Source organism: Leguminivora glycinivorella, chromosome Z (genome assembly GCF_023078275.1).
Source record: "Leguminivora glycinivorella isolate SPB_JAAS2020 chromosome Z, LegGlyc_1.1, whole genome shotgun sequence".
Taxonomy (NCBI): domain Eukaryota; kingdom Metazoa; phylum Arthropoda; class Insecta; order Lepidoptera; family Tortricidae; genus Leguminivora; species Leguminivora glycinivorella.
In genome coordinates this window covers 18,230,479-18,302,567 of record NC_062998.1, presented here as the reverse complement: position 1 = coordinate 18,302,567, position 72,089 = coordinate 18,230,479, and the positions used below count along the sequence as shown (strand labels likewise).

Genomic DNA, 72,089 nt, shown 5'->3' with positions numbered 1-72,089 from the left:
TAAATAGTCCAAGCTGCTATATCGTAGCGTGCAAATAATTACTCTTCAAAATACAATACCCATTCATGAACGGCATTTTTTCCCACGCCACTATGATACCAACTACTTTGTATTTATATAATTTACCTTGTACCAGTTGTACCTTATCCAACAGAATAAGAAATTAGCTAGATACTCCTCATGATTATATTATGTATATCGGTGTACATACCGTGCTTTTATCACTTCGGTTATTTCAACAGGTCATTAAGCTCAATAACAGAAGCTACCTGGAGCCCATTTTTCGAAGCTACAAGTTACAATTTTCAAGTGATTGTCAATGTCTAATATGACAAGTTGGAAAGAGCTTGTAACTTGTAACTTTCAGTTTTGAGAAATGGGCCCCAGCTGGTAAAGCGCTTTATGTTCAATTCTATAAAAATACTTTTTTTCGTTACCCTTAATTACTAAGTGTGAGAGAACCTTAAGAATAACGTCATGATATCCGTGTTAACTTAATAATTTTAGTCATTATTATTGTCACCGAACCTTCCTAATTATATTCCTGTTCGTATAAATCCAGTTTTATTTACATATATATTTCCACCATTACTCGCACTGAAAACATTGGAGCCATACTTGTTAGCTACTTTTTTACATATTTAAATATAGTTAAGTCTCATAATACGGTCATGGACGTACTCTTATTTATCAGACGAAGTTAATTTCGACCTGTTTAATTTCAGATTTGATACTTAATACAAGAACAAACTAATGATAGTATACGTAACTATGAAAGAGTGTTTATTAATACCAAAGGTATATGTAACTCCGTATAGACAGATAAAGTCTAAGAAAAAAACGTACCTCAAAACCGTACAGAAAAAGGTACCTAGGTGCCGATACACTTTTGGGGGACGCTTGGCTAGATGGCGCTAATATTAATATTTGACAATTTAACACATACCAAGCCAAGAATATGGGCCAACTTGTCAAAATTGAGGTTCAAAAGTTTTATGCTTGTGTCAAGAGATGGCTGTCTATGCACTGTGATTAGTTGATTACACATTTTACTTTGACAGTAACTCTCTATAATAGGCTACTTGCATCCTAGTCAAATCAGCTTCTTTTTAAGAACTGTCAAAACGAATTTGAACGACTTGCTAATATGGAATTTATATGAAATCGAATTGAGTGACGTCACGGTCAACTCAGTTACTTGATATACTTCTACCTCCCTTATTAAATAGACATTGGATTAAAAAATAATTTCTGTCCATGTTTTTCTTATAATTATCTGATGCGTTATTTCGTGCATGGTATAAAATATTTTATTTTAACTACAGTCAAGTTCCCTATATATTGCTCTATCCTCTTTGTTAATACTTAATAACAAATACCTACATAATATATACCTACAAATAACACACTACGATAATATTAAACAGACACATGGAACGAACAGTCTGTCATTAGTCTTTCCTTATTTTCGGAGTGCGCGTATCTTTTATTACAATGCGATAGGCGAGGCGGCCAAGCTAGTGATGATTGTGTTGTAGTGGTTAGCGTGTGTTGTGCATGTACTGTTTCCGTAGTCGGTGGTGGTGACGAGCGGGCCGGCGGGCGCCGCGCCGCCGCCGCAGAAGCTGCTGGTGGTGGGGCTGCCGCCCGCGCCCGCCTCCGCGCCTGCCGCCGCCGCCGCCGCGCCGCCGCCCGCACACTCGCCCGCTGTTGCTTCCTCTAGCCAGGTTAGCCAGGTCCGTATTTTCCTTCCAGTATCTATGAAAAAACAGTTTCGACATGTGTTGAGACTCTTTCATAGGAATTATCGCCATCTTCACAATCCACTTATTAATGTTAAATAGTAAAGTTGGTAAATTTACAACCTGAAAAACAAAACCTACTTGTATGACCACAGAACTAAATCAAGATAGAAGGAAAAAGTGTATCTACTTCGCGTGCGGAAAAGTTAAATAGCGAGCGACATTGTTCGCCGCGCAAGTCAGTCTGCTCCCGACCGCTGCCCGCGAGTGACATACAGTGAAAAATACAAAACGGGTCGGTATTCGATAATTAACTGTTCAAACACCACCAATAAAAGCAAGAGTGTTAAACAAAGTGTTTCCTATCATCGGTAAGTACCATTTGTCCTAAAATATTTTTTATTAAATAAAAAACACGATTTTCCTATTTTTATCATCAAAACATTAGCTGACGTACGGCCGTCAAACTAGTTTTCCATTGCGGCTTTAATTTGACGAGTCCGACTTGGCGTGCGTTTAAAACAAGCGATATAAAAATAGGCTATTCAAACTGTCGAGACAAAGTGAAGGTAGATTTGTTATTTTGTCCGTCGAACTCACGTCGAACTTAAGAATAGTGGTGCACCACGGAACTATATCGTCATGTCATGTATGCTGCGATTTCCTTATTCGATTTAAATCGATTTTGCGAAGCAGTGGAAATTATAATTATGTTTTTATATTGTTATGAAACTATACATTTATAAAGTACGAGTGAAAAGTAAATTTAACTTTAAAATAGGTTACAGTTACGGTATTAACGTTGAATTTGTGGTCGGCAGAAAAACAAATACAAACATAATACGCTCTATATTTATTATGAATAAAAATAACTCTAAAAATGTGTTAATGGTTAATTATATTTATATACATATTACTAAAAGTTGTAACAAATAACATGAGGATAATGAAGTGAGTACATGGTCGATTTTCTTAAAAATATTACGAAATATTAACTAGTATTAATATCTACCTACTAAAATCTTTGTTCCTGGCCTTAGGCAAATTATATACCTACTAGTGAATTGTTTGTCATCACACGAATACAGGTATATACTTACTTCATTTCACAACGAAGATGAACATCCGATATTTTTAACTTCGGCGGGCATCCCGCAAGCAACCTCCACAATCGATCGAATAGGTTACGCGGCGACAACGTTCCCATCACTAAAGTACACTCGTGACGTCATAGGCTCGACACAAAACGTTACACGCTCGGTTTCGCTGTTAATCGCCGAGCATTTTCCTTCTATCTTGATTTAGTTCTGTGTGTATGACTAAGACTATCATAATAATAATAAGAAGAAGAGCAAACTATTCGCTTTCTACTTGTGCAGATTTGAATGATTGTTTAGTCCAGAAGATGTACCTACATACCTACCTACTTGTACCTAAAGCCTGACAAGATTTTATTTGGCCCTGAAACAGTGTCGCTACAAACCGCTTTCATATGGCAATTATGTGCTGACGTCATATGTAATGGGGACAGCGTGTACTAGTTTCCCGTTAATATTTATAGAAAATTAAAACATGGTTTTAGATAACCAAAATTTAATAAGCAAGGTTTTAAGACTCGCTACTTCTTTTCGCACAGCATCCATGAATCTCGTGCCTTAATCGAAGTTATCGAGGTTTATTTTCTTTTTGCGTGGGTCCTTGTTCTGTACTGGTGGCACTTATGGAACGGCCTCCTTAATTCTATAAATATTTTTCACGACAGAGCTACAGATACCTTAAATAAAAACAAAAAATATATTAGGCTAAACGCGAAACCAACTAATCAATACAGGAGAACTGCACTATAAACTGTCAGTGCCGGTCGTGTCAACAACAGATTTAAGAACATTGGTATCGAAATGCTTTGAAATCCTTCATCCTTTTTTGTTGTACGTTATTTATCACGTTCAGTATAAATATATTTTCACTTTTATTATTATTATTTTGGGTAAAATTGCGATGAAATCGGTAGAAAATTTAAAAGATTTACTTTCTGATATTCGATGACTTTCGACGACGGGTGTCAAATAGTCATCCTTGCCAGTAAAAGAAATTAGTTCAGCTAAAAATCCGCAACGCGGCGAGGGTCAAATAAAAATTGGTCAGGTTATATGTAATGTCCAACTTGCAATAAGTGGTCGTCCGGGTATAAATAATCCGCCTTTAACAGTTTAACAAATGAAACAGAAAAGTTGGTTGATGGAAAGTTGGTTGCACGTGTAGAATGATGATGTTCACTCGTGGTGTTGTCGGGCAGGCGCCGGTGTCGGTGGTGGCAAAGCCTGTGTTCGCGCGCGGCGGCAGCGCGCCGCAGCCGCCGCCCGAGCTAGACGACCTGTCGCACCTCGCCTGACGGCCCTCCCGTGCCACCACGCAACCCAAGAAGAAATCCTCCTGACACGCCGCATCCAAATCCAAATCTTCCTCTACAGAGAGAAGAAAAAGGACAAGTAGAATCTAATATTATAATATCGTCTATGATTATAGTTTGTAATATTTGACAGGAGGTCATTAGATCTTCATTTACTATATTAATTGAATCAAAGTCCGTTTAAGATTCTTATGAATGTTATTAGCTAACGATTCCATATAAAATGCGATAATCTTCTTATGTCTTCACGTCTTAACGATATTTCACTATATCGTAATAATGTCGATTGACAGCCATGCGAACTTGATACAAACTGTAACACATCCAACTAGATGACTTACTTATTTAAATAGGGTTAGTCCGGGGTGGTTAGCCATAGTTTCTTTGAAATGCGAAAAAAAGGTTAAGTATTATTTTTTGTTAACTTTAGAGAATCGACAAAATATTTGGATAAATCATCAGCATCACGCCCTTGGATGGCTCTAAGTAGGTTGTTGCGCATATTCAATTAAGTATGTTACACAGCACATCCGTAATACACAGTTATTTGTATAGATTTGTCTGTTTTATAATTATAACAGAGTACTACAGAGAGATGTATCTATTTTTTCACCTTATTACAATGCAATAAGGTGAAAAAGTGTATACATCTCTTTGTAGTCGACCGTACATACCTAATGTTGGTAACAAAAATATCGGATTTTTATAAATCACTGATGTATTAAATGGTTGTCAAAGCGGACCCCGGGCTCCGTAATATCCGTATGTTCGTACAAGAGCCAGTCTTCGGACTACCTTAGACATGTCTACACCTAGGTATCTATTTTCGGTGAACAAATGTGAAAGTGAATAATCCTAGGCATAATAATATATGTACAGTCAAGTGTAAAAATATGGGTGTACACATCTTACTCCAAAATATGTCCCATAGTCCTGTGTAATAAGAGCGTAGTACCTTATTCATGAGACGATTTTCTCGATACATATTTTTGCACTTGACTGTAGGTACCAGGTTTGTTACTAAGTTTTGTTACCAGAGTTTTTACTCAAACTTTGCTGAAAAGTTTAAATTTAAAAGACGTATGCATGATATGAAAGCTTACTTTAAACCGGTCTAAGCATAAAATAACTGATCTGAAATTTAATCACGTGCATAATAATTATTTGTAAAATGCTCATAATCAGTCGCTTACGAACACAAGATCAAATTATGAAAAAAAATAGGGAATATGCATGTTACTGCTAATTATTATTACATTACTAAAAATAAAAAAAACATCCAAAATATAAACTAAGAAACTAGAAAATAAATAGTTATTTGTTTTACAAGGGGCCAAAGTTCGCACGTGCCAATATTGATACCCGAGCAAGCGAAAGATTCCAATCCGCGAGCGTAGCGAGTGGTTCAAAAAGTGGAATCTTGAGCGTTGCGAGGGTTTAGGCACGAAGGTTAAACGAACTTTGCCGCCGAGTGAAATACAACATTTTTCGCCGCACCAAAACGAACAAAATAATGACTATTAAACATCGAATTGAATCAAATCTATCAATTTATTCAATATTTATGATTAAAAAATCATTATTTATAGGTAAATTCTACGAACCAGCTCAAGATATAAGTTAACATTTGTATGAAATTACTTTGCACTCTTGTGGATAAAATGCAATTTTGCTATCTGTTTTCGAATAGCAAAGTAAGCCTTTAACAGTTGGTGTGGTGAAAAAAATAATTAAAACCACTATCATTTGCGGGCAATTTAAACGCGGCCAGTTTGGCGCGCTCGATCGACTGTAATCTGACGTACACGGCAGCACCGTACACACGAGTGGGAGCGAGAAAAGAATGACTCTGTCTGACGTCAAGTGTATAGTCGAGTTCATAAATATGTGTAAGTACCTACGTTTTTTCGCCTTATTGCCGGCCTGTCCCACTCGCGCGTGTAGGCGTCGAACTGTAAGTACCCCTCGCGAGGGGCAAATCAGTAGGGCCTCACGGGCGAGCGGTGACGCACGCGCGAGTTGTTCGCCGCATACCTACGCACTGATTCGACCGCTGTCACAGAATTGATATTTTATCGTGAAAACCTTATTTGTTTACAAAAATAACTAAAGGGCGGAATTAGTCAAGGCCTTTGAGTAGGTTATATCAGGCCTGTTTCAATTAAGGTATCTATCTAAGTAAGTACGCCTAACTAGTTACACGCGAATTTATTAGAACTACATACCACTAAGACATATCTTAGGTTTATTCGAGCTAAAGTAGAGCAATATACAAAAGGTACAATAAAGATTACAAATAAAAATAGTTTGGCCACTTTGGAGTTACGTGCATATTCCCTCATAAACATCACTGTTTCGATCATCGAGGCGTAACAATTTTTTTTTTCATATTCATATTGGTTTATTGCATTATGTCTGAAGGAATTGCTTTAAGATCTGAGCAACGCATGTCTTCAGGTTGGACTTCAAATGAATCGTGCAAAGACATAAGTGATAACCAACAGCAAGAAACATAGGGTCGAGGTAGACGGGCAAAATATATCTACAATACATAGATTAGATTAGATTAGATTAGATTTCTTTATTTCATGATAAAAATTACACTATAAATTTGCTACATGTCAAAATTATGTTTATCTTCTCATCATGATCGTCAAAAATTACATAATAAATTCCAAATAAAAATAATTGTGTCTCCCAAATGAGGATCGTCATTTACAAAGAAAGAAAATACACATGCCAAGCTAAATAAAATTAATAAATTAAGTTACAATATCATGAAATTATCACGAAGCAAGAAAATATTATATAACAGAGAAATATAGGTATAATTATATCATCGGTCATTAAAAATTCAAATCCATGTACTCATTTACAGAGTACATGGGGTTATCTAACAAAAGGTTTCTCAATTTGCGCTTAAATGCTTCGTCACATGGCTCATTTCTCAGATCGGCAGGTAAGTGCTCATAGTAAGTAGGGCCGATGACTCGAGGGTTCTTTCTTGAAAGTGCCATGCGACGGGGGACTGTTCTCAGACGGCCTGTAGATCGAAGCTGTTTGCCCGGAAAGTCTATGCGTGCAAATTGGGATATATTATGTCTAACATACAGCAGTACGTCGAACAGATATTGTGAGTAGTGCGTCATTATACGTTGAGAACCGAAGAGCTCTCTACAAGACGACATCGACGAGTATATTTATTTGGGTCAGCTAGTCTCTAGCAACAGGCAAGACAAAGATGTCGAACGCCGTGTCGATAACGCTTGGAAGAGCTACTGGTCCATGAAGGAGCTTATGAAGGAAAACCTTCCACTGTCTCTCAAACGATAACTCGTCGACATGTGCAATGTCCATTCTGCCTGTTCTAATCTACGGTGCCCAAACATTGTTACTCACAGAGATCCAGCCAGAAGTCCGAACTGAAGGTATGGAGCGCAGCATACTGGGTGTCAAAAGGTCCGATTATGTCCGTAACACTACGCTGCGCTCCAAAACTCGCATTGCTGATGTTGGCAAAAAAAAACCCGCCAGGCTTAAATGGGACTGGACCGGCCACGTCCATCACATGCATCCGGATTGGTGGGCTAACATAGACTGCCGACGAAGAAGCGTGGACCGGTGAGACCCAGGCAAAGATAGCGAAACGATCTTGACGCCTTCCTGAAGATCTGGTCAGCCAGGGGAGAGGCCTTTGCCCAACAGTGGAACACTCAAATAGGCTAAGAAAAAAAAAGATATAGAATGTTTAACAGAATTTAACAGGGTTTCAAACCATATAATCCATACATGTGAATAATTCTATATAAATCTCACTGTTTCCTTATTTTTGGGTCAAAACTTTAGTAACAGAACTTAGTAACTAAATAGGATATTCCTATGTATATCGATACACGTAGGCATTGGCAAGGGCTAGTAATGGATAAGACCAATCATCCATCGCGTATCTCAAGACTTCAAGAGGCACTAGTGAAATAGGTACACATAAAGTTTCAAGTTTTGCTTTGCTTTTGTCTATAGACCTCGAGATAAGATAAATAATAAAATATATGTTCATAAAATAAAACTAAATAGAGCAGTTCAAATTTCACTAGAATTGGTTAAGGCCTCGTAGAATCGGGGGTTTCTCACGTCGATGAGCGAGACGTATGAAGATGGAACTCGGGACTACAGGTGTCATGTTTTTGAGTTTTAATATTGTGGTTTTAATAACATGAAAAGTAGTCGATGAGTTTTCTCAAATTACTAATTTCTAAAATATATCTTCATAATGTTTTTATGATAATATTAATTTAGGTAAGGTCAGTGTGGTGAAGACCGTCTATCCAGAAAGACCGTCTACTGGATATAACTTTTGTATTTATATATCTATCACTTCTTACACCTCCGAAGGTATACCAGTTTTTCATCCTTAATCCATTGGTCTTCAATATATATCCCTAGGACGAACACTAGTTAACAAAAAACTTGATTCGTGTTTCGAACTCGACCATCGAGTTCAACAAGGTTACGCAAAAAATTAAAATAAAATAGAAGCAGTTGGAATATTTGTGCATTATGTATGTAACGTAGTAATTTAATAATCGTTCTTCCTGTCTAGTACAATTAATGCTCTAAAAACGCGTTCTATTTATTGTTTTATGTCCTGAAATATGTAACTTCGAAATTGTGCCTAGTTGGAAAGACCATATAAGAGTAAGGCACCTTTTTTAGGCTTTATGGGAAATAAGTCGAGTTTAAACGGGTGTTGTAGGGTAATTTTAATTATAATATCATCAACCTCATTTAAGGGGCATATGACGTCTTGCCTTATAAATAGAAAAATGCTGATAAATTGAAAATATCAACGTTATTTGGTTTAATATCTATCATATTACTCCTTGTTATTACAGAATATAACAATGAACATGATTTTGATTCTTATTTCCATATGAAATTACGCGACAACGAGCACTAGACGGTCTTTCCGTACTCAGCGCGTGGGGACGGTCAACCCGCCGAGCCTTAAAAAAAGTGATTTTTATCACATAAGTTTACTTTAATTCACCAAAGTATTAGAAAAGCCGTGTAGAATATAAAATTTGCTAGCCCATAGGACCATGCGGATCACTCCAGACTACCTACTTTAATAGTCTAGTTTTATCCACTCAAACTTTATTTCAAATAATGTATGCCGGTCTTGCCCGCACTGACCTTAGGTACATTATGGGGCGGTTTACGGTCTTTTCTATTTACTAGTCCCATCACCGAGTTTTTGAATTGTGTTATCCTGTCCGTAACGCGAAAGGTGAAGTATTCTTTTCTAATCAATTTCATGATAAATAAATGATAAGTAATAAATGTTACATTATAAGCAGAATAAACTAAATATACGGACTGCACAAAACCGTGCTACTACATTTTCATTGTCCATATTATGTATTTAATGTACGAGTATGTCATAAATACTATAAATGTTAGCAAATGGAATAAACGACAAAGTTTAAACCATACCCTTTTTCACTGCAAACTCGTTCCTTTTTACCCGGAAACGCGACGCAAACGAGGGTAATCTTGTTGATAAATAGTCGGGGAGCTCAAAAGGGGACTATTGCAGATACTCGAACGCATCTACATTGTATTTAAGACGGCCACAAAGTTTCGAAGTTGAGCGACTTTAGACATTTTACCCGCGGTTGCGAGTTTAGAGCGAGACAGATTTTTTCACCACACCAACTGGTAAAGGCTCTCTTGATAGGTACTTCAAAAACAAATGACAAAGTTTCATTTTATCCACAAGAGTAGAAAGTCATTTCATACAAATTTTAACTTGTTGCCCAAAGCTGGCTGGTAAAATTGACGTTTAAATTAACATTTGAATCATAAATGTAAAAAAAATATGACTTCGATTTAGTTTTATGTTTTACAGTTAATATCTTCCTCGCCTGGGTGTGGTGAAAAATGTTGTGTTCCACTCGGGGGCAAAATATGTTCAGCCTACGTGCCTTGAAACCATCGCAAGGCACAAGATTCCATTCTTGGCATTGTTCCAATATTCGAATCTTCCGCTTGCTCGGGTATCAATTTTGTCACGTGCGTGCGTGTATTTAACAAATAAATACTTATTATCAATTTCGAACATATTTAACAAATAAATAATTATTAATTTCGTGGCACGATTTCGTCATTCAAAAATCTCTGGACGAAAAAATGCAATTTTTGATATCGTACTAGTAACTAACTAGAATTTAATTTCATCCATACAAAAATAAAAATAAAATATCATTGACCGAAATACACGAAATCGAGCAGTCAAATATTTTTTCACCACCTCACATTTTGCCACTCGCGGACACCAATCATGAATCATGATGGATTAATAGTTATTTGTTATACAAGGGAATATTCGAGAATAGAATCCTGAACTTTTTTAACACACGAGAACTAAAATACATTTGCACCCGAGTGTAACACAAAACTTTTCCCCTCACTATAGCGAGGAATGACACAGTTTCGTTTTCTTTTAACCCCTTATTTGCCAAGAGTGGCCCTGAAGCTTTAGTAGTTTCATGTGCTCTGCCTACCCCTTTATGGGATACAGGCGTGATTGTGTGTATGTTGTATGTGTATAGCGAGGAAACTACAACGCAAAAAATGCGTTTATCACTGCTTCCAGTAGTTCCACAGGTGGTAAATCATCTTTATTACTAGATTCACCTACCTTTATCAATTTTAATTGATTTTAAAGCAGTTAATTTGACTTTATTCAAGGTCAAATTACTTTACCCACTAGTGGATAAAATGCGTTTTTACTCGCTGGTATTAAAGGACAAAACACGTGTTTCCGAGCTAGTGAGGGGAAAACAATCTTGATCCTTTGCCACATTGTAAACAATAATAACAACACTATCTATATAGAACAAGAGCCCAGAGCCGCCAAGATCTTCCTCATTTTCTCAGGGATGGATAATCTTTTGGAGATCTTTTGGATAATGTAGAGTTCGTATCGACGTTTAATGTCTGCACATTAGTTATTTCGGCCCGACAGCTATTTTTTTGCCGAATTTTTTTTTTAAACACTGACTTTCCTCAAATTCTCATCGCTGATTTTTATGCATATGTTAGAAAATACTATTCATCATCATCATTTCCTGACCATTTCCGGCGGCCATAATTTTTGCCAGACGCTTGAAAGTCTCTCTAACTTACTCTAATTTCTCAAGCTACGGCCGGCAAAATGATCAGAAAATTATGATTATTAATTCTTAACAGTATTTTCTAACAAATGTATTAAAATCCCAACGTTTCATCCTTGAAAAACAAAGAAGGTCTGGCGGCTCTGTCGAATGGAGTCTTGCTCTGTCGCGCCAATACGCAAGAGCGATAGAGAAAGATTGCTACGAAACAAATATTATTGTGAGCGTTTGTGCATTTTGCTACGTACCCAGGGCTCTTGTTCTAATAGTTTAATTTTGTACGAACATTTGGTACGGAAATTCTTTATCCTAATAGGCTTAGAAACGAGTTGGTACTCAGGGTCTGTTGACGTAGCTTGATGATGATGAAGGTGATCACGGATTGATACCAATATTACCAATTACCAGTGTAAGTAGTACATGTAACATACATACATACAATCACGCCTGTATCCCATAAAGGGGTAGGCAGAGCACATGAAACTACTAAAGCTTCAGTGCCACTCTTGGCAAGTAAGGGGTTGAAAGAAAATGAAACTGTGACATTGCAGTGACAGGTTGCCAGCCTCTCGCCTACGCCACAATTTAACCCATATCCCACAGTCGCCTTCTACGACACCCACGGGAAGAAAGGGGGCATGTAACATGTAAGTAACTAAATAAATGACTTTGTGTTAAGGCTCGTTTGATTCTTCCGACTCGTCGTATTTTAAAATCGGATTGTCTATTTTTTTAGGTATTACATGTAAGTTGGCCGTGGATCCACACGTGTAGGTATTTATTATAAATAAAATGTACATTAAGCAACGTGGGGCGGAATTTGAATATTGCTAAAGAGAGTATGTAAGTTAAATTTCGCATTAGAAATTTCATAAGTCCCTAGGGAGCACGATGTTTCTATAACTCCCGCTCCGCCTGCGCTGCGTGCACATTTACTGTGGGCGTATGATGAAAAGAAGAACAATACCAGCCTAGAAGTCTCACCCGGCTATATAGACAATCATAGTTGTGTAGGTATTCTACAAAGCCATAACCAAAACTATCTAACATCATTTCCAGCAGTAATGCGTCTTGCGCCGTATTGCGCTCCTAATGCATGCGATGCAACTGCAATCGCAAATCAGTAAGTAAATAATAAATTGCTTCAATGCGCATAGCTACAATGCAACATGTGATTTGATTATTAGAGTATCGTATAGGTGCATTAGTCTGGGAGCGTGATTCGCCGGTCACTGGCGAACAAGCGGCGCGACGGCGACGCGGCGTAGGGCGAGAGAGCGGGTGATCCTCCGGGCAGTGGCCGCGCGGCGCGAGTCGCGGGCGACAGCGGGCGGCGGCGCGCGGCTGACCGCCGGACGGCTGCGCTCCCGTGTTCCCGCGGTCTCGCGACCCAGTGCATTCTGTCGCGGACGCAGCTACGGCTCACTCGGGCACGACTGCCGTCGTCGCGGTCCGATCGCTACTTTACGATATTTCCCGCCAAATGTTTTAACATAAGTGTCATACATCTTCGCGTTTCATGGCAAAAGTGCACTATTTTGTTTTGTAATGCGTTTTTTTAATGTGTTTTTGATTCTTTTGTTTATGTTTTTACCGAAGTCGACGGAGGCGATTCGATGGCTGTAAGTAATACATTCTTTTCTTTTTTTAAATATGTATTGTGTAGCTATAAGAGTAATTATTTAAGGTTGAAACTCTATATAATATTATTTTGAAATCATTTATTGATGCATAGATACAGTTTTGAAGGAGTGTCTTAATTTACCTTCTCTGATACCGGTGACACTTATTTTTAATATTAATATTAAGACGATGAGACAGCCCGACAATTTGGTGGCCAATTAAATTGTAAGTATTTTATGCTATAAAGTTGGTGGACGTTATTCCTTAGTGTTTTCAACGCAAGATGAGCAACACTACTCTACAGGTAAGTACATACATACCAACTACTTTTTTCAAAATATTTAATTAGTAGTCATTATTGCATTATATATTCAGAGTTCCTGATTTACATGTTTTTTGTCGGTTTTGCTTTATACCTGTACATCATTTGTAGCATGTCGCTTGATTAGTTACGTATAACATAACTTACATATAACCAACATATTGTGGTAGGTACATTTATATAGACGCTGATTAGGCAGATAGGATAGATAGGTACTTGAAAGGGAATGAGGGGCTTAAATTTTCTCGGGCAGAGGCGTATCTAGAGTTAGAGATGGTGTACTTATTGGGCGTTCATAAGCGCATTTTACTCCGCCTATTTGAAAAATTAACATCTTTATCTTTGGGGTTTAGTTATATGTATGGCTCTTCTCCTCAGATATATGTATATTATACATATACATTGTTTTTTTAGTTATTTGCAGTATTTTTTACAATTATTATTTATTTGCACCGATAGCATGGTCGCGCGATAAACGATAAAACATCAGGCCGCCCCTATCGCACTTACAAATAGTACGAAAGAGACGGCCTGATGTTATACCATTTATCGCGCGACCATGATTGTGTTCCTACTTGTATCACCATAGCCTGCCTGCCAAGCGAAAATTCACAGTATTATAAAGTGACTTGCATTTATTTTGACTTCTGATCGCCATTGCGACTATTATTACATCTAAAGTTAATAATTAAATACCTACTATATAACTAGCTTTTTCCCGCGGCTTCGCCCGCGTACGCAAAGTAATATTATTCAATCTTTTGACCCCCATTTTGAATTGAATTTTGAAAAAATCCGTTCTTAATGCTCCTCTACACCTTTATATAAGAAACCTACGTGCAAAATTGGGAATCTTTAGCTAGTACCTAAGGTACAATACCCCATAATGGACGGTGATGCCATTATGGACAAAAAAACACAAATCCTTAAAAATAAGTATCTAAAATAAGTTTCTAAAAACTGACGGCTATGTACCATAAACTAGAGTTGTAGAGCTGTTTAATTTTGAAGTTTCAATTAATTCGGTTATTTCTGAAGGATTTGGAGACAAGATAAAATTCACTAGTTTACTGAAAAAAATATCAAGACGAATTCTTAGTAATGTTGCTAAGAGAGATGAGTTCATGTATAAAATAATAAAAAAATAACGCACGGTGTAATCTTGAATGCGTTTTACTTACTGCATTAAGCATGAGATAAGGTATAAAACATACTAGTTTGTTGCTCCAAAGATATAAAGAAATGCCGTTATTTTGCGAGTGTCCATTACTGGACTCGAAAAACTGCCTACCTCCTATGATGGACAAGGAACAATTTACAAAACCAAAATTTACAAGAAACAATCCTATGTTAAAATAACCCAAACTAATTGTATTTATGGTGTATAAAATTGACTAATTGCGTATCAGTTGGCTTTAAAAGTAAAATTTTAAACTTATTTCACTGTCCATAATGGGGGATCCATTACTGGAGAACTGCCGTCCATAATTGGAGAAAAAACACCTAGTTTTAATTTGTTAACTATGAAGAAACCAATAGGAGTATCTATTCTGCAATACGCTTGAAATGTAGAAGAAGGATAGGACATTCAAGATTTAACACGCTTGGCGGTAGAATTTTTACATTTATCAGTGAAATATCAAAAACAGGCGAATTTTTTTCTTAAACTATCCATGATTGGGTCCGTCACCTTACCAGCGGTTTCGGCTGTGCGTTGATATGTCAGTCAGTCAGGTTCTCCTTTTATATTATTTAGATATTTACTTGTAAAAATATTCTAAATACATAGATAGTTAAGTATGAATATGAAATACTTAATCGTTTACCAGCTATGCCTGTTTTTTTGGTACTTAATACTAACATACCTATTGAATTCGCCTGTATTTTTTGTTACTTACCTAAATACCTCTACATACCAATTGAATTCGCCCGGTAGTACATAGGGGCTGATTTTTGAAATTCCTATTAATGTTTATTGTTCAATAGTATCTCCTCTGTTAGGCATTTCAGTTGTATAAGTAGAATTGGAATTTACTAAGTGCGTTTTCAGTAGTTTTCACATTATTCGATCTGATGATATCGGATGTAGGACCGATATATCCGATATCCTATATATTAACGTCGGCATCTTCGATTTTTGCCTTTGACGTCCTTTCTACATCCGATATCGGATCGGATAACGTGAAAAGGCAATGGGTCTAATAGCGTTCTAAACTCACCGACTTTTCTGCAGTGGGCGGTAATTGAAGTCGCAGCATGGTGCCTAGTATAGGTGTTGATAGTTAGGTACTTGACATTTGGGGTACTAAGATATACTAAGTACTTTGTACTCGCGAAATGAGTTACTGAAGGGACAAGTAGCCGCAGTACCTATTTAAACGTCAAGTTACAGCCGTCTTTTTTAACAGAGTGGTATCATTCTTTGGTGATTGTTAATGGCTTGTCTCTAATGCCTAATGTGTGTTGGACCACTTAGAATGAATGGATCTGATCCATACTTTAATGTAGGACATGAAGTGTACAAGCAAAAGATTGTATTTTATTTATTTTTATTTTACAGAGATAATACAAAAACAATCATGCAAAAAAACAAATATATGAAATAGTACAGATAGATACAGATGTTTTCTTGGATATATCTCACTAAGAACACATAGTATATTCAGATGAGCACTACATGCGACACTTAATGACGAAATTGACCATGTTCAGTATAATTTTCATGGAAAGTATTTATTACAAATTAAGTTAAATTATCTAGATATTTTTCTTGCTCTCTCGGTTCAAAAGTTATAAAATCGCGAAATATTTATATTAATATTCGGATACATAAATATTTTCTAAAATAAAAAACAGTTTTTCGATAACTTCCTTTATAATAAATAATAAATAAATAAATAAATAACTATGTTATTATAGATTTTAGAAGCATTTTTCATATTTGTAGTCTTTGTGTATAATTTGTTTATTTTAACGAGGATTTTGAAGACGATAGTCTTCTCGCATTTGACCGAAATAGCACAACGGTTTTTTGTTATAATCAAATTTCACCGCAAAAGAGCCAAAACAAAGCTTTGTAGAGTCGCAGCGTAGGCTGCAGTTTTAATCCCATTATAGTGGCAGGTGACTCCCAGACTAGACTGCTACGTTACAATTGTGTTTACGCACGTTCCCGCAAAATGGCATGTGTAACAATGTAAATTCTCGCATTTCGCAAGCTCAATTGTCGTTAACGGACGGGCGAGGTGAGTCTATAAGCCGTAACACGAGCCCCGACGGCGGCCGCCCGCGTGTCCGCTCGCTCGTCCTAATTGTACATTGCACTAATGAGCGGCGTTGTTCAGTTGCAACCCGCAATCATTCGCCCGAGATTACACCCTGAAACGCGGCGGGAAATGTGAGCTCGTCCCACTCCAGGAATTCATCAATAATGCTCCCCGGGCAGCAGCTGGAGTTAAGGTGCAGTCTATTTAACTTAGAGCAATGTCATTATAACGACCAATTGGCATGTAATGTGTAGCTCAGTATTTTTTTGTACATTTTCCTTCGTAATTCTTTTTTATTCTTACACAGATCGACAGAGTCCCACGGTAAGCTCAAGAAAGCTTGTGTTGTGGGTACTCAGACAACGATATATTTAATATACCTACAAATACTTATATACATAGAAAACATCCATGACTCAGGAACAAATATCTGTTGCTCATCACACAAATAAATGCCCTTACCGGGATTCGAACCCGGGACCGCGGCTTAGCAGGAAGGGTCACTACCCGCTAGGCCAGACCGGTCGTCGAGACCATTTTGAGCTCTTTCTAACGATACCCCAACCTAGTAACTTGACATTTACAGTTCATTTTGGCCATTTTCTATCATTTATATTAGTTAATTCAAAAAAATAATACCTTCAATTTGTAGAAGTTGACAATGTTCATAACTGTTCCAAATTTCATACCGATAGCATAAGTAGTTTTCGAGATATTTAGTAATGTGACAGACGGACAGACGGACAGAGCAGCGCCATAAGGGTTCCTTTTGTACCTTTTTGGTACGGAACCTTAAAAATAGTTACATTTGTACGGTGACCAACTCGCACTTAAGGTCAATACGGGTAAGTGTGTCATAAGGAGAAGTGTGTCCTTCACATATTTCCATTTTACTCATTGTCACAGGTGGTTTTGCGAGTTCATAGTTTTGCTACTTGCTACTCACAATTAGTGATAAACGTATTTAACTCCCAATAAGCACTGGTCATTGTTTAAACAGGCCAAATGTGAAGGCCAGTATTACCTGATTTTTAGGGTACCTATACCTCCTACCGTAGCCAAAATGACAAAAGAGAACCTCGATATTGTCATCACGATCGATCATGTCCGTCCGTCCATTTTAATCGGACATATTTTTTAGGAGGGACTTACTACATGTACCGAACATTATGTCAATAGAGCATACTTAAAAACAACAATCCTTCAAGAAAAGAGCGTACACCCATCTTAAAGGCCGACTACGCACCTCCAATTATTCTGGTATTGCGGGTGTCAATAGGCGGCAGTGATCGCTAACCATCAGGCGACCTGTCTGCTGGTTTGCCTCCTACCTCATTAATAAAAATCGGCCAAGTGCGACTTGTACTCGCGTTCTAAGGGTTCCGTACACCACAAGAAGGGCTTAAGCGCCTCCTTTATTGAAAGCACTTAAGTCATGCACATTTTTCGCCTATTTTCTTAAACTACTTGAAAATTGCTTGACTAAAAATTATTTAAATTTTTTTTTAAATACTTATGAAAAGCTCTTTATTTTAATATAATTTTCACTTTTACGCCCAAAAGTGGCCCCTATAATTAAATTTCCTTAATTTAAATTACATGTCCATTTTTGGGTTAACATATGTGTGCCAAATTTCGAGTTAATCGGTTCAGTAGTTTTGGAGAAAATTGGCTGTGACATTGCAGACGGATAAATAGACGCACCCCTAAAAATCGCCCCGAAAGACAAAAAAATCCAATTTTAAGTTTTTTTAGAACATACTTAGTCTTATTAAATTGTTTACCCAACCAATTACATACTTGTATTTTCCATAAAAATAACACTTAGTAACTTTAGTGCGTGTTCTTACGGCTTATGTACAAGTACATTTCTTAGTTGATCCCTAAGCATGCTCAATTGCTCACGAGGCACTGTCTACTCGTTTAGGCTTAGTTCTAGGTATAACTTCTATTTCTGCCGGACCGGGACTCAATAGGTAATATTTTTGGCGAAGTAAGCATAAAATATAATATCCTTTGTGTAAGTGATTCCCGTGAGACGAGCGGGCTCAGTTTCGCCGAGTTAGCAAGGGCCGTGTGTGGTAGACCGAAAAAAATGATTTCCCTCGCTCGAGTTCCCATCGTGACTTTTCCAGGCGGCCGTCCCGTGCATCTGGCGGGGCCTATTATTAGGGGACTGCTCTTAATGCTTTCTTAGGTATTTTTTTATATGGATGCCGTCTTAGTTTTACGATTGTGATTTTTATTGAATTCTTTCATCCGGGTTACGTGCTCGCGGTATGCCTGCGAGCGAAGGTGAAATACGAGCCACTTTACTGGATTTATTTTATGGCGTTGTTTGGGCACAGATTTCTCTGACAGTGCGGTGGTACGACATTTCGTAGTAGCTAAAAACTTGTGTTCCTATTTGTCGCAATAATATTGTATAATGTATTTTATGGTAACTACCGTCTTATATTCATTGGCTTATTGGCTTTTCAAATTAATTTATAAAATGTCTACATACTAAAAATAACATAGTAGACCATCTACCTACCTATTGTTACTCGTAAATATTTCACAACTATATACAATTTTATTAGACTTTTAATACGAGTATGTTTGTAATGAAAACGAAACAAATTACGACTAAATACAATAAAACAAACCATTCATATGGCATAAGTAGGAATATTAAATTTAGTTAAGGTATAGTTTTAAATTAGTTTTTATAATCTGTCTTATAAGTAGTTATGTATTTCTTAATTAAAAAAAGCATTACTACCTGTATACTATGTTACTTATAATAATTTATCGGCACTTCTACTATTATATATTCTCATATTCTGTGTCGGCACATCAGTTTTATTTCTATCCTTCGTTCTATATCAGCCAGACTATTTTTTGCGTAAAACGTGTAAGTATACCTACCTCTACCTACTGGTTTTCACTAAGTTACATACGCGATATGAGCTTTGAATAGTATCAACGACTATTTATGTCTTGCAGTACACTGAGGGCCGAATTCGTAATTTCTACGGAAAAAATAAACAATTGTAAGTAAAATTTATGTCATTACATTTTTAATGTCATATTTATTATTTTAATTACTACACACCGTTAAGAGATTTGCCCGTATAAGTGTGTGTAAATACTGTATAATAAAAAAAGTATTAATATGTCGTTAGTACAAATCATAATTTCTACCTACTCGTAATTTCAAAAGAATAATATCTCGAGTCTATAATTCTAGTATGGGACATCTCCGCGGAGTTAGATCAGTAGCGTAGGTGTAGGTACGTGTATGTCATACCAGTTGGTCGCGTTTAATGTTTTATTCGGGGAAAGAGCATCTTGCACAATAAGCGCAACAAGCGGCGCACGATTCATTTGATCTGACACGAATTTATCCGCACCGCGGGCTCTTTATTTACACTACGGCTGCATTCACTTTGTCTTGACAAATTCAATAAATTACCCACATCCTCACCGCGAACTGACGTCTGTTTATCTTTTATTGTCACCGCTGATGACTTGCTCATCCGTATCGATGGCTCCTTTTCATGTCCATCTAATCTCCAAATAGTCCTTATTTTTCAACCAACAAATGACTAATTAGGTAGGGTGAGGTTGCCAACAATGAGCCACCAAAAATTTAAATCTTAATAAGTCAGTCATAATAGGTCCAAATTCAATTTTTTTTTATTCAGTGCATTTGTTATTTATCTAGCTCTAAATTTTCATCATTATTTTTTAATAAAACTGAATAGAAGTCGAGATATTTTAGTTTTTTTAAAAGATGAACAATGGCTCATTGTGTACAATCTCTGGTACAGACTGAACCGGTACTATGTATTCAATGAACCGGCCTAGTACACAATGAACCTACCATTATATAATTGCATAGTTTTTGATAAATAATTGCAAAATATACAAACTGATTTAGGTAAATATGGGGCAATTTAATAAATACAACATTTACAATGTCAAAAATGCTTATTTATTTAAACTAAGAGTAGTTTACTAATGTAACCGTCACAATATTCTTCGTTATATGAAAAATAAAGTCTTGCACTTCAAAAAACTTAAATAATATATGTATTATCATATATTTTTGTACTATATAGTAACGTTATATTAGATATATTTATATTAACTCTTAAACATGGCAAAAGTTGTACAAAATAGACCTTCCAAAGGCTAACTAGAGAATTACCTAGAGAACCTCCTGGTTCATTGAGTACTCTAGCCTTGTGGTTCAATGTGTGCTAGATATACATTTTCACTTTTTAAATTCGGTAAAAAATAAACGGCACAAGAAAGCCGCATCAGTGAATGTCAAAAAGATAGAGAAATAGTCACTCCGCACAACTGATTAATTAGATAAATCAAACATAACTACATTCTGAGAAAATAAAAAAACTAAATACTTAATTTTTTTCTGTTTTCTTGTCCAAAATCACAAAATACTTCACTACACGTGCAATTTCAACGCGGACCGGCCGCCGACTGGGGAGCGAGCGGGGGAACCTTAGCGGCGCGTGCCTATGTTCGCAGTGCAGTTTGGCAACGTCGCATTTTCGAATAAAACCGTTGGTTCCTTGTGTACCACTGGTTCTCTGTTGCCCACCTTACCCTACACATGCGACAATTATGGATATATTATATTGTACTAAAATATGGTAAGATCAACATCAATATTGTCTTACTTAAAATTATACAGTCTGACTGATTGCCGTTTGCTCCTAACTGGAAAGCTGTACGTTTTGAGCTCTAACTCTATAGTAAATATCGGTAGGAGGACAAGTAGGACGTCATCGTCCGAAATCCGAATAGGTATTACTCCAGACTCCTAGAAAATGTGACCAATACGCCGTGTGAGACCATGCGCGGATCCAGGGGGGGGGGGTCATGGGGGTCATGACTCCCCCCTGGAGCCTAAGTTGGCCATACAAATAGACCACGTGACCCTGGGGCCCCAGGCCTTTACCACGCGACCGATCCGCGCTTGTGTGAGACACCTAAGTGGGCACAATGCAGTATTCTTAAGGACTGCCAACATGCCCTTGCCGTCCAGCGGAATGATCATCAGTGTCTACTGGAACGGAACCCTAATAAAAACTAAAATACTTAATAAAGTTCTCAGGGATTCACTGTTGTATCAAGTACAAATCACAATAAATTTTAAGTACCACAAATCACAATAAATTTTAAAATAATCCATACTAATGTTATAAATGGGAAAGTGTGTGTCTGTTTGTTTGTCCGTCTTTCGTGGCAAAATGGAGCGACGTATTTACGTGATTTTTAGGGTTCCGTACCAAAAAGGTACAAAAGGAACCCTTATGGTGCGACTCTGTCCGTCTGTCACATTACTAAATATCTCGAGAATTACTTATGCTATAAATTTTAAATTTGGCATAGTTATGAACATTGTTATTCTCTACAAATAGAAAGCATAATTTTTATTAATTTAATAATTTTAGTCGTAGAAAATGGCCGAAATGAAAGGGGAGGGGTAAACTGTAAACTTCAAGTTACTAGGTCAAGTGGGGTGTCGTTAGAAAGAGCTTTAATTGAACGTAAATAAACCATTTTTTTATAAATTTTTGTGTGGAGAAAAAAAGAAATTTGAAGGAAAATGTAAAAAAATACCCCCCACCCATTATCTCCGAAGTTTACCAACGAAAAATTATGAAACTTTTACGGAATATTGGTTTTAACTACGCTAAATATTACAGGAAAAATAAAATCGTGTATGTATCTTGGAAACTTTTTTTTAACTGACAAAAAACTTTTCAGAACTTTGAATTTCACCACCCTTTCAGATGTATATCGTACTTCAAAATAATACGAGATTTTACGTAAAACATCTTTTAAATTACGTTATTTACTATCGAAATCGGTTAACATCATACATAATTATCCCTGAAAAACCCATGTCACCGTTCACCGAGAGATGGCGCTATACACAATAATGCTCATTAGTACCAAAGACATATAAAAACCGGCCAAGTGCGAGTCAGACTCACCCACCGAGGGTTCCGTACAAACTTTCTTTCAAACTACCTAGTAAAAATATTCTCATATTTTCATATAACTCTAATGACTTGACTAGAAGACAAAAGTATAGGCACTAATGAGTATTATAGTGTATAGCGCCATCTCCCGGTCAATTTGCTAACTAATTTGCGCGACCTGGTTTTTCAGGGATAATTCTTTATAATGTTAACCGATTTAAACAGTTTTTACTTTATTGGACAGAAGATGGTTTACGTAACATCTCGTATTAATTTGAAGTACGATATACATCCGCAAGGGTGGGTAAATTGAAAGTAAAAATCTGAAAAGTTTTTTGTGAATTAAAAAAAGTATTCAAAATACAAACACGATTATATTTTTCCTGTAATATATAGCATAAAACCAATGTTTACTAAAATTTTCATAATTTTTCGTTGGTAAACTTCGGAGATAAGGGGGGGGGGAACGGTATTTTTTTTTACATTTTCCTTCAAAATTCTTTTTTTTTCCACAACAAAAAAATTATAAAAAATAGCTTATTTACGTTCAATTTGAGCTCTTTCCAACGATACCCAACTTGACCTAGTAACTTGAAATTTACAGTTTGCCCCCCTTTCATTTTGGCCATTTTCTACAATTAAAATTAATATATTTATAAAAATTATACTTTCTATTTGTAGAGGTTTACAATGTTCACAACTATTCCAAATTTCAAGTTGATAGCATTAGTAGTTCTCGAGATATTTAGGAATGTGACAGACGGACAGACAGACGGACAGAGTCGCACCATAAGGGTTCCTGTTGTACCTTTTTGGTACGAAACCCTAATAACTCCGTATAGACAGATAAAGTCTAAGAAAAAAACGTACCTCAGTACCTACCATACAGAAAAAGGTACGGTGGCCTAGATGGCATTACATCTTTGGGGTACGCTCGACTAGATGGCGCTAATATTAATATTTGACATTTTAACACATATCGAGCTAAGAATATGGACCAAATTGTCAAAACCAGGGATCAGGGTTTCAAAATATCGGTTAATATTGTTCGTAAACAGTTCAAATTTCTGTTCTGTCATTAACCGGTAATCTACAATAACGTTTTGACAGAGAACAAATCAATTTCGGTTACCTGTATTCAAGATGAACAGAATTTATTTCGTTCCGTGAAGTTTATTGACAATAAATTTATTTACATATCTATAACAGCCTCTTCAACCAGCAATACACTGATATTGCACCTTTTTATTGTGAAGTTATAAATCGGTATGTCAGACATTGACTTAAATGAGGAGGCACACTGACATTTTATCCCACATTGAGTAATTATTAACATAATTACTAAAAGTTATCCCACCAGGCGGCGCCTGTGCAAGTGTCTAGCCATGTCACTGTCATTCATATGTGAGAGAGAGAAAATAAATATCATCTTCTCTCTCTCACGTATGAAATTCTTCATCTGTGCAATGGAAGGACGGGACGGCGCCATCTGTCATAACTTTTGAGTGTGCCTCCTCATTAAATGCAATAATTGATACCTTTAGCCAGAGACTTCGGTAGAAAGAGGTTATATTCATTCATTTATTACATTTTAACTCGAAATTATGAAAAAAAAAATCATATTTTATTGTACAAAAAAAAAAATAAACACCGTGGGCCTGAATAACCCGAAAGATATAACCACATGCATTTTTGATGTAAAAACAAAAAATATTCTATGACTTTTTTATTTTTTTGTGTTTTTTTACTCTTTTTGAATGTATTTTCACATAAAAAAGTAAATGTTAATTTTTTTGAAATGTTTTACTTGTCACATAATCTGCTTAAGAGGGCTTTCGTGTTAAAAATAGTGAAATCGCAACCGAGCGCTTGATCATAGCGTGTGTGGTATCAAATTAAAGGGCTTTGCGAGTAGTTTACAAATATATGTCACATTAAAGGACTTTTTCTACTTGGTCTAACAAAATATGAGAAAATGTTCAAAAGTGGTAATAATTGTACCGGTGAAGGCTTGTTTTCAAAAAATTGGCAAAAATCAATAATAGCAATTTATAATCACTAAGGCATAACAGCAATTTAAGTAAACGTTGCAGATTAATTTAGTACAAAACTTACTTCGATGTGATGTAGATTTTCAAAGAAATTGTCACTTAATTTTAGGTAATTTCTGAAAAAACCGGCCAAGAGCGTGTCGGGCCACGCTCAGTGTAGGGTTCCGTAGTTTTCCGTATTTTTCTCAAAAACTACTGAACCTATCAAGTTCAAAACAATTTTCCTAGAAAGTATTTATAAAGTTCTACTTACGTGATTTTTTTCATATTTTTTAAACATATGGTTCAAAAGTTAGAGGGGGGGGACGCACTTTTTTTTTCTTTAGGAGCGATTATTTCCGAAAATATTAATATTATCAAAAAACGATCTTAGTAAACCCGTATTCATTTTTTAATACCTATCCAACAATATATCACACGTTGGGGTTGGAATGAAAAAAAATATCAGCCCCCACTTTACATGTAGGGGGGGTACCCTAATAAAACATTTTTTTCGATTTCTTATTTTTGCACTTTGTTGGCGTGATTGATATACATATTGGTACCAAATTTCAGCTTTCTAGTGCTAACAGTTACTGAGATTATCCGCGGACGGACGGACGGACAGACAGACATGGCGAAACTATAAGGGTTCCTAGTTGACTACGGAACCCTAAAAAATTGAATTCGCCTTAGGCTCGTTTACTCTTTTTCAAAACCTTAAAATAAAAATCTAGTCTGAAAAGATTGTAGTACAGGATCTACGAATTGTAAATTTATCCGCTTTAATATTCAAAATTTTCGAAATTTTACAAATAAGATCGACTGATTCAGCTCTATATGTGCGTTTTTCTAAACGTGCATTAGAGAAAAATTCATAATTAATTTAGTGAGTATAAAAATCAAGATAATAAGATGCTCTAACTGGAACTTGAATTAAATAAATCTATTGGATAACGGAAATTGGAAAATTTACCGACTAAAACAATCAATTTTACATTCTTTTGACGTTTTTTTTTGAAAGCAGCCTTAAAACTACTAGGAATCACATTACACAGTGTAACAACATTAAATTTTAAAATCTAAATTATAAAATGCAAACATGGAAAAAGCTTGCCCACTACGAGGATCGAACCCGGTACCTCCATATTCCTAGTCCATGTCCCAGACCGCTAGACTACGGAGAGAGATTACTGACCGGACCAAATTATTGAACCGTATCGGAGTGCATTTACCTACACCGAAAGATACGCCTTATATACATGACTATAAGGTCCATTTCAAAGATACTTTTAACATAATAGTTTGTAGCTTGACGTCATAAAATTGTCATTCGCACCAAAGTTTCGCTGCCTGCAAATGAGAAAAAGAGTCGTTGTATCTCTGACGTTGACATCTCTGACGTAGAAACCGGTTAATTTCGTTCAACAGAAACAGATCTGCTGAAGAACAGTTCTCTCATATTAACCGGTTAAAAACCGGTAACCGAAAACAAGAACACTATTTTTTCGGTTTGACGTCTAGAGCCAAAACCGGTTTGGTTGAAAATACCGGTATCCGATCCCTGGTCAAAACTGAGGTTCAGAAGTTTTAAGCCTTGTGGCGAAGAGATGGCAGTCTATGCACTGTGATTACACATTTTACTTCGACAGTAACTCTCTATAATACTCGATCCTATTTGTTAGTACCTATACTTCTAGTCGAGTCGAGTTATATGAGAAACATGATATTACTTTAACTTTTGAAATTTGTACGGATACGGAATCCTCGATGGGCGAGTCAGACTCGCACTTGGCCGGTTTTTTTAATTCGAGATAGTTGAAGGGATGGAGAGTGACATAGGCAACTTTTTGTCTCTTTCTAACCCCCCACTTCCCTAGAATGGGGGGTGGAAGTTTGTATGAAGCATTCCGCAATTTTAGAATTTAACGCGAGTGAAGCCGCGGGCAAAAGCTACACTAATTTTAACAGCATATTCCTGATTACAGTGATTACATTTAAAGAGTAAAATGTTAAAATTTTAGAACTTTTTTACAGTTTTTAGACAGAACTTTATTTTCTAATGCATATTATACTGCAGCGACAGCAAAAAAGTCCGCTCAAGACCGCTTTACGCTATTGAACGTTTGTCGATCATGATATTTCATGATGAAATAAATTTGATGATAATTTTATGAAATTTAAATTACACCAAGGTGCCGATGCCGAGAATGCAGTCGCGGCGCGGCGACTGAGTCATGCCCGGATTTTCCACCCGCCCGCCCTTCGCTCAAGCGCTTCAACTAAGCTAAGCTTACTTAATTACAACCTATTTATAATTCATCCCTTTGCCTTTTTATGTTTTCCTCTTCGTAATTGTGACCAACAACGTCTTTTGGAAGGATTTAATATACCTATAATCCAATCAATTATATTAACGAGCGTTTTGTTACCGGGTACTTAATAATTGCTGGTGTGTCATCTTTATTATTGGGTTGGTAAGAAAGTAATGAGCGAATCATAACCAATATTGTAATTTTTATTTAATTTATTATTTTAATCATTTATCAAAAATATAACGGCCTTCGTTATCTACTACCTACTTGTCTCCATCGTTCTGGTAAAGAATGAATAGCATCGGCGAAGAAGTTCTTAGGTTTAGATTCAAAAAACTCAGCTATGTAGTATGTACTGTCGTAGATGGGCTTGATCATCGAACTTTTTTTCATTCAAGGCATTGCTTAGCGATCTGAACAATGCGTAATCCGTAGGTGCCAAGTCTGGAGAGTACGTTGGATGAGGTATCACTTTCCAACCTAGCTCCAATAGCTTTAGCCGAGTCACTTTTGCAATGTGTGGGCGAGCATTGTCGTGTAAGAAAAAAACTTTAGCATGCTGTGGACGATTCTGACAGATTTTTTGGTTTAAATTTTCAAGCTGATTACAGTATACTGATGCGGTAACAGTCATTCCACTTGGTAGGAGTTCCCAGTGAATAATACCATGAATATCCCACCAAACGGACAGCATAACTTTTTTCGGGTGAGGCTCTGTTTTTGGTGCCTCTATTCCTTTTTCGTTTGGAGCTAGCCACTGACGTTTGCGTGTGTGATTTATATATAAGACCCATTTTTCATCTCCAGTGATAAGATGGTCCAACCAGTTGAATGTGCGGCGAAAAGACAGAAGTTGTATGCAGATATCGGCACGGCGGTTTAGTTGATCTCTATCAAGTTCGTGCGGTATCCAAACACTGTATTTGTAGTTTTTTCCCAACTCGTGTAAATGTGTTTCTATGGTGACATGAGAGCAGCCTAACTCGGTAGCAAGAGTACGACTCGTTAGCCTCGGATCTCCTTCAATTAAGGTTTTTAATTTGGCTACATCAATCTTCACCGGTCGACCAGACTTAGGTTGATCTGATAATGAAAAGTCGCCACTACGAAACCGCTGGAACCATCGTTTCGCCGTGGCCTCAGACACAACTTCAGGAGCAACACGATGACATATATTACGCACTGCTTCGGCGGCTGAATGGCCAGACTGAAATTCATATAGTAAGCAATGCCTTACATGCACTTTTAATTCGTCCATTTTCTTCCTTATATTAGCTCGGCGACAGCTAGTGAATGACTGACGAGAAACTGTGCGACTCGCCCTTTATATACTTTCGACCATAGAAGATTCTAGAACTCTCTCAAAAATTTTATGTGGAATTCAATCGATCGCTCATTACTTTCTTACCAACCCAATACTAACGTGATAATATCGGGTGCGTATCGATCGATATAACTTTTTTTGATATATTTTTAGTCGTTATAACGATCATTTGATATAATTATTGAATCATATAACAACCAATAATATACTAACAAATTTTATAATTCTTATTTAGTATAATGATCATTTTTTCGAATAACATTTATTATAACATACTTTGAGTATAATGCCTATTTCCGATAATAAATAAATTGTATAAAACAAATTCTTTCTAAAGCACAGTTAGAATGAAAAAAAAAATGTAAGTACAATAAATTAGATCCATCATATATCAGAAAAGTAGATTAGGTTAGAACTGTGACCCCTACACACAACGCGCTGCTACCAGAAAAATAGGTTAGGTTAGAACTGTGACCCTTAAACATATGTACTACTATCAGAAAAGTAGGTTAGGTTAGGTTAGAACTGTGATCCCTTCAAAAAAGAATAAAATTAATTCATGAAATGCGTTATACTGTTTACTAGTTATATTATACTAGTCGTATATCAATAGATAGTTATACCATATAACGGTTATTATAAATAAGCGTTATGCGAAATAATGATTATACAAAATAAAAGTAGATATTTTGTGGTTATACCAAATGTAAATTATGTCAAATGAGTGATTATATCCGTTGAATATATACCAAATGTTGTTATATCAAATGTTACTATACCAAAAAAAGTTATACCAATCATTACACACCCGATAATATCGTCTCATCTCACCAAGAGATCCACTTCTATTGCCTAGCTTCCTTCCTTGTTAACTGCATTGCGGCTACTTAAGGAATCCACTCCAGGATAAAAGATAGAGCACGACCAAAGTCCTCGCCCGGCCCTCCTTCGCCACTTGCCCTTCGGACAAGCCAAAAGTACTTAAAACTATAGCTGTAGTACAACTAAAATAAATGTCACGTGTATTAACGGACGTGATTTATTAGTGCATTAGTGGCCGCAGACAACGGTCTACGAATAAACAAAACGCCGCTGGAACCACAATAGCTCCTCGAATAAATCATGATACTTGGAGCCGATTGAGCCCAGAATAATCCATGCGAGTGCACTCGGAAGTGTCATTCTACGGTTTCAATTTCCTTTTTATCGGTACGTAATATATTGTATGTTCATAAAAGTAAATTAACCGTAAGTAGTAGATTTTTAAGATAGTTTACGCAATAAGATCATAAAGCTTTAGTTTTCTTGTATATGTGGGTAGTTTATACACATTGTAATTTTCCTCAGTCACCCGTTGACCACGAACCCTGTAAAGATTTTGTAACGTAGGGATGTATCTTTTTATAGTTTTATTTCATTAATATATAAAATAGTACATTACATCAGAGGCCGGGAAAATGAGGATTTCCGGCCAAGTGGGTATATACCGGATAGGGATACGAGGCCGGGAATCCGTTTTCACGCCGAGGCATGTATAGCGCTTTTCTCAAACATACAATGAAATAAAATAAAAAATGCTCTAAAGGACAATATTTTATAAAAAAAGTTACTTTGCAGGCCTAAAAAATAATATGAAATCCCATTTTAAGGAACGTAAAGACAATATTTCATTGCATGTTTGAGAAAATATTATATTGTACGTTATAAAATCTCTTGATGGTTCTGATGATGGAATCCTGGAGAAATCGAGGGACCTCCTCAAATCTGAAAGGCATACATATGGTGATTTTTGTGTTTTTAAAGGAACAGCATGCATTTAGCTACGGAACAGTGACATGACATGATGACGATCAAAACGGAACTCCTCAAATCTGAACGGCACATTTATAGTGACTTTGGTATTTTTATAAGAACAGCATGCACTTACGTCCAGAACAGTGACATTTGGTGCAGTGGAACTGCTGATGATGATCAGAACGGATCTCCTCAAATCTGAACGGCACGCTTATAGTGACTTTGGTATTTTAATAAGAACAGCATGCACTTACGTCCAGAACAGTGACATTTGGTGCAGTGGAAATGCTGATGAATATCAGAACGGAACTCCTTAAATTTGAACGGCACACTTATAGTGACCTTCGTATTTTTATAGGAACAGCATGCATTTAAGTTCAGAACAGTCATATTTATTTAATTGTTAGGAGATTTTTTCTCTTTGTTATGCTTACATATTGAGTTTTCAAATTTTGTCAAGCTCGATTTCTTATAATCGGATTCATGAGGAATTGAAGAAACTCTTCAAACCTTAACGGTATACTTATATTCATTTGTGTTGCCATCAAATAATTAAAGTATTAAAAGCAGTTTTAAAAAATACCTACACATTTCTACATAATCCAACATTCGCAAGTACCTTTCACCAGAACCCCAAAAGCGGTGGTTTTTTTTTCTTAAAAATTATGTTAAGCGAATTACACGAAGTCTGTCTGTCACATTACTAAATATCTCGAGAACTACTTATTGCTATCGCTTTGAAATACTTATGAACATCGTTAATCTCTACAAATAGAAAGTATTTTTTTTTTTATTTATTAATATTAACTATATAAAATTGCCAAAATGAAAGTTACTGGGTCAAATGGGGTATCGTTAGACAGAGCTCAAACTGTACATATCAAAACTATTTTTTCAGTACAGATGGTGATTTTTTACGCACTAGTGCGAAAAGTGGTGCATTTCATGTCAGGTTGAAACTTCGGAAGGCCGTCTGTAATTCTGTACTGAAAAACGTCGTACAATACATGTGCGAAAAGGAAATTCGACCTTATTGGTACGAAACCCTAAAAACTAAAAAACTTAACCGTCGTTAAAAACTGATAATAGTGATAATTCTTAAATTTAATGTTTATTATATCGAGATTTTGCAAAAAAAAAACCAACTGAACTATCCATAAAAACCGTAAATTCAATATTAAAGCTACGTCAACTTCTCGTTTCGGTCATCGCTGTATTATGTGCATTGGGTAGTTTACATTCCAAGTTACGTAGATGTACAAAGTGATTAAAGTGCCAAAATATGTAATAATGGATTAGTGATAAATTATGATAAAATAAAGAATTTGTTATTTTATCATAATTTATCACTAATCCATTATTACATATGTACAGTAAAGTAACTATACTGGGTGAAATAAAAAGGGCCAGCCATACTTTGTACAGTGACATTTGAGGTCATAAAAGTCATAATGAACAACTTGTATTATGCTTAAATAGCAGAAACAAAATTTAGCTCACCTGGGCCGGTCTCCCCCTTTTTAGTAGTTTCGGTTGCTTTCAAATCATTAAGTATTTACATCTTCTAAAATTACTAATAACCCTTACCCTTACCTATATACATAGGTATAGACTATACGTAGTTAGATTAGTATCAGTCCGATTGTCATTTGTTTACTGATATGATAAAGTACTTAGTAGCAATAAAATATTGTTTTATATGTTGAGAGGAGACATAGACAAATCGTCCGTCTATTGAACAATTTGTTAAGTAATCCCTGCATTTGTTTCAATTATTCGGGCTTCCTACTTGATAGCTATTTACATTTAAATTGGGAATGGGATTTGCCGTGCCGTGATATAAATTAATGTGTACGCGTGTACGGAATATACAATCGGGCATTTTGTATGATGCTGTGCCAAATTAGAGCAATACTCACGCTTGGTTTCATTTTGGAGGGTTTATATTTTATGAGCCGCCCCACGGCTAGTACGTGCGCTACAATGGTCTTCATTATTAAGCTTAATGCGTACAATAGATATTGTGTGTATGAGTCAGTATGCCTTTTGTTAGTGACTTTTGCGTATAACCTGCAGCGTCCTAAACGTAATAGATAGATAGATAAATAGATAAAAGCTTTATTTGATTGCTGCAATAACACACAATTAAAAATACAACACAAATATAACAAAAAAAAAAAAGAACCGAAACATACAAATTGACTTAAAAATTACGAATTACATCCACATCATAAAAATAATTGCTTCACACTGTGTGCATTGCAGCAAAAACAAAAGGGTTCCGACTCAGCTATACGTCTTACCCTTTCGAGTAAAGCATGATATTCTGCCGCAACCCAGACCACGTAATATTCTTGTCAACCTGTTAGTTTGGTATAATGTATTTATTTTAAATCCATTTTCCATTCACCGATTTGTTGAACCGCCTACCAATCAAGGGCTCAATCAATGGGGTAGCGAGATATCACCACTCTTCTTCATATCGAGAGATTCTTGGGCTTCCAGACTAGTTCCTAAACATGACATTTATAACTGTTCTATTGTAACACGCACTTAGTAAAATAGTATTCACATGCTCGTCTGCGATTAATTCACCCTGAAATTAATACGTGCTATTATTGCTATTAAGGGGCTGACAACACCCAATTGCGTAAGATTGATGTTACTTGCGCAGTTTTTTAAGACAAACTATTAGTATTAGTAAGGCAAGTAAATTATTAATGTTATTATTCATTATATTTCAAAGAACATAGCCGTACTCGATACACGATTTAATGAAATCGGCTCGATAGAAAAAAATTGCAAAGATTGGTCTCGAGTCCGTCATTAAACGGTTGTGTGTCGTTCAATTATTCACTTAGTTGTCTTTAGTTAATATTATAATAACAAATATATACATATCTAAAACACTAACGAAACATTTTGCACAAATTAAAAAAATAATTAATTTAATTAATTAATAATATATAATATTTTTTTAATTTTAGAAAATTTTTTTTTCTATTTTATTTTAATATTTTTCTGCACTTATCCTACCTATCCGCCCTCTTTTAGTGACATCGCGCTATCACTTACTCTCATACGATTAGACAGTGTACGCTAGCGTCAACGTCAAGGCCATTGGGTGCTGTCACTGCTGTCAGCGTCTTAAGAAGTTTAAACAAATTCACTACCAGCGTGCAGCGATCATGACGACCTCTCTATGTGTAGGCATGTGTAGTCGTTTTTCGCTGTCTACGTGTTTTGTCATTCTATCGGCTACGCTCGTCTCGTAGCGCGTAGCTCGCTTTGGCACCGTTTTATTTCCACCCTGTTACCACAAACATTACTAATTTTATGCATAGTCCGAGATTAGCAATAAATAGGTAATACCTTTCTGATATATATTGTTAAAATATGACTAATTAACTTGAACATTGGCTGCATAGAGTTCCAAAATGTATTAGAATTGTATAACCCCTTGGTCACTGGCACATTTGATTGTTGTAAATGAACCCGAGGTATGTCGGAGTAGTGCTGTGTCCCGGACTATCTGTAGCCGCTCACCCCTCGAGGACACTGCATGTAGTACCGTCCACCCGCGCCACGCCCGTAGGTGAGCCGCTGTAGTTGATTATAATGTAAGGTGCAATCCTGCAGGTATACGATATTTTGCCAGGTGGAAGAACTGCAAGTGGAGGCTGCCCGAGCATCCATGTTGTCCACAAAACAAAGATAAACCCACAAAGACAAAAAAGCTATCCTTCAAAAAATAAATCCCGCTTTAACGCCAAACTTCGAAACTGTATCTATATAAAATTCCTTGTATCAAGATGTTTGTAAAGTTGCTATTTTTACACAAAGCTGTTTACATGTATTACTTACTTGACTTTAGATATACATATACCTAATTACCTATACATGATCTTAAATACTTAGCTTCCTTAACCCCCGGTGATTTAATAAATTGCGGCCTCGAATCTTGATTTTAACAGTCATTACACTCATTACTCCAGCAGCGTGTATCGAATGGTTCATAATTACAGTATCATTCTTCGGTGTGTAATGACGCGTGCTAGTTTACTGCGACACTAACTGCGGAACTGAACCCCTGTCCATTGCTTCTGATTGTAACAAATTGAAATTTCTATGTGATTATACCTAGTTAACTTCTTGTCATATGCTTTCAGAAGATGTGGGCTTCTATATGACGTTGCATTTATTTTCAAAATTATTAAACATAGTTTTGTGCCCTGCAAATTTGTCAACTTTTTGTTTATTAGAATTATTAGTGACAGTGTTAGGGCAACGATACCGCATGCGCTTAATGTACTTACCTACCTATAATATTTCACTATTGAGAGTTAAAAACATATTACTTAAATAAAGTAAAAATAGGGTACCAAGGTGTTTCTGTGACAAAAAAACCGGCCAAGTGCGAGTCGGGCTCGTTCATCGAGGGTTCCGTAGAAACTTTCAATAGGTAGTCAAAATTATCTCATGTTATCGAAGTACAGTCTAACAAAAAAAGAAGTTAAAAAGTGGCAACTGACAACATTTTAGTGTGATCCCTTTCAAATCAGTGTGAGAAAACGGTACGACAATACGAAGTTGCCACTTTTTAATGTCTACTCTTTTTACTCAGCCTGTATGTACCTATTGGTATCAATAAGCAATATAGTATAGCGCCATCTCTCGGCGAATTAGCTAACTAATTTGCGCGACTGATTTCAACACTTGGTTAATTAACTTCGGACTCTTCGGAGTGAATATCCAATTAAAATCAACCAGCTGCATTTAAAGCTAAAGTTATGATTAAATACATCAAATCATGTAAAAATATTTCGAATAAGTACGAGTAACGTCGATATATCTACAGGTGTATTACGTTACGAGATGCAGATTAAAGAATTTCTACCGTAATAGGTACGTTATTTTATTTTGATATTCTGTTTAGATATTTTTTTTAAAGTACGATCGTATTGAAGACTTTATTGAATAAGAAAATGTAATAGTTTTTAAAGCGCAGTCTAAATTATCTAGTAGTGGTGGGCGGCAGTGGACGGCGTGGGGCGGCGCGCCGCAGCGGTCGGGCACGCACGTCGCCGACACAATCATACACCATTTAATCATCATTAAACAGGAATCAGCACTCCGCCGAGCCGCTGCAGCCGCGTCCACGCTAATGCTTCTATTCTAAATCCATTTACTTTGTTTTTACTTTCATTTAAATTTTAGCGAGCATTTTAACAAAACCTATAGCCTCCGTTGGTAACGTAAGAATCCTGAAGTCATACAAATGCTACCATCACAGTTCAATACATTCCTTCATTCTTGGTGGCCTTAACCAACAGTAGTGATGCATTACGTTTGTATAATTCAATATTGATGATGAATGAAATTATTGGCGGTTGAAAAATTAAATCAAAAAATATCATAGTTCTACTTCCTCTGACACAAAGGCACCAAGTAAAACGCAGAGTAAAAACGTTGAAAAGATCGGTAGCGCGTGCATTGTATGAACAGCTATGTGACAGAGCGTATCACTTCGCCCCTCGGCGAGCTCTTTGTCTCCTATATCGAGATAGGCGCGTACAATTAGATACGGGAATTATTTTATTAGATCGCTCGTACACGTGCGCGCCGTGACGAACGCGATAATGTTCCCGGTGCCGAATCGGACAACGGAACAATTACATTCCGCATGAATTATCCATAATGGACGCGGCTACGGAAGCTTTGTGCTCGTAGCACCGTGACTCGAAGTCCCGGGCCGTCCGCTATTGCGTCCTTTCACGACTATAAGCATTTTTAAGGGTTGATAGGTGCCTACCTAAGCAAATGTGTTTTATGACGGGTGGCCCTTCGAATGCGAATTTGTAACGCCCGGGGTCCAGGGTGCACCGGTGCCACACGAGGCGTAACTGTACCGTTGCAAATAAAGCTCGCATTTCCAAATTAGCCTACGAACTAGAAGCTCTTTCGTTCGTCATTTGCGTCATGCCGTGACGTCGCGTGCGCGCTGCTATACACCCCTTCGCTTTACACGAATATCGGTTTACGAAGCGAAACACAGCAATTATTAATAGAGCTGCAGTAATATCCTGTTCCAATTACGTCCATAACGTGAAGTACCTGCCGTTCTAATTCCTATTCACGCTGCTCTAACTATACCTACTAGGTTGTTCATCTGTAATGCAATGCAACATGTCTTTTTTTACAGACAAATTGTACCTATTAGTAATAAATTAATAATTATGACAAGATCTTAGGTTATAATTTGTACATATTTTAATGCAAAATCAATTTAAACCAATGTCATAAGATATTAAATTTTCCGTATTAAGCCCTAATAGGAAAAGATAGGTAAGTACTAGAATTTTTGCACTATAGTTAACGGTGGTAAAATATGGTAGGTACTTAAACAATTTCTAGTTTTTTTTTCCAATATTTATTACTAACCACTATGGATGGTAGCTAAATAGTGGGAATAAATATTTATGGGAGGTAGAAGTAGTGATGGGTCGTTACCGGTAATATTACTAAAACGAGTATTTTACCAGTAATGTTACTAGTAATATTACCACTTAGCGGTAATTTAGAGAAATATAGACATAAAAATAGATAAAAAATATTTCTTTTGTGTTTATTGATACAAAGGATACATGTTGCACTGTATTATAACAAAAAATATTACCTACCTAACGTCAATTAGTAAACTACCAATATTACCAGTAATATTCCCAATACTTCCGAGTATTTTACCAATCTTACTGGTAATATTACTATAGCAGTATGATATGAAAGTTACAATGAATCATAATTTTAAGGAATAATATGGCGAAAATATAACGAAATTTTTTAAAATCTGTTTTAATTTGTTGTATTAAGGTACCGTACCAATATTAAGGTTCCGTACCTTAATGGAAAAACAGAACCCTTATAGGATCACCGTCCGTCTGTCACAGTCACAGCTAATTTTCTCCGAAACTACGGAATCGAATAACTTGAAATTTGATAGAGGTATGTAACCTTGTGACCCGAAGACGAATATGTAACTTACATTAATACATTTCTATCATAGGGGTCACTTTTGGGGGTAATGTAAAAATTAAAAATTAAAGATTTTTGAATGAAATTTTCGTACATACTATCACATGAAAGAGCTTATTTAGAAATAATTTAAGAAAAGAGGCAATAATGAAATGAAATGAAATGAAATGAAATATGAAATGAAATATTTATTTTCCAAGTAGGCATATTACAATGCGCTTATGAACGTCAAATAAAACTACGCCGGCTCTAACCCTACGCCTCAGCCTCGAGAAGATTTCAGTCCCCCCTCAGTTTGAGGAGGGTATCCACTATGGGACCGGCAAGAAACTCGGCGGGCCACTTCTTTTCAAAACATTACATCTTATAATTAACATGCATTAAAAAAAAAAAAAAAAAAAAAAACAAGATACAATTTAATAAGCAAAAGTATTCATAAAAAAAAAAATATTAACACAAGAAATTATACAAAGTACAAAGCTATTATGATTATTAATAAGAGATGTTAGAGATGTATAGAGTCTCTAAGTGTCAAAGTACATCTAAAAAAATTATACATGAAGAAAAAAAACGAATAACTAAAATAACTTTAGAGTTGTAAAAGACTCTTGTTGTCTTAAGCAAAGGAAAAAAAAATATATATATATACTTAATCTACTTTTTTCCTTGGAGATGTATATGGTCTCCAAGAGTCAGAAAGAAAAATAAACAAACAAGGACCGAACAGAGTGCCTCAACGTAATCTCATTCAAAATTAATGTTACATAGAATAGCATAGCCCCTATTAGCTGAAACTTAATAAATAACCCGTTCCAGAAACGAAAGGTGGTAAGGCGGGGTTAGACAGCCGCTGGCTTTGCACTACATCTGTAGCAACGTGTCTGTCTGTATAAACATTTTCATGTATTATTTTTCCCAGCTTAACCATATTTTTGATCACCTGTAGTACCAGGGCCGCAGATCCGGAAGGCGAAATAATAGAAATTTTCCTGCATACTCCATATTTCCTATCACCAGTAGAACCGGGACCATAGAACCGAAAGGTGGTAAGGCAGGGTTACACAGCCCTGCACACAGATTAGTTTATGTATTGTAAATAGTAGAAAATTAATAGGGCAGTATTTTATTTTTGCTTAAATCTCATCTAACAAATTTTCGTTAAACAGTAAATAGTAGAAAAAAGGCGAGGACAAAGAAGAAGAAGGAGTAAATAGTAGAAAAATGGTCCGATAATGGAGTTTCACTTCTTACTGTACCTCCGAATACAAAAGAGAGAGAAAAAAAGCGGCCGTCCTACTCGCACTTGGCGTGTTTTTTTTTCACATTACCTATTCGGTACAACAACACATTGTTAACACAAAGTTATTGGGTACCTAATGCAGACTTGCATTAAAGTATTACAATAGATAGGTACCGTAAACTGGGGTTACATTGATCAGTTTATAGTTTAAACTTCTCTAACTTCTAAATTTAATAAAAAAATGGGAACATCAACTTTTTTAGTCTTTCGCTGCAAAAAATCTAGAAAGGCTAACAAAATAATGTACGGAGAGAGAAAAAAAATACGAAAACTAGGATTTTTTTGGTAATCGAATGTAACCCCTTACAGAAGTATTTTATCTCAAGGAAACATAAAAATCGTTTCGCAAGTTCAAAAGTTACAACTGTTTAATGCTATTTTGGGGTTACTTTGATCAAATACATAAATTGCCATCTTCGAATAATCAACTTTATTTAAGATTGTCTCAATATTTATTACAAAAATAGATCAAATTGTCAGCCTCAATAAGTACCTTGACATAATACACAATAATCAACTTTGTGTAAGTATGGTCAATGTTACCCCATGCAGGTGATCAAAGACACCCCATAAACTAAATAATTAGTAATAAAATGCCTAGTTTGAATTTTAACACAAAACTCAATACAATGATATACCTAAATATATTTCTGGTAAGCTAATATTCACTGTGAACCTTTTACTTTAAGACCCACTAAGTTAGTTTTATTTGAACATGATAAATAGCCATAAACTATACTTACATTTTGACAATGTTTTACATGTGTTCTGTCTATCCTTTTATGGGACACAGGCGTGATTATATGTATGTATGTACATTTTGACAAGAGATTTGCACTGCCCACGACCATACTTGTTCTGGTTTAAGACATTTATTATCTCATAAAGAATTTACAAAATTCGCTTACATGAGATTCAATTACATTACAAATAATATCTTATGGCTAACGTGCAGTTCACTACATAAATATTTAGTTTTATAAGGGTTTGCAAATTAATTATTTTAAGTACTATTTACAATTATGCATACATGGCAGAAAAAAGTGGGTAGAAATCATTAGTTATTAACGGCGGTTCAGATGCGTCGCAGCGTAGATAATAAACAAGTAAGAATATGAGTGTTAAGGAGGTATAATGACTGCGATGCTAGTGGATGCGGCATAACAGTGCAAGTGTGCACACTACAGATGTTGTTATTTGTTGGTTATTTAGATGGTTTTACTTGTAGTCATTTAATTTATTATATGTTTAGTATATTGACCCTAAAAATGGACAGATGCGTTGGGACATGTAGAATTTTGCGTTTAAAAATTAAACGAAGTTTTTATCAATGTAACCCCAAGTATCAAAGTAACCCCAGTAGTAAAATAGTTGTATAATGGAACAGGGACAAAATATCCAAATATTAGATATATCTGCCACAAGCCACGAGATACCACAAAATTATACGAAGTATATTTGCAGTTGGTGACAATATAGGAAAGGAATGTTTCCAGTAAGACTGGTAATTTACTCGGTATTATTGGGAATATTACTAGTAAGATTGGTAATTTACTCCCCGAGGCACTCTACGAGTTTTTTTAAGTTTTATGATGGCGACTTAGTAATACATAATTAAAAAAATAACCATCGCGTGTCATAAAAATCGCAAATTTTGTATATTACCCGATTTTGGTAATATTACCGGTAAGATTGGTATTTTACTGGTAATATTCCCAAATGGAAAAATACTGGTAACGAGTATTTTACCGACGACCCATCACTAGGTAGAAGTGTGATATGTAGGTAGGCTTGTGCTGAGCCGTCTCAAGACCTTGCGAGTTGCGATGCATAACTTACCTGAATAAAAGTATTTGGACAGTGGTCAAAAGGTCTATTTTCGTGGATTTGGCAAAGGCATTCTATTACAGAGTGGCGAGTACGTGGGTAAGTAGTATGCGTGTGGTAGGTATTTAATACCTACTGTGGTCGGTCCTGCTCCTGGGGGTCGATTTTTGAATGTCGACTATTCGATTTCGTTAATTTCGTTCAATAACATCTCCACTATTAGCGATTTAAATTCTACCAATTGGATCAAAAACGAGTGGTCTTTACCACTAGATTTAACATTACTAGCCGCCTTTTTTAGGGTTCCGTAGTCAACTAGGAACCCTTATAGTTTCGCCATGTCTGTCTGTCCGTCCGTCCGTCCGTCCGTCCGCGGATAATCTCAGTAACTGTAAGTACTAGAAAGCTGAAATTTGGTACCAATATGTATATCAATCACGCCAACAAAGTGCAAAAATAAAAAATGGAAAAAAATATTTTATTAGGGTAGCCCCCCTACATGTAAAGTGGGGTCTGATATTTTTTTTCATTCCAACCCCAACGTGTGATATATTGTTGGATAGGTATTTAAAAATGAATAAGGGTTTACTAAGATCGTTTTTTGATAATACTAATATTTTCGAAAATAATCGCTCCTAAAGGAAAAAAAAGTGCGTCCCCCCCCTCTAACTTTTGAACCATATGTGTAAAAAATATGAAAAAAATCACAAAAGTAGAACTTTATAAAGACTTTCTAGGAAAATTGTTTTGAACTTGATAGATTCAGTAGTTTTTGAGAAAAATACGGAAAACTACGGAACCCTACACTGAGCGTGGCCCGATACGCTCTTGGCCGGTTTTCAAAAATAGCATTACGTCGTTTTCCACAGACTTTCGAACGGCGAATTCATACCTTCGAGATTCAAAAATCGGTCCCCTGTAGGTGTAAATGAATCCGCCGACGATAAAATTTAACCTCATGGATCCTACAAATAGTTTTGCATCGACAATGATTCTGTTATTTATGTTTTATTATGTGACGAAAATAACAATACCTTCCTATATGGAATATTGGAAACAAGGATCGGTAACCTTGGCAAGCTCGACGAAATATCAATGGAATTTATTACTCCGGCAACGATAACCCAGATACCGTAAGTTGAGCGTATAAAAAGCGGCAAGTACGGCCTCCCCGGTGGTAGCGGGTAGTACGGTGGGCCCTGTCGGTATCGTCGCACGTAAGCCCGATTTACTTACTAACTTTCGACGCACGCACTCTTTTGCTCTGTTGTTATAATATTGGTTCGTGTTTTGTTGCTTATTATAATTTTGCGACTGGGAAAATATATTTTTTTAAAGTATAACCGATATTTATTTATTTAAAAGAACACTTTACACCAATTATTTGCATTACACATATTCCGAGTTCATTAAGGATTATTAGTTCCCAAAATGTTTAAACATAAAATAGTTCCCAAAATTGAATATTTAGTGCTACTTATGTACAGATTTAATAAATTTATTTCTAGGCATTTATGTATTCATGCGATTGGATATATATTATATTCCAATTTATTACTTAAGCTCGAAAGAATTTCTATTCTAATTACGTTATTCGATAGCGTAAACGTGACGAAAAATGGTTTAATTACCTATATGGAGAAAGTTAACAGCGCCCCCATACGGTTTCTTACTAGAACCAATGTACTTATCTTCCTTATTTTCCGTAACCCCTATCGACTTACGCATTCTAAAACGTCTGGACTTCAAACTTCAAACTTTTTATTTTGCAAGAATACACGTAAATACAAATAGGTCTTAAAACTAGGGAAGTGTCAGTGTATTCGACCAACAGGCATGCAAAAGATACTTAAACAGATTAAAAAGATTAAAAATTGAAGTTATAAAATGTCAACATGTAACTAACCTACCTAACCTAAGGACTAAGGAGGACTAAGAGCCCAGAGCCGCCAGACCTTCCTCATTTTATCAAAGACGAAACGTTGGGATAATGTAGAGTTCGTGTTGGCGTTTAATGTCTGCGTGTTCCCTAGTTCCGCCGTCGTTTTTGCGGCCATACTTAAGACTGATTTTTATTGTACATTATGATAATTGATAGTCATCATTTCCTAGCCATAACTTACGGACCTTACGGTGACCGCTTAATTCCATCAGGAGGACCGTATAACTGTTTGCCACCGACGTGGTATAAAAAAAACTTGAGAAATTAGGCAAGTTATAGACACTTTCAACCGTCTGGTAAAAGTTACGGCTGGCGGAAATGGTCAGGAAATGATGATTAACAAATTCTTACAGTTTTTTCTAATACATATATAAAAATCAGCCTTGAGAATTCAAGTTAGTGTTTTAAAAAAAAGTAAGTAATGCAAAAAAATGGCCGACGGGGCGAACTAGGTATAATATGCAGACATTAAACGTCGATACGAATTCTACATTATCCCAAAGTTTCATCTTTGAGAAAATGAGGAAGGTCTGGCGGCTCTGGGCTCTTAAGTCCATGAGTAGAAGTGGCTATAGCCTTTTGCTCTGGCGTAAAAATCACGAACTCAAGTCTAAAACGCACAATACTCGTCTTAGTCTATTAAGATAGTTTTAACTTACTAAAAGTAACTCGCTCATGCTGTGTGAAAAAAATCTGGCCTTTCTACATACCAAAGAGGATCGAGTAGTATACGGAGTTATGTCTTTGTACATATCTAGATTACATTCAAGAAAAATACACTTCTAGACTTATTTAAGTATTATGTACCTATAGTTACATAATTTAAAATATTGTAAACCGGACTTTAACTTATGCGAATGCTTATGAGTTACGTATGTGTCCCTGTTCATAAGAAATTAAACTTTTTATTAGGGTCAGAGTCAGAGCATCGACCATTCATAGATTAATCTACGTATAACCCGTTAAATGTAACTTTCAATTCGTTTTGTTACAGATTTTGAAAAAAAAATGCGACTAAGTTAACAAATTCACATATTTGAACTCGTTTTCAACATGAGCTTATTTGTTGATTTGCGCCAAATCAAAACTTCCGTCTCAAATCTGTCGGAGATGGTGGATAAAATATCTACGTCGGTGGGCAAGGACAAACATTGCGACGCTCGCACGCCCCGGCACGAGGATTCCGTGCTTTTCGACGAACGGCCCCCCTACAAGCCTACTTTAGGGTTCGGGGTTCGTTTTTCTCAGAGTCAAGAAGACGTTTATAAAAATATGCCTTCATCACGTCTACGCAGTCATATGTCACTTCCCAATTTGGGTAAAGCGAGTGGAGTATTCGAGAAAACGGAAATGGCTCATGAAATTGGCCCGAAGATACTCGAATTAGACGATAAAGACATCGAAAGTTCCGTTAAAGCCATACAAACCTTGTCTGATAATATTAATGATTGGATTATGACCTCTACCTATAAGAGACCCCACTTTGATGATAATGGAGACACGCATCCTATGGACTTTGTAGAGTATGTAAAGTATTACATGTCTGAGTTGAACATGCCTGTAGAGAAACAACTCGCCTTTATTATGTCATGCTTCGAAGGTGTACCGCTTATGTGGGCTCGCTGTTTCAAAAGTGAATTCAAAGACGTAGAACATTTTTTCAAAGCGTTCGAAGAAGAATTTTGGGGGGCTGACAGGCAAAAGGCTGCCCTGTATGATATGAAGTTAGGAAAGTATGACGAAGCTAATCAACAGATACCTATGTCGGAATATTTCTTGCAGAAAGTTTCTAGCTACAGGCACCTCAATCCACCGCCCTCCGACCTGGAGATCGTGTACTCGCTGGCTGCTCACTTTCCATCTGCAGTTGAGCTAGAATTGCGACTGTCTCCGAAGCCGACGCTACGTGAAGCTTACAGGATGCTGAGGCGCAGAGAGGGCGAAGCGTCGGACTTCCTTCCGAATTACTTGTACGAAATGTGCGAAGCCTTCCAACGCGGCCAGAGACCGGAGTCGGCGCGTCGCCAGGACGCCGGACTTGCGGCAAACTCCACAGAAAAACATTCCTAGAAAATACGCGGCTATTTCTAATAATATACATATACCACGCTTTTGTAGGTACTTAAAGTAAAAAACAGCCGAACTAAACTATTAGTCAACTTATTTCATGCCTTACACCTTACACCTAAGTAGTGCTGATATTCACATAAAATAACGAAGTTGACGTTGCTCAATAAATAGAATTGATTATACAACACATTGTTTTGTTTTAATACCCATTAGTTAAAACTCGTTGCTTTTTCTATTAATACTTATCTACCTACCTGATACAAAATTTAACTGTAGGTATAATTTGTTAGAACAAAAGATAATAAACTTCAAGTTTACCTTCTGTGATCTGATGTTCTAACAAAATGAAGATGCAGTAGAGGTAGTAAGTACCTACATGATATTATCCTTTGCAATGTTCAATTACCATTTCAGTGACAGTTATATATTATGTATGTATGTAAATGTATGTAAACACTTTATTGTACATAAGACAAGTTAGGACATAGAAATACAGTATAGTTATGGTGTACAAAGGCGAACTTATCCCTATAAGGGATCTCTTCCAGTCAACCTTTGAGCTAATTGAAAGGAAAAACTAATTAAAACATGATAGACAAACGAACACTGTACAGAAAAGAAAAACATATAGTTCAATTATTACCCAAGTAATAATTAGAACCTGCAGCCTATTATACCAATATCTACAAATACATAAATATATATACCTTATATTTAAATATATATTTTTGAATTGAATATATTTATATTTATGTATAAATATATATATTCAACATCACAATTAAATCAAATAATTAGTACCTACTCAACCAGTACACGTCATTGGATAGCCATAACTTATGCAAATTCCTCTTGAGTGATGCTACCGATTGGGACTGTCTAATAGACAACGGCAATTTGTTCCATAATTGTACAGCGCGCAACGATTCCGAGTATGCTCGGGTCTTGTTAGACGGTACAGCAAGAGTCAGGTTTGCACTAGATCTCAAGCGATGACTACTACCAACTGCCAGTTATGACAGCGATCTTTTTTTTTTTTTTTTTTTTTTTTTTTTTGTATATACATATATTGGCATGACCAAAAACAGGCATCAAATAGTTCGGTATCTGGAAAGAGAAATATGGATAGTGAGAATTTAGAGTAATAGAGGTTTTATATTATGCTGGAAAAAATAAATTGCATGTTGCGGGAATTAAAATGTTTCAATGTTCTGCAATTTCTACATTACTAGGAGAGGCTGGATTAAACAGGACATTGAAAAGCAATAGAGTTGTGCCTGCTCGTTCACTGTAAGATCGCTCCCAAATAGTACGATCTCCGAAGTGTACTAGTTCGTTCTTTTAGGACATTTAGTACAGTAGTACACCGAGAGAGCGAGAGACAAATTGTGCATATGTGCATATAGCGTACAGTAACGCTCGCTCGCACTAGCCGAGAGATGATCGGCCGTTTTCGCGCGCTCTCGGTCCGAGTCAGTCGGTTCTAGTTCGGTTGCGGTCGGATCACACTTCTCGGCTCTTCGCTCCTTTCGCTCCCATTTTGTTGCGCGTGGCGCGTGTGTGAGTGTACTAAATGTACTAGAGAGCAGAATCATTTGGGAGTAGTTCGGTCTAGTACAGTGCAGGGAATCGTGTCTTTTGTACTATCAGTACATGTACTACACAAGTCTAAAAAGCAATGTCAAAATGTGCACGTCCCTACGCCTACGAATCGGTAGCCAACCAAGCCACACCTCTGACACTGGCGATTAAATATATGAAAGAGGCGCGTTCCTAGTCACACAGTCTAAGCTCGTGTAGGTGAACGCGTATTATGCTTGTATGAGTGACATATGACAGGTCGACTGTTCGCGTTTTTGACAGACGTTAACTGTGAGGTAACCGAGAGGGGGTGGGCGGCACTTTCAGCGGGGAGCGGGAGGTGCCATACTGTATGATAATACTCTTTTCCCCTCACTAGCTTGGAAACACGTGTTTTGTCCTTTAATACCAGCGGGTAAACACGTGTTTTGGGGAGGAAGTCCTTTAATACGACAGCGGGTAAAAACGGATTTTATCCATCTCCCCGTGTTACACAAAGTAATTTTTCACCTTGAATAAAGTCAAATTAACTACTTTAAAATTGATAAAAGTAGGTGAATCTAGTAATTAAGATGATTTACTACCTGTGGAACTACTGAAAGCAATGATAAACGCATTCTTTTGCGTTGTAGTTTCGCACGAGCGAAGCGAGTGGTTCGAGAATAGAATCCTGAACTTGAGAGTTTTTGAACACACATTTGTAGGTAGAGTAAAATACATTTGCACCCGAGTGTAATACAAAACTTTTCTCCTCACTATAGCGAGGAAAGTAAAACGCAAAAAACGCGTTAATCATTGCTTTCAGTAGTTCCACAGGTGGTAAAACATCGTCATCACTAGATTCACTCATTTTTATCAATTTTAAAGCAGTCAAAATGACTATATTCAAGGTAAAGTTACTTTATCCACTAGTGGATAAAATGCGTTTTTCACCACACTCGGTATTAAAATACAAAACACGTTTTCCCTCTAGTGTATAAAAAATAACTATTTCATCACATTTGCTGTTTAAAAGTCTCATTGCGTCTACGTGTACTGAAGCATAATGTACTATTTTATTCCCAAGGGAATAATGGATTTAGTTTTAAAAATTAATACAATCCGTACAATACTTCAGGCAAAGGATGTTTCAATCAACCAAGGATTTTTGTTGCACAACCAAAATTTGACTATTAAGCTACAAAAGATATTATACGGTATGAAAAATGCAATTTATTTATGTTTTAGAATTATTTCAGTGTGTTTTGCATTTATTTCGTAAATTTAACTCAGATAAATCGTTATAATTTACAATCTGACAATATGTTCTCGACTCGCGCTTTGCCTTTTTCTCTCAAATGTGATGAAAAACATTGTGTGTAACTCAGGAGGTAAGGATATTAAATTTAATACTCGTGTCTCTATTCATATCAGGTCACTCGTATTTAATGACCCCCTTACCTCCCTTGTTGCACAATGTAGGTACTATTATTATACTGTGACCAAGATGAGAACGGAACTCAGAGATATGGTCATACTTCCGTAAACTAAAAATGTAGAGCGGATGCATACATTTTGTAGGCGCTCTAGCTTATCAAGCAGTTCCTCCCTCAGGTCCAAAAATGCAATGTCACAGTAATCTAAAAGTGGTAACAAAAGGGATCGTGCAAGCGTCGCCTTGGTATATGAAACGGGAGAAAGTTTTGGAGTCGTTTTAAAGAGTGGAGAGATGCAAACACCCTTTTACTCACCTCAGCCGTATGCGCAGCCCATGAGAGCGTCTCATCCATGGTGATACCCAAATTCCTAACAGTATATTATATATTATAGCGGTAGTTAATAGTTACTTACATGTAAACCTACTACCTATGCCTACTAAACAAACACTCGCGTCACGAGCTTTTAAGATATACAATACAGAGTGGGGCCTGTAACAAAGGCGAAGAATTGAACTGTAGGCATAATCAACATTTTTTCAGTGACTTTTAAAAATTATGAAGTCTTTAAATTTTTAATTTTTCATACAAAATAAATATTAGCTTCAATGTACGCCATTATTGTTGTCATTGACGTTGTCTGTCACACTTTAGACTTAACAGAATTCGCAATACATTACCTCTTAGAAAAAACTTTCAAGGGTGATAAAAATCAAAATACAAGTTATTTTTAAAAGTCGCCGAACAAATGTTGATCAGTATAAGGAGAATAGCCTAGAGTTCAATTCTTCGCCTTTGTTACAGGCCCCACTCTGTATACTTACATACTTGTTGGTACAATTGGACCAAGCTAACGCTCTATATATGGAATGTTCAATGATAAAGTGTGAACATTTTGTCACAGTGAAAAGTAACGTGCCAAGCTAGTTAGTTAAGTCAGGTGCGAGTATCGTTAAGAGTAGCTCGTTTCACCTGCTACAGATAGGCCTTCTCGGCTTTCCCAGCTCATCCATCCTAGCCAAGGTATTAATCGCTTGCTCTATGTGTCCCTCTATCACTCCTATAATATATTGACGTGGATTTTCGTTGCAAAGACGTTATCGTATTATAAAGCGTTGTTTGATTGACACAGAGCGCTGCACGAGAGCGAGGGAAACTGGACGGAGGTTGACTGCGCGACGGCGAGGCGCGATGGAGCGTTATGGGCCGGCCAGGTAATGTTACCCAGAACCTATGTTCAGTAGGTATGGAATTTCTTCTAACTAATTCATCCTCCTTGCGTTATAACGGCATTTGCCAGGCTCCCTGGGGTCCGCTTTTGACAACTAATCCCAAGACTATAGGCGTAACCGCGCGTTTTACGAAAGCGACTGCCATCTGACCTTCCAACCCGAAGGGCAACTAGGCCTTATTCGAATTAGTCCGGTTTCCTCAGGATGTTTTCCTTTACTGAAAAGTGCTTGTGACCTATCAAATACGCGACCTCCGGATTAAAAGTCGCACGCTCTTACCGCTAAGGCCACCAGCGCTTACGCTAGGCCAACAGAGCTTCCGCTAGGCCACAAAGCGTTTCCACTAGGCCACCAGCGCTTCTTCTTCTTACTAATTATGAAATAAAATATTGTGCAAAATGGCAGTAAAAAAGTACCTAAGTGAACGTCTTCTTAGGCTCGTGCGTGCCGACGGCAGCCCGGGGCGATGGCGCACGTGGCGGCGGCCGCGCGGCTGACGCGCGCCGCCTGTCTGGCCGCGCACGCCGGCGACCGCTGGAACTGCTCCTCCATCGAGCGCGCGCCCAACTACTCGCCAGACCTACTCACCGGTAAGTGCCAAACAACTTCTAATATTTATAATTATACGGCTCTTCCAAACGACGGTGTATAACTTTGACCATGACCCGCCGCACATCCTATTTAGCCTATTTAGGTAAAACCACCACAATATTCAAATAAAAAAATAAAAAAAACCCCGACGTTGTGGCTCGATTTTCATGAAACCGGCTAAAAAGACTCCCGACCAACTCAGCTTTCAAACAAAAAAAACTAAATCTAAATCGGTTCATGCGTTCGGGAGCTACGATGTCACAGACATACAGACACGTCAAACTTATAACACCCCGTCGATTTTGCGTCGGGGGTTAACAAAGAATAATATGCCAACACGCTATTTAAAGACTGATTTACAAACGGTGTAAAATTGTCAAATCTTTAAAATTAATCTTGGTAGATTTGTTGTCTCTGGAGAAAGTAGTGTAGGCCGTAGACCCTAATTCCCTCACTATTACCAAGGCTAAATATTACTAATTAGTTAATCTAATTTTGTATAGGTGTATAAAATAATCGTAGCACTTTTGTAGTCGTAGCTATGTTGTAGCACTTGGTACCTAGCATTATATAAGGGTCATATATTTTCGATCGCGTTTTATAAGTACATATAATTATAAAACACCATAAGTAGCTATACCTACTCTAGAAACGCATATCGAATACAATTGAAGCCACTTGTGCCTATAGCCGTAGCACTGTCGTAGCATTGTTGTGGGACTTTATGCTAAAGACAGTCGTGTACACCCGAAAGAGATACAAAACCTAGTATGTAATAGGGTTTCTGCTCGAGAGTCTCGTTACTCGAGACAACTCGAGAATTTCGGCTTCATTCGAGACGAGAAAAAAATTACAGGTACTCAAGACTCGAGTTCCGAATATAAAGTACGAACTGAAGAGAAATGCAACTTTTTACCTTCTGCCCGGTCTCATTGCGAGGCGGTGGGGACGGTGTCGAACGGCGACCATAAATTATAACGAGATAAAGCGATCTAACCTCTCGTTCCAACGTAATAAGCTGGCAGCAACTTTGGCTAGTTTTGACAGCCTCGTGTTATTTAAAAGCACTTCGTCATTACGAAAAAGTCAGCGCGTTTATGTATCTTGGGTCATTGATAACCTGCGAAGAGTGCTATGGATAACTTCGACAAGATTTGGAAGAACAATCCGACGTCAAAATAAAGTGTGATTAGTTCGATCTCTTGTCTTCTCGATAATCTCGATATTTATGTATGGTGCCGAAACTTGGACCCTGAAAAGCTGTGACGTGGCTAAGATTGACGCTTTTGAGATGTGGTGCTGGCGAAGACTGCTACGAGTATAACTTGAAAAGCTAGAAGAACTAACATCTCTATTTTGCAAGAACTGAATATCACCACACGGCTCTCCAAAATATGCCAAGAGCGACCCTCAGATTTTTCGGACACATTATGAGAGCACCAATATGGCGAATTAATGGTAAACATTCTTGGGGTGGGGCTCGTAAGATATGGTCTGACTGTGTGAAGAAATCGTGCGTATACTGTGCAGTCCACATGGCTTATGACCGCGTTCAATGGAGACACGCTACTTGTGGTCGCGATCCTCAGCAATGAGGAAACGAGCAAGAAGAAGAAGTTATTTTAAACGTTTAATTTCAATGACATTATGATTTAATACATGACATTTTAATTTACTTAACCCGTGCACAGGCGGGGAAGTTAAAGGATTAGGTATTATTTTCAAGTCTAAATTGTAGTTTTCTTATTAAAATTTAATTTATGTTTATTTCAAAGAAGATTTTTATTGCTGTTACGCATTTCTAATCATAGTGTGGTGCAATAAAAACTACTAATCATATTGTTGTTTGTTATTTTATCAAAATTTTACCATTTATAAAAAAATACTCGAGACTCGAGAAGACTCGCGACTTTGGGCTCGAGATTTCTCGAAACTGGAGACTTCAAATAGGTCGAGAAATCAGAAACCCTACCTAGTAAGGTCAGTGCGGCAGCTTTGAAATAAAGTTTGAGTGGATAAAACTAGACTATTAGTCTGGAGTGATCCGCATGGTCCTATGGGCTAGCAAATTTTATATTCTACACATCTCTTTAATACTTTGGTGAATTAAAGTAAACTTATGTGATAAAAATCACTTTTTTAAGGCTCGGCGGGTTGACCGTCCGTCCCCACGCGCTGAGTAAGGAAAGACCGTCTAGTGCTCGTTGTCGCGTAATTTCATATGGAAAGAAGTATCAAAATCATGTTCATTGTTATGTTTTAGTTTTAATAACAGGGACTAATGCGATAGATATTAAAACAAATAACGTTGATATTTTCAACATCTCAGCATTTTTCTATTTATAAGGCAAGACTGTAAATGAGGTTGATAACCTTCTTTTTTCAGGTCCAGACAAAAGCAAAGCCGAAACTTATAATTAAATTTAACCTACAACACCCGCTTAAACTCGACTTATTTCCCATAAAGCCTAAAAAAGTGCCTTACTCTTATATGCCGGTCTTTCCGACTAGGCACAATTTCGAAGTTACATATTTCAAAACATAAAACAATAAATTGAACGCGTTTTAAGAGCATTAATTGTACTAGACAGGAAGAACGATTATTAAATTACTACGTTACATACATAATGCACAGATATTCCAACTGCTTCTATTTGATTTTAATTTTTTGCGTACCTAACCATGTTGAACTCGATGGTCGAGTTCGAAACACGAATCAAGTTTTTTGTTAACGTCCTAGGGATATCTATCGAAGACTATTAAGGATGAAAAACTGTTATACCTTCGGAGGTGTAAGAAGTGATAGATATGTAAATACAAAAGTTATATTCAGTAGACGGTCTTTCTGGGTAGACGGTCTTCCCGACACTGACCTTAAGTATTTCGTGAAGCGGAATCTAGAAGCTTTGAAAACATATAGATACTTATTCTATTTTTTTTTCTTCTATCGAGGCTGAAAACCTCATGACTTAATCGTTAAAGTCCGTTTATAAAAGCCTTATATTGATATACAATTAAATCGATCCCAGCTATTTTGAGATCAATAAAATAGCATGACTTTTTTAAAAGAACGTTTTGCTGACATATTGTATGGGCGCTGTTAAATACCTACCCGATACCAGCGCCGTCGGTGCACCCGCGCGACGGTGCAGACGCCTTATACATTCACATTTATTTTCAGGAGAGATCTTCAAGCTCGCATGTAAAAGACATCTTAGTTCTAAGCAACACAACACGCATAACCTGCAACCTTTATAAACCGAGACGAATCCTAGATTAAAGACAATGAAGTATAAAGATAACTTAAAGATAGGGCTATAATTAAGTATGCACATTGATAGTAGTGTAGATTATGTCTAAGACTATAAATCCCAAGAATAATTTGAATGATAAGAGAAAAGCACTTGGTCTAGTTGTTTTAAATCAGTGTCGGCATTGTACGGGGGCGGCCAACGGAACGGCAGCGCCCGCTTCTTTCAGAGCGTTCGTTCCGCGCCCGTCGGCGTCGCTTATTATTTACGTGTCACAAACATGATTATTAATTACACTCTAGCCATTTTTTTTTTCATTTTAACATTATCATAGGTTCTTTGTGCCATGGCGCATTTAAATAAAGAGCGTAAATACGGATGTTCTTTATTTATTTAAATGTAACTACGCAACAAAATTGTGTAGGTTCCGGCTCAGTAACTACAGGAAGTACCTAAGTAAAGTATTAATGACAACCGCCTCTTAACCAAAATATAAATGATGAACGGATTATTATTGTTTTCAACTTTTCATCAGTTTATTTTTTTAACTTATGATCAGATCATCACACTTGCAAGGTAAATGTGCAACATAATTAACTCTAGGTATCATTTTTTTTTAAACATGTTGAACTGTCAGGAATATTAAAAACTCATGTATTTACAAAATTGCTTTGGCAGCCCTCGCGATTTCACTTACTCCCGTTTCAAATATTTAAATTCCGCTCCACGTTGCACAATCTAATAATCCCTATTACCTGCTATTACTTATATGGCTCTGTGTTACTATTTAGTTACTATTATTATAGTAAAAGCTGTTGGATCGCCATAAAAATAAATAAATACAATAAAATAATATTTTGTAAGAATAGGTAAATCTAAAGAGTTGCGATTTGCGAAACAACGTGTACCTACTTGTCGACGTTTTTGCGAGAAAGCTGACATCGCCGTCGTTACGAGTATTCCGGACTGAAAGAAGAACCTTATTGAATAAATGAACCCGTCACGCGATCCCTTCCTTACTCCGCCCTGGCACGAAATGCCTCGGCGTACTTTAATAGTACGAACTGTACGAGTATTCCTATAAAATATTACCTTCCCGCCGCCATAGTCTCACTGCTCGTTTTACAGGTTTTTCTATGTATTTATTTATTGGCTGTAGTTGTAGTGTAGTTAGGAATTTAGTAAATTAGGAGTAAAGTTAGGTATATAATAAAAATTGAACACCACTTTCCCTCTAGTTCTAGTACATCTAGTACTTATTTTCATATATACCTACATTTACTTCCAGCGATCCGCTAGACAGACTAGACGAGGACCAGACAAACAGGCGCTTTTCGCTACATGCTTCACCTTATTTTTTTAACCGTCGCCTCATATCTCTCAAGAAGGACGGTTATCAAGTCGTCTGTATGTTTTTTTTTTTATTTTTTTTAATGTTTGTTCCTCGATATCTTGTAACAGAACAAGCGTCTATGACGAGGAAATGGACTTGTTATTACATATAAAACTTACGGCGAATCAACTTTTCCTTGACCAACTTTCTTGGTGCATATTTTCTTTGGGATTTCATTGGATATTTTAACAAATAATATCTGTGAAGCTTTATCACATGTATAGTCACGTCTTCACTCATAAAATTCACTGTTATTCGATGCAAAACAGATTGGAAAAACATATTTATCAACAAACTACGTTCACATGGATGAAATACTGACATTGACAGTTGTCAACTGAGTAGCGTTCCAATATTATATCTTGATTTCAATTATAGGTCGTAAAAATTGATAATGATAAGTAGTATACTTTCTGGATGTGTTTATTGTAGCATTTAGAAACAAATATGATATTTTGCCTCAAATTTGATTTACAAAACTGGTTAAAAACCTTTGATAAAGTAATATTTGCATATTTATATTTACCACAATATAAAATGTTTCATTACGTACTAGGAATCAACAAAAGATATCTCCATCTCACTCTAAAACACGTGCAGTCATGCAGATGTTACTATTGAGAAGCAAAAACGTACGTGCTGAGATGTCTTGGACATTAATGCCTAAGGCGTACGACTTAGTAAATAAAACAGTTACGACCTTTTTCTTATAAGTGTAATTTAGCGGCTATCCATTGTTATTTGTCGCCAGTCACCCTTTTGTCGCTCTTTTGTCGCTCTTTTGTAGCCCTTTTGTAGCCCTTTTGTCGCTCTTTTGTCGCTCTTTTGTAGCTCTTTTGTAGCCCTTTTGTCGCTCTTTTGTCGCTCGTTTGTAGCCCTTTTGTCGCTCTTTTGTCGCTTTTTTGTCGCTCTTTTGTAGCTCTTTTGTCGCCTTTTTGTCGCTCTTTTGTCGCTCTTTTTGAATCTATAAAAGGGTCGGAGCGAGCCGACGCGCGTCATTCTTACAATATCCACAAGACTAACAGTGTCTCTGGCTTTCGTGTGTCATACTGGTGAGTGAAGTTGTTCTGCTATTATTTCTCTGTTTGTTTTTACTTGGAAATTATTCTAAGTGATTGTAAACTTTGAAATTGTGTCTCTGTTTGGTTGTGCGGGGACAATATCGTCGTACAGTTGAACTTAGACCTATGGTGGAATTGCTTTACTGTCAGTTGTGGGGTTATTTTAGTGTTCTATTTATAGTGTAGTGTTACATTTAAATTGATGTGTATAGTGAAGTTTTCTGTGCTTTGTTTCATGAGTGCCGTTAAGCAATACAAAGACTGGGTCGATGTATGGCTGGTGCTTGGAGATAAGTCTGTGTTTGGTTTTGTAGGGAGTAATTCTTGCAAAACTAAGCTTAGATTATAGCACGTAAAGGAAACTTCACTCGTTTGTTTAGTTGGTCAGTAAAATTGAATTTAGTAATTTTCTATGGGGTTATTTTGTGAAAGTTATAAGCCAGATCATTGTTTGTGACAGACTGTTGTCCGGCTAGGCGCTTCTTCCCTTACGGTGTCAAATAAGAGGCGTTTAGGGGTCTTTTTGTTCCAAGTGGAGGGCTTGGACGCTTTTCTATACTTACAAAAGCGTATTTTCTCACCGGTCTCAAAGAGTCCAACTGTTAGATGGAAGTGAGGACTTTCACGATTGACGAAAGGCATTAGGAGTAATCCTTGCTCACTGAAGTCGGCAGTATTTGAGGCTGGGGTCCTATATTTATATATATTTATTTACTCGGTGCTCTAGTCCATGCTGGCGTTGGTTGCTGGGGATTTCGGTTGTGATCGATCCACATCTAAGTAAAGTTGATCGCAGCTGGGTCTCTCATGTGGCTGGTACTGGTGTGTACTAGAATACTGGATATATACACGGATAGGACGATCTACTCTCTGCTACCCTAGCCCGCGGGCAAAAGCAGAGGGGGGGATCAGAACTCAAGCCTATAGGTTGCCTATCTCAGCTTCGCTGGCTGAACTGTACAGCTTATGGTAGGGATACACTTGTGCATATTCTGAACATTAGATCTATGGTAAGTGATGGTCTGTGTTTCAGATATGCTAGAGTAGGGAAAACGATAGGACTAGGGTAAAGTCACACACTATTTCTATGAAAGTAGAGTTCTTTTATGATTGGTCTTGGAATATAATTGGTCAACGTGTATTGTGGAGAAATAATTTAACTACTACTATTTATATGGGTTAAATGGATTTTAAATGTGGTGTTTACTATCTTAAAATATGTGGTAAAACTGGTAATTTATAAAATCTCTTATTACTTAATTTATTTGAGTGAAATTAATAATTGTGGTAGCAATTTCTGATCTTTCGGTGTGGCTGCGGGACACTTAGTGTTGCTAACTAGTTTTTCAAGGTAAATTCTATCAAATTGGCTAGGGAAACAAACTGTCTTTGGAATAAAAGGTTTTGTTTGTTATAGGGCCCAGTGGCATGCGAGCGCCGTCCGCTGATGGAAAGTCTAAAGCTTAGAAAAGTTTGACTTACTTATTTCTTATAAAAGTTAGCAACTGCTCGGTGTTTCGATAAAACATTAGAAAGATCGAGAAGTTATGGTCTATTAGCAGTATTGGGGAACGGGGGGTTTAGCTAGGGACAAGAAACAAAACAAAAAGGGGGTTAGTTTGTAGATAGATAGCCCTTCAGGCTTACTTGCTTAGGATCCTGATAAAGTGGTTTGATCAGGTCAGGGGTCCCATACCGAATCGCAAGCCCTTGCCCAAACCGGGACCACTAATAAGGCGTAGCGGATGATTACCAAAATATTTTTTAATATTTATTTCATGTATGTTTCACTCACTAACTTTTATACTAAAAATTTCTTCATCACGTCATTAATTTTCTCACATATAACTTTCTAGGCCTAAACCTGATAAAATACTCTTCTATAACACTATGTTATTATGCTACAATAACCTTTATTCTTCTTTAAAATATAAATAAATAAAAATTTAAATATTAGTCAAAAATACAGCTGATACTCATTAAAGGATCTAGGTTATCGCGGTTCACATCGAAGGGTTCTACTTATTCACGCTAGACGATCACAAGGCCAAATTTAAGGGGTATATTTAAAGGGGGGTTAGCTATAATGTTGGTTAGTCAAGTAAGTAAGTAGATAAGTAAGGTGAGCGGAGGTTTAGGTACAATCTCCGTCGTTACTGGACCGATTTTGATTTTTTTTTTATTGAATATATATGCATACAGATTGGTCCCATTTTTCTCAGAACCCAGTTCTGATGATGGGATCTTGGAGAAATCGAGGGAACTCCTCGAATCTGAAAGGCATACATATGATGATTTTTGTGTTTTTAAAGGAACAGCATGCATTTAGGTACGGAAAAGTGACATTTAGTGCAGTGGAACTGCTGATGATGGCCAGAACGGAACTCTTCAAATCTGAACGGCACACTTATAGTGACTTTGGTATTTTTATAAGAACAGCATGCACTTACGTCCAGAACAGTGACATTCGGTGCAGTGGAACTGCTGATGAAGAGTGAGCCGCCCCTGGTTAGAGTTCCCTTCTGATAATCATTCTCATCTGTAAGTACTTCAGAATCATCCAGATTTCAAAATTGGTTCAGAAATGACGGAGATATCGAATAACAAACATTAAAAAATATACAGACGAACTGATAACATAATCCAACATTTGAAAGTATTTATCACCAGAACCCCAAAGGAAGGCGGTTTTTTTTTTTTCTTAAAAATTATTTTTTGTTTTTTTTTTATTTTTTTTAATGTTTGTTCCTCGATATCTCCGTCGTTACTGGACTGGTTAAGCATATTGAGTTTTCAAGTCAAAGATTGTCAAGCTTCGATTTCTTATAATATAATCGGATTCATAAGGAATTGAGGAAACTCCTCAAACCTTAACGTTATACGTATATTCATTTGTGTTGCCATCTAATAATTAAAGCATTAAAAGCAGTTTTAAGAAATACTTACACATTTGATCTTTGATTTGAGTGTCAGATGGCAGTGGCACATGTCAAAATAAATAACATTAGGAAGTAAAGCCTGAAATAGGTATATGACTATTGTCATGAGGGCTCTGTTATTCTGATGTATTTATTATTATTAATATGGGTTGACAGTTCAGTGTAGGTAGTATGAAATTTTTTTTGTTAAGAAAAAAAAACCGCCGCCTTTGGGGTTCTGGTGAAAGCTACTTGCGAATGTTGGATTACGTATTTCAGTTCTGACCATCACCAACAGTTCCACTGCACCAAATGTCACTATTCTGGACGTAAGTGCATGCTGTTCTTATAAAAACACCAAAGTCACTATAAACGTGCCGTTTAGATTTGAGGAGTTCGGTTCTGACCATCATCAGCACTTCCGCTGCACCAAATGTCACTGTTCTGGACGTAAGTGCATGCTGTTCTTATAAAAATACCAAAGTCACTATAAGCGTGCCGTTCAGATTTGAGGAGTTCCGTTCTGACCATCATCAGGAGTTCACGTAAGGGCATGCTATTCTTATAAAAATACCAAAGTCACTATAAGCGTGCCGTTCAGATTTGACCGTTCTGACCATCATCAATGTCACTGTCCCGCAGTGACATTTGGTACGTAAGTTCATGCTGTTCCTTTAAAAATACAAAAATCACCATATGTATGCCTTTCAGATTTAAGGAGTTCCCTCGATTTCTCCAGGATCCCATCATCAAAACTGGGTTCTGAGAAAAATGGGACCAATCTGTATGCATATACATTCAATCAAAAAAAATATTTCAAAATCGGTCCAGTAACGACGGAGATATCGAGGAACAAACATTAAAAAAAATAAAAAAAAAACAAAAAATAATTTTTAAGAAAAAAAAACCGCCTTCCTTTGGGGTTCAGGCCCCGTAGCCGAATGGCATTTCTCCGACGCCAAACGAAAGCGATACGCCGCTGGCTCTGTCGCGCCAATACGCAAGCGCGATAGAGATAGATATCTACTAGCGCTTCGTTTCGTGAGCGTTTCGTGAGCGATTGTGCCATTCGGCTAGCCACCCTGGTGATAAATACTTTCAAATGTTGGATTATGTTATCAATTCGTCTGTATATTTTTTAATGTTTGTTATTCGATATCTCCGTCATTTCTGAACCAATTTTGAAATCTGGATGATTCTGAAGTACTTACAGATGAGAATGATTATCAGAAGGGAACTCTAACCAGGGGCGGCTCACTCTTCATCAGCAGTTCCACTGCAGCGAATGTCACTGTTCTGGACGTAAGTGCATGCTGTTCTTATAAAAATACCAAAGTCACTATAAGTGTGCCGTTCAGATTTGAGGAGTTCCGTTCTGACCATCATCAGCAGTTCCACTGCACCAAATGTCACTGTTCTGGACGTAAGTGCATGCTGTTCTTATAAAAATACCAAAGTCACTATAAGTGTGCCGTTCAGATTTGAGGAGTTCCATTCTGACCATCATCAGGAGTTCCACTGCACCAAATGTTACTGTTCCGTACGTAAATGCATGCTGTTCTTTTAAAAACACAAAAATCAACATATTCAGATTTCAGGAGTTCCCTCGATTTCTCCAGGATCCCATCATCAGAACTGGGTTCTGAGAAAAATGGGACCAATCTGTATGCATATACATTCAATCAAAAAAAAATTTCAAAATCGGTCCAGTAACGACGGAGATATCGAGGAACAAACATAAAAAAAAAAAATACAGACGAATTGAAAACCCCTTCCTTTGAGATTTGGAAAGCGGTTAAAAAATACAGACGAATTGAGAACCATCTTCTTTTGAGAGATTTGAGGCGGCGCTTAAAAATAGTTCAAATCCGCAACATGGCGCGTAGTCATATATTTCTGGTCAGGCTTTAGTAAAGGTTGTGATGTGACACACTTAATCAGATAAATACTATTTTTATTAACCGTCGCCTCATATCTCTCAAGAAGGACGGTTATCAAGTATGTTTTTTTTTAACCGCCTTTCTTCGGTTCCAAGCAACTATCACTATCAATCAGCTTCAATTCAAATAAGAACTTTTAGAACAGAAAGAAGGAAGGCGAACAATGGCGAAGTTTTTCTAGTTTGAGCACGGTCGCCGACATTGTGCAGTTGGCAGACGTTGCCGGATGCCACTGCGAAATACAGAGTATACAGACCATTGTTTTTGGTCGCCACTTAAGAAAATTAATTGACATGGACTACTAACTAAACCTAACAACGTGAAGACTTATTTATTAGGTTAAATCGTGTATACGAGTATTCCGTATTGGGTTAGTAAGTATGCATTTAATAATTATTAATGTATGTTAAAAACATAATTAATTAATTACCTACATTTATTTCTATCATTCAAAGCGAAGGTTGTCATTCCACTGAGGTCCATGGTACATTATTGTGCAAAGAAATGAGGAAATGACATCAAACAGTTGTCAAACAGTGAACGGTTGAGCTCCTACCTCCTAATACTTATAGTTCCTATATAATTACATATAATATAACAAGCTTATCGAGTGGATGAAGAATTTTATGTCTTAAGCGCTGAAATTAAACCATCTACCGCTCTCTGTCATACAAGAAACACGATGGCAGAAAAGTACGAGTACGACAAATCAATCAGTCCGTAAAGCCTGATGGACAATAGTGATTGAGTTATCTGCTGAAAAGGAAAACGATATTGTGAGTTATCTTTGGCCTGTTGAATTAAGAAGGCTATCGATAAAAGGTCCGCCTTACAAAGCGATCAGCGGCGAGGGTGGGGGTACAGCGAGTCGGACAAAAGATTTAATTACACGCATGAATCAAGCGCAAGGGCGCGGGCGGAGGGCGGGGGTGGGTCGCGATAAGCCCAGCGGTGCAGTCGCGCGCGATCCTGCTGATGTGCCATGTGATAAAGCCTGGCGGCTGCCATTGTTTAGCCTGCCTGGCGACGCGCGTGCGGGCTCTATCAAGATTAGAATGCTTGTAATTAAGAATAAAGGATTTTAAATAGTGGATGACCATGCATTGTCTATGACTCTATGCCCAACTAGTTACATGGCGCGGCTAACATGATTTTATTGATCTAGGTAAATACATACACCTACATATGTTACGTTACAGGTAACTACATAGGTACTTATTGCTACTTGTAATATCTATAAATAGGCCTTATAGCAAGGTTTTAAATTCCACAATTAAATTGGGAATATATCTAATAGTTAGAATGATTAAAGTTACAAAGACTTGATTCCAGTGTAGGCAGTGTAAGTGCGGTCCTTTGCTTTTTCTGTTTGAGGTCTCTCTGGAAATTAGTGGTGTAATGTAAGTAGTTAGTCGTGGAACTCGTAGGCGAAAGGGGTATGTGGACGGACATTAAATATTATCATCTAATTGTCATGTAAATACTATAATCAATTCAATCAATAATAATATTACGCATTTCGCATTTAATAGCTTTTGTTCAGAAGTAATACCTAATTACCTAAATAGTTTCATACAAATAAAACTATAAAATTACTGCGTGTGCGTAGCCGAATGCACAAACGCTCACAAAACGCTCACAATAATATTACTTTCGTAGCTATCTTTCTCTATCGTTCTTGCGTATTGGCGCGGCAGAGCCAGACTACATTTCTGCGGCGTTTCGCGTCGCAGAAATGACTTCCGGCTACTGGCCTTGCCCGTCAAAGAGATAAATATTATCATGAGCGTTTGTGCACTCGGCTACGCACACTGATCACTGGGGTGCATTCGGTAGACACTGGCGCCGTCATTTAGGTAGCTCAAAATAGTCTTCGTCTAAACCAACCTTTGTGTTCGAATATTGTACAGGAACCCGCGAGCAAGCGTACGTGTACGCTATGTCCGCAGCGGCGCTGGCGTGGTCTGTGGCGCGCGCGTGCGCGGCGGGCGCGCTGCCCGCGTGCTCGTGCGCCGCGCCGCCGCGCGCGCCGCCCCGCCCGCCGCGGCAGGCGCACGTCACGCCCGCTGAGCCGCACGCGAGGTTCAAGTGGGGCGGCTGCGGAGACAATTTTCAGTGGGCTGAGAGGTAAATTGCATTAAATAATTGGATTTATTTTCAAGTAGCTATTTAAAGATTAATATGGATATGACTGGTATAATTTATAAATTTTTTACTCACAAAAATAATGACAGTCATATCCATATTAATATTTAAATCGCTACTTGAAATCCGCTCTCTATTTATTATACACGTACCGTAATGAAGCGGTATTTAATGGTACGAATATCGTTATAAAATCGTTATTTGAGGTCAATTTTACTCGAATTTACAGATTTGCGAAGCAATTCATAGACATGCATGAAATAGACGTTCGCGATGGTAAATTGGAAGAGTTGATCGAAGTGGAGACGACTACCACTGAACTACCGACCACGACGGAGCCGAGCACGCCAGCGCCCGTGGTGATCCTCGTGGACGACCAGCCGGCGCCGGCGCCTGACAACGCAAGCGTGACAGCGCGCCCGCGGAAGAAGGGGCGCCGCGGGCGCAAGCGCCTGCCGCGCTCGCCCCGCAGAGGCAGGCCCACAAGGAAACGATTCAGACCAAGGTCTGTATAAAGGTTTCATGATTTTCAGTAACGACCTGTTAACGCATCGATTAATGTTTAGCGTAAGTTCACTGAGAAGAGCCAACTCAAAAAGTAACACAAAGTACCTACACTACCTACCTACCATAATGTGGTGGGTGGTGGTTTTAAAGATGCTTCGACTAACTCTTTTTAGGGTTCCGTACTAAAAAGGAAGAAAGCTCAGTGGAAATAGACAAGACGCCTTCATGTTGCATTTGCTTACAAAAAAGTCTGCCGAGTTTCGAAAGAATTATGCCTGAAAAACGAAGATTTAGGTCGCATGTACCTACGCAATAATACTTTTTTAATAATTTTTAACTCACAAATATTTATTAACAAATATTTAATGGCATTCTCAGATACGACTTTGAGGACCGAAATTCCAGATACCGTAACTTGGAGTACCGCATGGCCGCCGACGACCCGCGCTTCGACCCGCAGGTAGACTTGCGCACGCGACTGCAGCGCCTGCGCCCGTTCATCGCCTCCGCTAATCTCATCAACGTCCGTTTTGGCAGAAAGGTACCTTATATAATAACAATATTTATTTTCTGTGCATTTACCTACGGCATATAATAAATTGTGTATACCACTGCATGGTATTATGTATTGTTGTAACAATTGCTTTCTGTATGCAGGCTGTATCGTTGGCCATGCGCACTAAGTGCACGTGCCACGGTGTGTCGGGTTCGTGCTCGGTGCGCACGTGCTGGCGCGCGCTGCCGCCGCTGGCGCGCGTGGCGGCCGCACTAGCGGGCGAGGCGGCGCGCGCCGGCCCGCTGCGCCCGCGCCGCCGTGCGCGCCGCACCAAGCCGCGCCTCCGCTACGTCACGCCCAGCCCGGACTACTGCGAGCCTGATCCTGCCGCCGGTTCGCTTGGCACACACGGAAGGTACGCCAACTTTATCTAGTTTTACTATTGGGTTGGCACAAAAGTAATGACACACTCTACAAAACTCTATACATTTCCTTTCTTAAGTTAATTGTTTTCGATAATATTCTAGTATGTTGTAGAACATTCTAGGTACTTCTAATGTGAGGGTATATAAAGCCGCCCTCGTGATTGGTTTAGTTAGATTGAAATAAAATGGACGAGCGACAAGTTCGAACACTTTACTTATACGAGTACTTGTTAGGCCACAAGGCCACAGTTCGCGGGCTGCGGCTGACAATATCAACACTGCATTGGGCGCTGGAAGTACAAGCCATGCCACGGTGTCCAGATGGTTTGACCGTTTTAAATCAGGAGACAGGAGCCTTGAAAGTCAGTCAAGCTCAGGGCGACCACCTGCATTCAATGATGACGATTTACGCCGCGAACTACAGTCGAATCCTGATGCTACTACTCGTGAATTAGCGGAAGCACTTAACTGCAGTCACCACGCTGTGGAATGCCATCTGCATGAGCTTGGGTATCGAAAAGTTTTGGCTCGATGGGTACCGCACATCCTTACCGACGCCAGTCGTGCAGTCCGTGTCGCCATCTGTCAATCACTTTTGCTGCGACCCCGACGTAAAGAGTTTTTGACTGATCTGGTTACGGGAGATGAATCATGGATTTATTATGAGAACGATACACGTCGTGCTTTTTAGCTGCCTCGAGAAGAAACGCCACCAACTCAACCGAAGCTGAGTCAAAAGAACCGCTTAAAAGTTTTTCTTTGTTGTTTCTGGGACTCGCAAGGCATGCTGTTTCATAACACAATTGTGTAATAACACAATGAAACTGTAAACGCTAACAAATATTCAACACAGCTCACCGAACTATCTTCTGCTATCAAGAAAAAACGACGAAGACGAGCCACTGTAATTTTACTACATGATAACGCTCGACCTCATGTCGCATCTACCGTTTGCCAACAGCTGCAGAACTTGGGCTGGGAGACGATACCCCACCCACCTTATTCTCCAGACCTCGCACCATCAGACTTTCATTTGTTTAGAGCCCTGAAACGACATTTGCGGGGTAAACAATTCAATGATTTCCATGATGTACAGTACAGGTGGAGTTGAACAACTTTTTCGAGGCACAGCCATCAGAGTTCTGGACGAAAGGCATCCAAACTTTGCCGGATCGTTGGCAAGAAGTCATAGATGCTAATGGTGATTACATCATCGACTAAGCTTTTTGTATTGTAATAATAATAAAAAATATAAAACGTAAACCAAGTGTCTCATTACTTTTGTGCCAACCCAATATTTTGTTGTTCCTATTCCTGCAACGTTGCCTATTTGAATTGTAGCAAAAAATTGCCTCCGGCTTTTAGTCAGCCATCAATTTATAAATGGTTGACAGACGATGCAACGCGAGTGCGGGGAACGCCGCAGGCGGCTGCGGGCGGCTGTGCTGCGGGCGCGGGCGGCGGGCCGTGCGCTCCACCCGACTCGAGCGCTGCCACTGCCGCTACCACTGGTGCTGCCGCGTCGACTGCCAGCTCTGTCGCATCACCTCGGAAGATCACTATTGCAATTAAACACCTTAAGAATATCATTCCTGTTAACAGACAGTATATTAGCATAAGCGTCGGGTTGAGTTACCTATTTATTTTCCCATGTCTACATTTCTAAGTTTATCGGTACCTATTATAAAGGATTTTCTTACTGGAAATATTGCTGAGCACTGCAATCTCTTAGTTTTCTTTGGTATTGTGTTTGTTTTTTGTTAAAATAACATTATTTATGTTATATGTTCATCTTCCTATTATTCGAAAACCTACCAACCCTGATGTCAAACCTTGCTTCAAGCAAATAATAAAACTAACAGATATTTTATTAGTTATACTTTGAATACTAATTACCAAAGAATTCCAAGTACCTACAGATGATTTGATATTTCTAAATGTTAGCTAGTCATGTTTCAGAAAAATTGTTATAAATTTCTACATCGTCTCAAATATTTAAGTACCTTTTCAAAGTAAACGTCGTAATATACAAATTGTTAGATGATTAGGGAGTAGACATTTTATATTTTAACGTAGATACCTAACGGAGTTATGATAAGACATGATAGGGGCGTAGACAATACTCGAGTATAAAGTCAGGGAAACGCTAGGAGACAAAAATGAAAGTGTCTCACGACACTCGTCGCCTAGAGTGTATCCATGACTTTGGCGTAGGAGCCACGTAGCAACAACACCGTAAATAGATGCAAAGTATATGCTGTACTTAGAATTAAAATAGTTTTGATGTAAGTAAATTAACTTTTCCCCTCACTAGCTCGGAAACACGTGTTTTGTCCTTTAATACCAGCGGGTAAAAACGCATTTTATCCACTAGTGGGTAAAGTAATTTGACCTTGAACAAAATCAAATTAACTGCTTTAAAATTGACAAAAATAGGTGAATCTAATAAAAAAGATGATTTACCACCTGTGAAACTACTGGAAGCAGTGATAAACGCATTTTTTGCGCTGTAGTTTCCTCGCTATAGTGAGGGGAAAAGTTTTGTGTTACACTCGGGTGCAAATGTATTTTACTTCTCGTGTGTTAAAAATCTCGCAAGTTCAACTATAGAATCCTTTCACTTGCTCGTTTTCCAATTCCACACTGGGCGTTAAAATACAACTTTGCCCCCTTGTATAACAAATAACTATTGAACTCTTCTGTAGTGTTAGGCTAGGCAATAGATATATATCGACAATAAAGAATTGTTAGTGTTTTACTAGTATTAACTTTATGCTATAAATATGGCTTTTACGGTAATTATTAACTAAGTGAGTTTTCAGTTTCACATTATCCGATCCGATATCGGATGTTGGAAGGATTTCAAAGGAAAATATCAAACATGGCGGCTGAAATATATGGGATATCAGTCCTACATCCGATATCGGATCGGATAATGTGAAAGGCAGTAATTATCAGCTTTAAAATCCATCAACATCATTATATATCTCAATCTAAAATTTGTACCGGCATCAATCAGCCAATTAAAAATAAGCAAGTTAACAAGAAAACTGTCGTAGTAATTAGTTGGACTATTCCCTTTATGTATCTATGTATGATCTATGTGAATACAGATGTCCTAAACTTTCAAAAGTCCCGACCCGATTACACGTACATTGATTATTGTTAAGTGCTAGTTCGTACATTTAGTAGCAAACGTACCTATGCAATAACAATCACTTTTAAAATACAATCGCTAGTCATGTTTTCAATGTGAAATATACATTTTGTATTCATAGTTCATAATAATTATGTAATAGTACCTATGTTATGTTAAGTATTCAACAAAAGAAACTAAATAAGTAATAAATAGTGCTCACGTGAAGTCTGAAAATGATCTATCTGGGCGTCCTGCCACAGTCGCTGACGCTATGTGGCGATCAAAAAGCAGATTGGCTCTGTTGCGCTACTCCAGAAGGGCGACAGGGAAATTATCTAGTGTACCTACGATACGTTGACGAAGCGTAAAAAATGTGACCATGGTTAAGTACACTGGCCAGTTTTCATCCCCTGCAGGCTTGTTGCTACAAAATTTCATGGAACTTGACTTCATTCATTCTCCTTGCGTTTGCCATGGAACTTGACTTATGGGGGGTCATATAGGCTTAAAATGACACACCTACTTTACTATTGACTCATTGATTTGGCCATGATTTAAACTTAGCTACTCGTAATTCAACTAGGATTCAACTTTAACGTCGATGATCGCTTTTATTTTACCACATTAAAAAAACAATTTCTTACTTCCAATCTGATAATGTTGTAAATAAAGTTCGTACTTAGAATATTTTGTTTCATTACCCTCCTCAAGTCTTTCTATACTGAACCTGAATTACCATTGCATATTATGATATATGTGTAACCACTACTTACCTACTACTCTTGTAAAATCACTTCCCATTCAAAATGTTACGAGTGAATTGACAAGTTCTCAAGCATCATTTTCCAATCTACTCTTAATGCGTCCAATAAAATTTCTAAGGCGGAGTAGCTAGGTAGCTATAGAGAACAGAACATAGTAATTCTGTTTGAGGTAAGATATTTTACCATGGCCCGAACTCGGTCGGCTTTTTAATGAACGGAATTATAAAGATTAATCCTAAATAAATTAATATATCCTGTTCAGTGGAGTAGCGTGACATTTATGGGAGAGTTTTGAAACCCCTTTGTGGGCAAAAAGCATTTCATATAATTTTGAGTAGTGAAGCTATAACTAAAACTGTTTCATTTGACTTGCAGAGTAATTGACCTGTTACCTCTTAAGTTCAGGGGCATTTTAGAGTAAAGCGTACAATTCGGCGCGGACGACCACATACACAGCATACACTTGATATAAATTGGTCGTGCGGATCACTAAAACCAGCCTCATGGCAACTTTCAACTCTTAAAATAGGAATGAATAATGCTTATTAAAGTAATTTTCTAAAATGTTGACAGTCATCTTAGATGTTGAGAAATATAGGCTACTTGCCTCCTAGTCAAATCAGCTTCTTTTTAAGAACTGTCAAAACGAATTTGAACGACTCGCTAATATGGAATTAATATGAAATCGAATTGAGTGACGTCACGGTCAATTCTGTTACTTTATATATTTCTACCTGACTTATTAAATAGAAATTGGATTTAAAAATAACATCTGTTCACGTTATTCTTATAATTATCTGATGCTTTATTTCGTGCAAGGTATACAATATTTGTCCCCTCACTAGCTCGGAAACACGTGTTTTGTCCTTTAATACCAGCGGGTAAAAACGCATTTTATCCACTAGTGGGTAAAGTAATTTGACCTTGAATAAAGTCAAATTAACTGCTTTAAAATTGATAAAAGTAGGTGAATCAAGTAATAAAGATGATTTACCACCTGTGGAACTACAGGAAGCAGTGATAAACGCATTTTTTGCGTTGTAGTTTCCTCACTATAGTGAGGGGAAAAGTTTTGTGTTACACTCGGGTGCAAGTGTATTTTACTTCTCGTGTGTTAAAAAACTCGCAAGTTCAGGATTCTATTTTCGAACCACTCGCTTCGCTCGTGGTTCAACTATAGAATCCTTTCACTTGCTCGTTTTTCAATTCCACACTCTGCGTTAAAATACAACTTTGCCCCCTTGTATAACAAATAACTATTATTTTAAGAACAGTAAAGTTCCCTATTGATAGGTTGGTAGACTACCTAGATTTTTTAAAGATTTTTTTTGATGATACAGAACAAAATCTACCAAATTGCCCAAAATGTCCCACAAAGTTGGTATGAAACTTTCCGGTCTTGTTACCATATTTCTATGCATTTTCGGAATAAAATAAATACTGTTTCTGTTTCTTATATTGCCATAATACTGTTAAACGTGTTTGATTGACAGCTATGTGTACCCAGGGTTATCTAATAAGGAATTTCATGCAGTATACGGTGGTAAATAAAATACAATTAACTGTTGACTGTATTTATTCATGTTTATGACATTGCCAAAGCAGGAAAGTTTGAATTCACATATTTACGCCTACCGGATACTACAAGTGTAACAAATTGCTACAATTTACTCAATTTACGAACATGGGTAGAGTCTGTGCTGAAAGAGATGGTTTTCTTATATTTCATGGTTCTTTCTTTCTCCACAGACTCCTTTGTCTAAGGTTATATTAAGTATTTATATTTAGTACTATAAACTAAGATCAAGGAAACATAAGATATATGTATAGAAGAGCAAGTGAGCGGTGAGGCCTTAACTTAAAGACAAATCGGGATCCATTCACACTTAATAAAGTGATAGAAGTTCTGTGATAACTAAATATAGTTAAAAGTCATTGTGCTTCACTTGAATCAATTCATGATGAGAATAGTGGCACTAGAACGCCCGTTTAAGCGCTTGAAGATACGTCCTGATACAGTAAGATACTGTTTTGGGCTCCTTTTAATTTCTTGATATGATTCATTCTTGGCGACAGTATTATAAATAGTCATGGGCAACCTCATTTATTCAACAGTGCGAGTACCGAATTGGTGCGACAATATCTCGCCCGCAACATATACTACAGGTTGATTCTCGAAAGATGGCTCGAATGGAATGAACGAAACTTTGATTTTATGAGTGACACCTGACTCGGTATAAAGTCGTAACTGTCAGGAGCTATTTTATTGGTTAATCTGTCACACACATGCATATTTTCATTCACTCATTCGTTCCATTCGTGCCAGCTTTTGTGAATTGACCTGTACCAATTAAAGTGGGACGGTTAGTCACGCAGGTGGGGTACCGTCGCGCCCATATGTGTCTGCCCTATAATATCTAGATATAACTGTGTGTAATCATTTACTGACTGTTCTGTCGGCAGATGACTAGATCTAATTATCTATCGTTTTATATGTACTGATCTCGCACTAGTAGACTCTGTTTAATGTCATGTTTAACACACGTAAGGCGTAACTATTTGTCACTTTATGACGTGAGTGAAACATTTTATCTCACTAATGAGCTAAGCCCATGAAATAGTTTACTAAAACAATAAAAAGGGTAGTTCACAACGGATTAGCACAATTATTTTTTTCATGTCACGTTGATATAGATATACAGGGTGCCCGGTAATTAATGGACAACCTTTTATCCACCAAGAGGGCACCTTATACTGGTCCAGAAAATCGACTTTAAGGTTTAGTAAAAGTCGCCTGGTTTTCGAGATTTTCACACTTTTTAAAATTTCAATTGATATTAATGGACAACCTTTTAACCACCAAGAGGGCACCTTATACTGGTCCAGAAAATCGACATTACGGTTTAGTAAAAGTCGCCTGGTTTTCGAGATTTTCACACTTTTAAAAATTTTAGATAGTATTAAAATTTTAAAAAGTGTGAAAATCTCGAAAACCAGGCGACAGGCCTTTTAACCACCAAGAGGGCACCTTATACTGGTCCAGAAAATCGACATTAAGGTTTAGTAAAAGTCGCCTGGTTTTCGAGATTTTCACAATTTTTAAAATTTTAATACTACCTAAAATTTTAAAAAGTGTGAAAATCTCGAAAACCAGGCGACTTTTAGTAAACCTAAAAGTCGATTTTCTGGACCAGTATAAGGTGCTCTCTTGATGGTTAAAAGGTTGTCCATTAATTACCGGGCACCCGGTATAATATACAAATACTTATATACATACGAGCCCCAATGCAAATGATATCGTCTAGTATGAAAAAAATATTATGTCCTAACTTCGACCTCAAAATTCAGGATGAATTAGATGATTAGTAGAACATGTAACATAAAAACAAGAGAGCTTATAATGCATATTTTATTTATTCAAAACATAAATTAACAATTTTCCTCACTAGTAAACAAAAAAACATAATTTCACCAAATGTAACACTCGCAAAAATGTTCGTCTTCAGCGTAGCCGATGCAGAAAAGAACAACTACCACTTGGTGGCGTCACCTTTTGCATCTAAAACGGCCTTAATTCTGAGCGGCATTGTATCTACCAACTGTCTATACTCCTCAGGGGTTATTCCATTCCAGACACCCACAAGTTTCTCCTTAAAATCAGCTTTGGATTTAGAAGGATCTTTTCGCAACTTTTTCTTCATTTACCACTACAAAGTTTTTATGGGAGACAAGTCTGGACTGCTGGATGGCCATGATATGGTAGGAATTTGTTTTTGTTTCAGCCACTCCATCGTTGTCTTGCCAGTATGACATAAGGCACCATCTCGTTGAAAAGTAAATCCATTTATATACTTGAACTTTCTTATAGACGGTAGTGAACTCTATTCCAAGATGCTTTTGTATTTCTCTGCATTGACGGTTCCATCTATAAATTGCAGACATCCCACACCCTGTGCCGACAAACAGCCCCAAATCATTTAAAGATGCTGGAAACTACACCTTGCGTTCAAGACAGTCTTTGTGAAATGCATCTCCTTTATCTTGAATGACTTTACTTCGTTCATCGCCAACTATGACCTCAAATTTGGATTTGTCGCTCCATATTATTTTTCGCCACTGATCGGCAGTCCAGTTTCTGTACTTTTGTGCAAATTTCAACCTGTTAGTTTTCTGCTTTTGAGTAAGTAATGGTTTCTGTTTAGCGGTGTGAAAACCGAAGCCCATTATTTTCATTACTGTCTTTCAGGTATCGACTGAAATGTTTATTTTGATCGCGTCATGCCATAGTTAGGTAAGTTCTGTTCTTGCATGACGATTTTTCCTGATGATGCTCCTCAAAATCCTGTTTTCTCTTTGGCAGTTATTCTTCGACGGCCAGATTTATTTAAACAGGAGACGGTTCCGTGTTTTAGTTGATGCTGGATGATTGTATGCGCCGTAGATCTTGGCAAAAAAAGGTCTTTGGATATTTTGGAACGTAGATTTGCCGCTATTGTTACTGGAAATTATAATTTTCCTCACTGATTCAGGCACCGACTTACCTCTTGCTATTTTGGTATAAAAATGTTGTAGAATAATTATATTTTTTACAGAATTTACCTTTTTATGTAGCCGTATATCATATCAGACGACTTATAATATTATTAATTCAATTTAAAATATTATTGTATAATATTAATCTTACTAAACTATTTTTATTTAAAATAGACGACCTATTATGCCTCAAATATGAACTAGGCGTATTTTTTTGCTTTAGATATGTTATTTTTATGATATGATTATATTAAAACATATAACATTAGGGCATTTTGTACGGCGCAAGATTAAACTGGTTTTAATGGCTTAGTGTGTCGTGTATTCCATTTATCATCAAAGTCAATCTGGGTTTAAATACCAGTTTCGGAAATAAATATCGCACGTTGAAGTGTGACTAGACGATATCATTTGCATTGGGGCTCGTAGAAAACATCCATGTCTCAGGAACAAATATCTGTGCTCATCACACAAATAAATGCCCTTACCGAGATTCGAACCCGGGACCGCGGCGTAGCAGGCAGGGT

General features: G+C 37.2%; 3 protein-coding genes across 6 annotated transcripts in view; all 3 read left to right on the top strand.

The window, feature by feature from the left end:
- Positions 1-5,520, top strand: part of LOC125240736 (transcription initiation factor TFIID subunit 6) — a 16,985-nt gene extending 11,465 nt beyond the window's left edge. Inside the window, exons 12-13 of one of the 3 annotated variants that reach the window (XM_048148782.1) lie at positions 1,575-1,727; positions 4,039-5,520. In XM_048148782.1, the coding sequence (XP_048004739.1) occupies positions 1,575-1,727; positions 4,039-4,134 (249 nt within the window). In that variant the 3' untranslated portion in view covers positions 4,135-5,520. Of the gene's footprint in view, positions 1-1,574; positions 1,737-4,038 lie in introns of all 3 variants that reach the window. The other 2 variants (XM_048148781.1, XM_048148783.1) reach the window with 2 other exon arrangements.
- Positions 5,521-12,586: 7,066 nt separating this feature from the next.
- Positions 12,587-65,548, top strand: LOC125240737 (protein Wnt-11-like). Of its 2 annotated transcripts, none has more exons than XM_048148785.1 (8): positions 12,587-12,949; positions 48,300-48,381; positions 48,836-48,989; positions 61,464-61,680; positions 61,928-62,203; positions 62,611-62,746; positions 62,863-63,116; positions 64,521-65,548. In XM_048148785.1, exons 1-8 carry the CDS (start codon positions 12,876-12,878, stop codon positions 64,696-64,698), a joined length of 1,371 nt encoding a protein of 456 aa, XP_048004742.1. In that variant the 5' UTR covers positions 12,587-12,875; the 3' UTR covers positions 64,699-65,548. The 2 variants fall into 2 exon arrangements, with proteins under 2 accessions (XP_048004742.1, XP_048004741.1); XM_048148784.1 differs by having other exon boundaries at positions 62,584-62,746.
- On the top strand, positions 41,362-44,330 carry LOC125240738. Its single transcript, XM_048148786.1, has 2 exons — positions 41,362-41,376; positions 43,096-44,330. Exon 2 carries the CDS (start codon positions 43,155-43,157, stop codon positions 44,169-44,171), a length of 1,017 nt encoding a protein of 338 aa, XP_048004743.1. The 5' UTR covers positions 41,362-41,376; positions 43,096-43,154; the 3' UTR covers positions 44,172-44,330.
- Positions 65,549-72,089: the final 6,541 nt, after the last annotated feature.

What these genes read in the sequence shown, in the direction of transcription:
- LOC125240738 (XM_048148786.1), top strand. Translation starts at nt 43,155, where the DNA reads ATGAGCTTATTTGTTGATTTGCGCCAAATCAAAACTTCCGTCTCAAAT.
- LOC125240737 (XM_048148784.1), top strand. Translation starts at nt 12,876, where the DNA reads ATGCGTTTTTTTAATGTGTTTTTGATTCTTTTGTTTATGTTTTTACCG. An exon ending in AATTTTCAGTGGGCTGAGAG is followed by an intron (nt 61,681 to 61,927) that starts GTAAATTGCATT and finishes TCGAATTTACAG; the next exon opens with ATTTGCGAAGCAATTCATAG. An exon ending in TCGCTTGGCACACACGGAAG is followed by an intron (nt 63,117 to 64,520) that starts GTACGCCAACTT and finishes AATGGTTGACAG; the next exon opens with ACGATGCAACGCGAGTGCGG.